This window comes from Protomyctophum parallelum, assembly GCF_964188405.1.
Source record: "Protomyctophum parallelum genome assembly, chromosome: 14".
Classification (NCBI taxonomy): Eukaryota; Metazoa; Chordata; class Actinopteri; order Myctophiformes; family Myctophidae; genus Protomyctophum; species Protomyctophum parallelum.
Window position 1 is genome coordinate 13,661,079 of NC_139709.1, and position 72,089 is coordinate 13,733,167.

The 72,089-nt window shown below is 43.4% G+C and overlaps 1 protein-coding gene across 2 annotated transcripts; it reads left to right on the forward strand.

Moving 5' to 3' along the window:
• Window positions 1-569: 569 nt before the first annotated feature.
• On the forward strand, window positions 570-46,057 carry LOC310870231 (guanine nucleotide-binding protein G(I)/G(S)/G(O) subunit gamma-12-like). Of its 2 annotated transcripts, none has more exons than XM_083781326.1 (3): window positions 570-890; window positions 44,117-44,228; window positions 45,813-46,057. In XM_083781326.1, the coding sequence occupies exons 2-3, from the start codon at window positions 44,136-44,138 to the stop codon at window positions 45,936-45,938; spliced, it is 219 nt and encodes a 72-aa protein (XP_083637452.1). In that variant the 5' UTR covers window positions 570-890; window positions 44,117-44,135; the 3' UTR covers window positions 45,939-46,057. The 2 variants fall into 2 exon arrangements, with proteins under 2 accessions (XP_083637452.1, XP_083637453.1); XM_083781327.1 differs by lacking the exon at window positions 570-890 and adding an exon at window positions 43,677-43,774.
• The last annotated feature ends 26,032 nt before the right edge of the window (window positions 46,058-72,089 follow it).

The following is a 72,089-nucleotide window of genomic DNA, read 5'->3' on the forward strand; positions in this document are numbered from 1 at the left end:
ACCACCGGCCCGCCACCAGAGGGCGCAGCTGTGGCACGCACGCACGCACGCACACACACACACACACACACACACACACACAGGGCGCAGCTGTAGCACACACACACACACAACCACACACACACGAGCTGCGTTCGCTTCACGCGTTTGCGCGTCTTACTTGTTTTAAAAGACTTAGCCAACTATTAGGGGACTATAGGGCATTTGAACACTGCTAGTCACAATGTGGGACATGGTCTCAATTTGTGGGACGCCTGAAAAGTCCTGTCAATGAGGGACTGTCCCACGCAAAGGGGGACATCTGCCGGTCACCCTGTGTGTGTGTGTGTGTGTACTCCAAATATTCAGAATAATAATTATGCGGGGATAGTATTAGTGCGCCTCATGAAGGCGACAGGAACGCGACATTGATGTTTTACTTTTTCTATTCCATCGTCCGCTAGCAGGCAGTGTTCCTCCAGCTCTGCTCAGTTCTAAAGGTTCTAAATTCCACACCCAACGAGAGAGAGAGAGAGAGAAGTTCGGCTGTTCCCGTCATGACGAAGCGCTCGAGAGGAGGAGTGAGCGGAGAGAGTGTGGAGTCAAAAAACGAAGAGGAGGGGAGGGTAAAACTAAAGTAAACGACCATTTAAATATCAACAACGTCAACCGGTGGCGACAGACAAGAGAAAGTGGCACGAATCGGCCGTTTTGAAAGTCCATCGTGTGACACTGACCGAATGTTGTTGTTTTGGTAGTGTAGTAAACAAATAGGCGTAGTGGTGGTGGTGACATTGCGCTCGGCGGGTCTCCTCCCTCCTCCCAGCAGCTTGTTGACGGATACAGATCGTCTCTCTCCGTCTGTCCAACACTATCCTGACCTGACCTGACTGTACATTAACCCCGTCCAGGTAAGTCAGTCCGCCATGTGTCCGATCTGTCTGTTTGCTTTTGCGTTCACAGCTGCTGACCATTAAGACAAATGATGCCATGCATGGATGAAGCTAAATGCAGTGGGCGCAGTGCCAGTACGCTGCTGTCAGTCAGCGGTGCAATGTTCATTCTGACATATACTGACCAGTGAAAACAGAAATGTAATTTATGTCTGTCCGCAACAGGTCTCATGTTGTTTTGTGCTTCTGCGTGGCATGCAATTAATGCAGAATATAGTAGCCTATAGGCTAGTAGCCTACTACGGTACGCAACAGGTGACCCGGCCGTGACAGACCAACCATAAGGCTGAATGGTTTTCATAAAACGCGTTTATGTTATGTTTTTATGCCTGCTGTCGAATTTATTTTCTTTCGGTAATTTAATCGCAAGAGAGTAGGGCCCCACAACAGGGACCTGTTGTGTTTTGTAGGCTCAAGTGGTAGAGCAGGTCGTCCAATGATCCATGGGTCGGCGGTTCGAATCCCGGCTCCTCCTGTCTACATGTCGAAGTGTCCTTGGGCAAGACACTGAAAATTGCTCCCGATGTGCTGGTTGGTAACTTGGTACCTTGCATGGCTTCCGCCGCAATCGGTGTATGAATGTGTGTGTGAATGGGTGAATGTAATGCACAATCTATATGTAAAGCGCCTTGGATAAAGGCACTATATAAATGCACCATTTACAATTTGAATAGCATGTTGTACTAAATCACACATTGTCATGTCTGTCTATGCACAGGGTTTAATATAGGACTGCAGCCCAAAACAATCATGAACCAATTGGACAGATTATTGCCCTCAAAGGGGACGCCCGACACACACAGCAGTGCCATATGCCATGTTGACATGAACCATCAACAGCTCTGTCCAATCCGTGTCCCTCGATCTGGCCATTAGGGGGACAGAAAGAATACAGACTGGCCATTGATGAGGCCAACTCATTAGTACTCCATTCACTGCCATCAAAGCTCTCCCCTCTACGCCCATTAAGATGAGTGGGCCCACCGCGTTGGGTGGTGATGGGGCTTCAACAGCCCTTCATCGCTGTAATGTCTCAGACAGACAGTGTTACATTTTAGAAGTCTGGCCTCATGTAACAGGTGGTAAAACACGCAACGATATGAGTAGAAAACCTCTTGATTGAGGCAGTCTGACACCGGCTCAGAGAAAACACACGGGTTCATTTACAGTGGAAAAATCACACTTGTGTGAAGTGAGGGGGGCTCTTATCATACATCGCATTCCGTGCTCACTGCTCAGCCAAATCAAATCATCACAAACGTCATTCCGGCCAATCAATTTTGGCGTCTTCACTTTTCTGCCCTCACCTTTTAATCCTCTATATACTTTGCTCAGCCAATCAAATCATCGTGTTTGTGTTCACACAAGCAGACAAAGCTGGGCATAGGAGCGGCTAGCGCCCCTCAGAAACACAAGTGTTAAAATGGACCTGTACGGATATCTTTTGTACTACCAGTCAGGGAAGGGAATGTGTCAAAATAACCTGAAATATGAGTACACACGTTATCTGCCACAGTGTGACTGTGCCTTTCTCAAACCCAGTAAGACCTGGGGGCGATTCAAATGCCTTCTAAATCACTAGTTCTCACACTTTCAAGATTTTAACCCAAATAGCAGATGTACTATTGCATTAAACCACGCTCGCAGCGTGGCACGAAGTGACAAGCTGAGAGCTTGTATACTTGTGCACGGAATGGAGCGATGCAGAATATTCTAAGGCAGTGGTTCCCAAACCTTTCCATGTCAAGGACCCCCAAATTAACACTATTAAATTAGCCCGCAGTCCCCCATGCTCTAGCAGTGATTCTCAACCTGTTTAATTTCAAGGACCCCCAGTTTGACATGCATTAGTCTAAGGACCCCCATTTAATGGCATTTCTATCTCTCGGACCCCCAATTCATATTGTAAAGTCAAAGTTAATCTCTGAGTGTACAAACTAGCCTCATTTTGCTGTGCGATAGCGTCCCATTCCTCAACCAGGTTTTGTCGCAAGTCAGCCAACGTGGTTCTGTTGGTCACTCTAGCTGCTAGCACATGTACAGCATGCCCAAGCTGATCCAACAAGTGTTCAATTGGGTTGAGGTTTGGACTCATGGCAAGCCATTCCGTCCTCTCCACTCCCAAATTCTGGAGGTAGGTAGCCTGAGCTAACGTGTTAGGTTTCTGGTCTAGAGGGGCGGGTCGCGGCTCAGATTTGCGCACGCCCTGATTGGATCTCATCGATCTGTCCGTCACCCCCGGCCCCTCCTCTCCCCCCTAGTGCAGCGCTACGTCACATCATTTGGAGCGACGCCCACCCGGAAGGGTTGACTCCCACTTTTAGACCAGAGCGGCCAATGCGTTCCTCCAGGCTTTCAATTTTTGCACCAACAAAAATGAAAGCCTGGTACCGAGGCTAGGAGGTAGGCTACTCTGATGATCCTGGCTCTGTGGGGTGCGAGCGTTGTCATCCTGGAGGATTGCGTTACGTCCCAGATTCTGAAGATCTGGGATTGCCACAGAATTGGCTCCAGAATCTCATCCAGATATCTCACTGCATTGAGATTGCCCTCAATGATGACGACTTCAAGTTCTGTCTTGCCTGTGAGACAGATAATGCCCCATAACATGCCAAGATGTTGTGACTGCATATGGATCTTCCAGACGCTACTTAACACTGAATTCCTTAACACTGAGTGTGACATTTATAAAAATGTTCATGTTTTTTTTTGTTTTTTTTCCCTTATTACTGTGGGAGAGTGCAATCATCCAATCCACTAAGCAACTCAAAGCAAGGGTTGAATACCAACCACTTGCCATTTTGGCAAATGTTTTGGAGGCGCTGCCCACACGTTTAGCTGTGTTACTCATTCCACGAAAGCCCGACCCTTACAATCTATACCTTGTTGTAAAGGTGACTAATCGAGGATTAAAATTATATAGAATACAAATTATACAATAGATTGGTATTATTTAAAGTGGAGAAATAATGGACCAAAGTTAAGTTTCCAAACTTTTGTTGCTGAGTTTATGTGATTTACTGAATATACTGTAATAGCAGACAACATAGATCAGTGGTTCTCAAACTTTTTCATGTCAAGGACCCCCACATTGACTACCACTAATTAGCCCACAGACGCCCCATTTGAAAAGATATGCCAGAAACCCCCATGAGAGAAGATTCTTATGGCTCTAGCAGTGATTCTCAACCCGTTTAGTTTCAAAGTCCCTCCAGTTTGACATGTATTAGTCTACGGACCCCCATTTAATGGCATTTCTATCTCTGGGACCCTCAATTTATATTCTAAAAGCAATGTTAATTTAAGTGTACAAATGTACACTCTCAGAGTTTTCAGACCCATAAGGGTCCATTTGGTTCCAAACTATCACTAAAGCTGCCTGGGGACCCCCTGGAACTACCTCAAGGACCCCTGGGGGTCCCCGGACCCCACTTTGGGAACCACTGACATAGATGTAACCAGAAAGGTACAACCTAATAGCCTCTCTGGAATGTGCCACTGCTCATCTCCTTAAGCCTGACACTTTGGAGGGCGACTGTGTCGTGCGCTGCCTAGAAATGGCCGATTTACAAGCTCACAATGCGTTGCGGACGTGATGTGATGTGGACTTGTAGATTGGCTATTTTCGACGTGCGGCAAGATAAGCATTTGGCGGTAATAGACAGTCGGAGAATGCTACTAGACTGGATCTGCCTCCATGTGTCTTTGAGCTCAGATAAACAGCCTGTGTGTCTGCACAAGGAAGACGTGATGCAGTAGCTTCTGCTGGTGGATTAGCCCTGGGGGGGGGAGATGTGTGTGTGTGAGAGAAAGAGAGTGTCAGTGTACTTTAATAATGTGTGAGTATGTATGTAGTGATAAAATGTGAATTACTGAGCCAAAGGAAGCTTACAAAACAATGGAGACATGTTCTCTCTCACACACACACACACACACACACACACACACACACACACACACACACACACACACACACACTTCCAGTGCATCACCAGATAATGTTTTCTGGCCCCTACAGTATGTGATCATTAACTTTGTGAATGATGAAATGACAGACACACACACACACACACACACACACACACACACAGAGCCCGTATCTCTCACAGATGCACTCTCTTCCTATCCATTAGTGTCTCTAGTAATCATTCAGAGCAGAGGACATGACTGTCAGCCTCTGACGTTAATAGTCACATATGTGTCTGGCAGAACATAACAAATAACTGACCACCGTTAAACCTCGTGTCATTTCTATTTCTAGGAGAGTCACAAACACTGGCATCATAAGAACAAGTTGGGATAATTGGAGCTGTGTGTGATGTATCAATGACAAAAGACCTGTTGTTTTGATTTCATTGTAATTATCAAGATATACATTCCTGCCCTATTCGTACACTCTTGTGGTCGCATCACGACGTGATGCTTTGTGAACTATCTTTTGGCAAAGAGATTTGGTGTAGATGAGAAAAAGAGATCCAAGTACAGTTACAGTAACTTAACTCAAGTCCATTTCTCTAGAGGATTTAAGAGTGGTTAAGCGATATCACCCATGCATACTTGTGTTGTTGTGGTTGTTGTGTGTATTAGTTGGTAGCAGCGAGTTCATGCAGAATTTGATCCCCTGCTCCTGAGAGCACATGTGCGAGCATGACACTGATGACATCACATTCACATCCAACACATGATTTAGCAAACAACACTTTAAGGAAATACTATCCTACCTACACTTTCTCTCTCTCTCTCTCTCTCTCTCTCTCTCTCTCTCTCTCTCTCTCTCTCCCTCTCCTTTGTTTTGTTTCGCTTAAAACCCACCAAATTCATTGCAGGTCAGGAACGCCTATATCTTCATGCCGCAGCGGTTGCACAAAGACCTCCCCCTGCAGCACTGTTTAATGCAATTTATTTGTGCATATTTTTTGTTGAATTACTGATGACAAAGTAGTAAAAGTCAACAGTATGTATATCTTTTTTTTAATTTCTTTTAAATAAAAAACAGTGCTGCGTTGGTGGTGGGGGCGCAACCGCTGCGCAACCGCTGCGCAACCGCTGCGCAACCGCTGCGCAACCTCCCCTTCCCCCATTTGATAGAGTTGATAGACCGAGAAGGAAGTGGTGAAGATAAAGCAGTTGTACCTCAGCTGGCTCCAGGAAGTACTGGCTCTGGACGCTTGCATTTATTTGTGTTTATAATCGGGTTCTAATCAACCTCAGATGTACGAGTTCACTCAATGCAGGAAGTGTTGTCCTATAGCAACTATCTCTGTTTGGTTCAGAAAGAAAAATGGTGGCTCAGCGGCCATACAATGTTTGTTTTTCTTCCCCCTCTTACATTTTTATCTGACGTGGCTCATAAGCATCATCATCATTCACTGTTACACTCACCTATTCCTCTGCCTTCCTCATTCTTGCTTTGTCTCTAATCTACCATTACATTTCTCAGGCTGTCTCGTCATAGATATAGATTGATATATCCTTCTGGCAAATATGCATTTAAAAAAAAAAATATTTTTTACTTTTTAGTACCAGTATAATTAAGCGCTGTTGAAAAAAAGAAGAAAGCTAATGGCCTATTTTTTTGTTGAATATTTGTCATTGGACCAAAAATCCGCCATGGGTTTTGGCAATGGGTAATATACAGTAATAGTACAGGAAATCTATGGAAAATACAGGATCAACCTCAAACTAATTGCAAAAAAAACAAACTCAGCTGATTTTGTATCTTCAATATATCCTGAATAACAGAAAAAAGGCTGCCTGGAATTGTCTGAGGGGAAAGTGTTGAAAATGGCCTGTACAGTATGGCCACCATTGACATCCTATATAAGGCACATTGTTTCTAGATAGGGAGACACTAGAAAAACATGGGAAATGTATTCGTCAGTTCAGAGGCACAGGATCATTTATTGAAGAAGTAACCAAATAAGTTAGAAGTGTAAATAATGTAAACAAAAATAAATTGAAACACTTAACTTTTTAGCCCTGAGACAGCAGTTAAAAATGAGCATGGCTTAATCTGGCACATGTACTGTAGTACAGGGGTTCTCAAAGTGGGGGGCCTTGAGTGGGTTCCAGGGGGTCACCCACCAGATAAATGATGGATACGGTATTTAGGAATAGGAACCAAATGGACACTGATGTGGCTGTAACTCTGAGAGTGTAGGCTACAAATGGACCCTAAGTTATGACTTATGGTGGTATATAGTCTTGTAGGCAGACAACTATTCCACAATCTCCGAATGCTATATACTGTAGAGTCTGGAACTACACCTCCCGAAATCCGAGTAAGGAAGCTGCCAATATTTTAAAATATCTTTACATTTTATCATTTCTTATTTCCTTTAGCAGCTAAGCAGCAAGCTATTTATGCTTAGATGATTTCTATTTACACATAATTAATTCAGGGGTCCTTGACATGGACATGGTTTGAGAACCACTGCTGTAGTGGTAAGAGTGAGAGTATTTATTGTATTTTTATCCCTACTGAATAAATTAAAATCAAACGAATGCATTTTATATATCTGAAGGAAGCCTGTAAATTATTCCAGGGTGCAAACTGCAAAGCGTCTTGTCTAATCTTGTTCTGCTGGAGTGAACACCCTTCCTCTCACTCTCAGTGAGAAAAGAAAAGGAAAGTGACATCTCCACCCCACCTAGCCCTGAAACAGCGCAGGCACACCTTAGTGCACAGCCACAGACAGACGAAGCTGACGCCCGACGTCATTCCGGCTTTCTAGACAGCTGGTGGATGGAAAAGAAGCTCCACCCCCGCGGCTGACTGACGCGGAGGAGAGCGTTTCCGGGAATCTGTCCGTCGCGTCAGTCAGCCGCGGAGGTGGAGCTACATGATAGTCATAATTATGACAGTCATAACGCAACTGAAGCCAGTTTTACGCGATCGCTACATTTACACTGAAAACGTGTACATAAACATTCAGTCGCCACGTGTGCCACAAATTTGCTGGGACAGCGTTCTTTATACTAGAAATCTGAATGTTTATATACACGTTTGCTCTGTAAATGTAGCGATCGCGTAAAACAGCCATGACGCTCGTGAAGTACATTTTAGAAGTGCAACATTGATTATTTACTTTTTGCATTTCTCTAGACTTCTCTAGTCCTATTGACTCTGAGCATGTCTTTTAAGAAATATACTTGCTTTGTCTTTAGTTTATTCACACCAGTGACCTTTTAATTTCAAGGACTCCAAGTTTGTGATTTGATTTCATACATACAGTACATACAAAGAAGACGTGTTCATTTAACTCTGAGAAATGGAACACTGGAAAGGAATTGTGGAGCCAAAATGGGTCCATTTTATGTGTACAGACCCATAAGGGTCCATTTGGTTCCTTCCTAACTATTAATCATTTATGTGGGGGCCCACTGGAACCCCCTCAAAGACCTCTGGTGGTCCCCATGTTGAGAACCAGTGGCCTCTATAGTACCCACTTAGGGCTGCAACGATTCATCGATTAATCGTAATCGAATCGATTATTCAATTAGTTGTCAACTAATTTAGTACTCGATTAATCGAATCGGCAACTAATCGCTAGAGTTTTTTGCAATTCATCATAGGTGATTTCCCACTTAACCATAGTTTTTCCAGTGTTAAGTGTAACTAAACTAACCTATTTGAGTTCAGAAGAGTACAGTTCCAGGGTTCCTTCTAGACTGACACATGTGTAGCTATTCTTTAATCAAATGTATGCAGTCAGAATAAGCCTAAAGACACCATGAGTTGCTTTAATTAATTTTAATGTAGTTTGTCTTTTATTTGAATAGCTGCCCATCAGCAGCTAATCAAATTAATTTTTGAATGAATTATAGTTAGAACATGTCTAAAATAACCTAAAATACATTTTTAAGGTGATAGCAAAAGAAGTGTCGTAATCCGATTAATCGATTAATCGTTTAAATAATCGGTAGATCAATCGATTTTTAAATAATCGTTAGTTGCAGCCCAGCCACCTCTCCACCACTCTGAGATGGCAAATAATCATGTTAGATAATAGTAAATTGGTGATGCATGATGTTTGGTAAATGATAGACCCCAAAAACATGTACATTGTACAACCTTGTGCCTTTCATGTTGAGCCTTGGCCTGAGTTTGGCATGTATCTGAGGCGGTGCATCCTCGCTGGCTGATTGGACAGAAAGTAGGAAGCAGATAAGATGGGCGTGTTTTAGAGTATATGTAAACCTTAGAGTATATATATGAATAGAGAAGGCACCCAGAGGAAATCTTGAGGCGAAATGGACATAGTGGCCGAATGAAGGTATTGCAGCCTGGCCCCAAACACATGAACGCGCTGTCCGTTGACTAACATTGTACACGTTCATGACGGACGACGCTCGTGCGCGTTCAACGGCAGCGCGTTCATGTGTTTGGGGCCACTCACCATTGCAATCCGTCCCAGAATGCACTCTGTTCCTACCAGGAAGGAGGAGTGAATCCGCCTCATGCGCTTTTGAGCAACTTAATGCAAGTGGATGGGAGGAGAACTCGGGTGTCTTCTCTATAGATATATAACTCTATGATGTAAACCTATGAACAAGGGTGTCGACAGTGATCCGAGGTTAGTTTTGTAACAAGTTGCTACTAACTGTAAAAGATTACGATTTTGTAACCCAGTTTTATTTTCACCCAGTGCCAATTATCTAATGTAATCCTGGGCGCTACACTTCCTCTGCCAACCTGGGGGGGGGCAGCGGACTGACCTCATGCCCCCTTCTATGCATGAGGAGTCCAAGCTGCTTCTTTGAGGTTTGTTTCTAACCCATGTTATGCTTGGACCATAGCAGTTTGGGGAGGGGCTTAGCTATACAGTAGGTCAATTGGTCATAGACATCATGCAAATATTCTTGAATGTCCCACATGATGAGTTCCATAGGCTCCGTCATTTATATAGAAAGGTTCTTGTGTTCCAGTGTACTCACTGTACTGTAGCCTTAACCCATTCTGGGTGGGAATTTACCATTTACCCCTTTTGGTGTTTTAAGCATTCTGTTCTACTTTAGCTATTGAAAAAATAGCAGATCTACAAGCAATGTTTAATTTTTTTTGAAAAATAATTAACTAAAATATTGGCTTCTGGGGGGGGTCCCTGGAACTACATATTTTTAAATGGGGGTCCGTGGCCCAATAGAGATAATTCTGGGGGTCCTTGACGTGAAAAAGGTTGAGCACCACTGACATAGAAACATGGGTTTTTCAGAACATTTTTAGAAGCCTTTTTTTTTTATCGACCTCAGTCCAACCAGAAACCTAAATGTCTCCCTTGGACAAGAGGGGATTATTCCCCTTTGAAGAGCGCTGGATGTTTGTTTTCCCTTTGGAGGGGACCATGATTTGAATCCAGGTGGTAATACTTGTACACAAATGTTTTATAATGTAGTAAGAGTAAAAAAAAAAGAAAGAACATAATTGATTTATAAAGCTTTTAGAGTCCAATTCTAAAACTACTCCCTAAAGTTGTAGATGCTGTCTAAATACAATCTTCTACACAAAAACAAAGTGTAGATGAACTCCAAATACATGTCATTGTGTAAAAATAGTCGTATATCATACTTTAATTCAGACGGGTCTGATTTTAGAGGTTGTTGTGGTTTATATTTTGTCTTAGTTTGTCCTAGATTTTGTGTTAGATTGACAACCTTTTTTTGTTTTTGGCGAATATAAATTATCTTTTCTCTATCCTCGGCTACTAACTCACTTTGTACAGTGTGTAGCACTGTAGGAATTCAAAAACATAAAAAAATTGTTTGAGAATAAATTAAAACTGTGGGTGAAATCCAGTTTAGAATGCCTTGAGGTGAAATTCCTCTTTATGTTATCACCCTCTGCTTCCTCCCTGTGGTGACATGGTGAAACTGCAGGATGTTTAGCAGGCGTTCCACATCAACCCAATAACACTGTTCTAGATCTAGAGAGAGTCTAGAGCACTCTTTATCTACTGGAGATGTGGTGTATATACGACATGGATTTCTAAACAAATTTGTTCAACGCAAAATACTGTGTTCCAAGTTCAGGAGACTTCGGGGGAAAAAAAGCTATTCTCCTGAAAGCTGCCTTACGGCATGTCATGGAAGGAAAGGAGTGGCATTTGCGCTTCTTTATAGCGCAAATTCACCATAGTGAATGCTGCATTCGTGGTCTGGGGAGGGCAGTTGTTTTACAGACGGGTAAAAGGGGCAGGGGCTGAAGCCCCCTTTGATGTCTATGTGTGTACGCCCCTGGTTGGTGCCATTAACCCAATAGTCTGTGTTTTACTTGGTATCTCCCTCTCTACTCTCAGCAGACTTCTTTCTCCTTCTCTCTCTCCCTTGCTGTCTCAATTCTCATTTTAGCCATTACAAACAGACTGGTGCTCAAACCTTTTCATGTCAAGGACCGCACAAATTATATGCATTTGGCCGCCGACCCCAATCTGAAAATATGTTGTTCCAGTGACCCCCCCCCCCCATTCAGAAGCAAAGATTTGAGTTAAAAACGTTTGCTGCGAAATAATATATATTCAAAGAATTTCACACGTTTTCACGATTAAAAAAACAAATAGCAGATCTACAAGCTTGTAGCTAAAGTTTAAAATAATGGTTAAAGGACAACTTTAGTTTTTTTCAACCAAGTTTCATGTTTTAGGTTGTTATTAGAGAAAGTAAAATATGAGTGTTATTTATTTATTTTTTCATTTGCTGCTTTCTTTCGTTTTAGCGATTTTTGACAGGGGGGCGGGGGCATTCGAACATGGGGATAAATATGTATTATGTTTACAACATTTTATAGCGATTTTTTATTTATTATTTACTATAGTCCTACTAGATCCCAGGAAATTACATCTGGTCACAAAAGATCACTGATTGTGAACTAAGGGGGTGACAAACTGACCTGTTGAGCTATACAACACAGTATGGCAGCCCCATAGAGTAGCCTACCCCCTTCACATTCAGTAGATCCTGTGATCCTTTGTGGTCAGATGTAATTTCCTGGGGTCTAGTAGGACTATAGTAAATAATAAAATAAGTAAATTGCTATAACATTGTGTAAAAAAATACATATTTACTATTTAGCCCCATGTTCGAATGCCCCCGCCCCCCTGTCAAAAATAGCTCATCTTTTACTTACTCTAACAACCTAAAACATGAACCTTGGTTGGAAAAAAAAACTAAAGTTGTCCTTTAAGAACTGGACACCAGATTTGACCAAATGTCTTCCAAATCCTGACAGTTTTCTGAAAAACGTATCAGTGGTGCTCAAACATTTTCATGTCAAGGACCCCACAAATTATATGTATTTGGCCGCCGCCCGCCACCGACCCCAATCTGAAAATATGTTGTTCCAGTTAAAAACGGTGAAAAGAATATATATTCAAAGAATTTCACACGTTTTCACGATTAAAAAAACCAAATAGCAGATCTACAAGAGTGCCGCGCTATACGAGCTTGTATGCTCAGATACTATGATGCGATACTATAATGTTTGTGTAAGGCGAAAACCTACACTAATATAGGAGAGGCTAGCGCCCCTCAAAAGAAAAAGAAAGATGCCACCTAGGTGCTTGCCATAAAAATATGGCAATATTAGAACAATATGCAATACTTGCTTCAGCCACACAGTGGTGCACTCCACCAACATTCTGACACTACTTCACTACCTGCGTTGTTATCTAACCATGTCTTATGTTTGCAAAACCTTGATTCCTGCTCTGTAAGGCAACAATAATCTCTCAAGAGTTTTAGCAAATATTTAAAAGGACAAGATGTTCCCCTAAATGGGGACGTTCTGTTGTTGTTCATGTTCTGCATGTTCTGGTGTGCCTTTGGGATTACACTCATAAATCTGCCAAAAAATCACACTTATCATCATACATCATCATAATCTCATTCTGGCCAGTCACAATTTCCGTCCTCACTTTTGTCTTGCCCGGGACCCAAAACGAATGCAAATATTTTCACTACATCTTAAACATTTTGTTTTCTGACTTTTCTGAATTCCTTAGATCTTTATTTCTTCACGAAAGAAAAATATTTTTACACAAACACTTTTTCTTTTTGAAATAATAACAATTAAAAACTAAGTTTTAGGAAACAAAAAAGCACACCCGTGTGAATTGAGGGGCGCTAATATATGAATGTCTAACTCATGTTGATCAGGTGATGAAAAACAAACGGTGCAAACACAAACATTCAATTCTCTTTATTGTTAATGGCATTTGTGTTAGGGACAAGATGACGTACATTTTCCCTTCATTGTCAATGGTGTTTTTAAAACAAACATCGAACTAAAAACAAACATTAAACCTGTGTATATATATATATATATATATATATATATATATATATATGTATGTATAAAAATAAAGAGACCCATAAACATGTGTCCGCGACGACCCACACATGAGTTTGGGAAACGGTGCTCTAGTCGAGGGCAGAGGTTCCCAAGTAGCCCCCCTCTGGTTCACAGAGGAGTCGCCCAAAAAAAGGGGAAAGACATTATATTACTTTAAATTTATATAAATTATATATTATATTACTACAGGTAGTTCTTCTGACCAAGCAATTGATTGAAATAGGCCACCCAGCCGTGCTGAAATGAGCACGACCGCACACCTAGCAGTTAATAGAATGTTTGAGAACGGATTAATCACATTAGAAATATCAGCAGCTGTGCTGATTAGTGATTTAGACAAGAGTTTTGTCAGAGCAGCAGCATTATTGGCTTATGGGAATGGAACAAAAAGGACATACGCTCCTGTATTTTAACATCAGTTATTATGGTGGTACTTGGAGAGCCAAATATTTTCTGAGGTGGTACTTCAGTATAAGAAGGTTGGGAACCGTGTGCTCTAGAGGTATAGTACAACATGGCATGAGGGTTCAAAGGTTACAACTCTGACTGCAGGTTACCGTGGCGACGGTTACAACCTGTTCTGTCTATGTGGATGCTAGACCTGTCTGTGTTCATTGATGAATGAATGTACTCTATTCTTCTGTCTGTCCACGCACACACACACGCACACACACGCACACGTACAGTACACACAGTCACACACATAAGCAAACACCATCTGCCATGCTGCCTTTGCCAGGTGGTCTAAAGATAGGCTTTGCTAAACTCATCCATTACTAATTTCCAATTTCACTCGTGGAGTGATATGTAAGTGTGTTGTGTGAGCTAACTGTGGTGTGTGTGTGTGACTGTGTGTGTGTGTGTGTGTGTGTGTGCGTGTGTGTGTGTGCGTGTGTGCGTGTGCGTGTGTGTTGTCTTCCACGTGTATTTCAATTGTACATCACAGAGTTAGTGTGTGTGCGTGCGGGTGCATGTGTGTGCAACTGTGCATGTGTAGTTGTGTTCGCGCGTGCATGCGTGTGCGTGTGCGTGGTTTTGCTCAACCCATAGTAGGACACTTGTAGCTGTACAAACAGTGTCATAAAATCACCATGGCAGTATAGGCACTAGGCAACAGTACACGTTTCAGCTTAGTTTTGAAGCTTTAAAATATATAAAATGATTAAAAAGCATTTTTTTTTATCTCAAATCTTTGCTCCTGGGGGTCCCTGGAACAAAATATTTTGAGATGGGGGGAGGGGGAGGGGGGGGGTGTCCGCATTCAGATAATTATAATATTGGGGGTCCTTGACATGCAAAATTTTGAGAACCGGCGCTGATATAGAAACATACGGTTTTTCTGAAAGCATTTGTAGAATCTTAATGGGTTATTATCAGATCAGTGACATCAAGTCACATGTAAGGTCTTCCCGGGCACTTTGTGCTAAATGCCGGGAAGGTTCTCCCACTCACAGGAAAGACACACCTTTCAGGAGAAATGCACTCTGGCACTGTGCTCTCATTGAGTCCAATACCTTTGGCTTACACTGTATCATAACCCTCCTGCCGGGCCCAATATGGGCATAATTTCCTGTAAAGAAAAGAAAAGAAAGTAGGTTAGATTTCAAGCTGCATTCACCGGCATTCCTGTCAGACAGGTAAGGAAGCATGTCATTTAGATATGACTTCCTTCTTGGCAGAATATATGGCAACACGAAACATTGCTATGATAATAATAAGTTGTTGACGCGCTGCCCGGGCCGTGTTTACCTTTCAAACTGACAGTGGATAAGACTCCTGAGTGTGCAACAAAGATATACCTCATGACTGAAGGCTCTCAATGGCTCATCAGATATACCACAGTGCATGCATATAATGCCCCTTCTGTAGTCTGTGTGTGTGTGTGTGTGTGTGTGTGTGTGTGTGTGTGTGTGTGTGTGTGTGTGTGTGTGTGTGTGTGTGTGTGTGTGTGTGTGTGTGTGCGCGCGTGCGTTCGAGGTCAGTGTATCAGTGTCAGTTTGATGAATCATTTAATTTCTTTGGAACAAGCCTTTTACGAGTCTACAGGAAAGTCTTCTGGCCTCACAATGGCGTGTGTGTGTGTGTGTGCGTGTGCGTGTGTGTGTGTGTTTCTTCGTCAGTGCCTTTGTAGGGGCCCCATGCTTCTGTATGTTGTGTGAACAGGGAAATGAAGTGAACACCTGTGGCTGTGTGCGAGTGCCTAGAGGCGTACCAATGTGCGAACGTGTGTCAGCGTGTGCACATGTATGTGTATGCGGCCATCGGGGTGTGCGTTTTACCGAGTGCAGTAGTGCACACACACATGCAAATCTGCTTTTGTGCACATTTGTGAGAAGCAGTGCCACCTCTTTATGCCCATTTAAATACTTGGGGGCCCCCAAAGTTGTTGCCCTTTGAATGCAACTGCTTCAGAGTCGGAGGACAGACACACAGGTGTCCAAGAGATGGCACAAATGTAGTCTGTGTCCTCCCCCCCCATTAAGTCTTCGAAGATCAGGTGTTGCATTCACATTTCACACCCTGTCAAATGCATTCATTGTCCACGAATGAATTGCCTCTGTGCACCATTTGATTTATAGTGTGTAATTGATGCTTATGTGTAGCACAGCGGGAACAACGCCTTCCATTTTCTCAGACAAAAAAGGGGTGTTAATGTTATGCACATGCACACTGGTTCCTTCTTCTGTCACCTGTGTTGTGCACTGTTTCATCGCACCTTCTTCTGTCACCTTAACAACAGGCAACAGGAGAGCAGATTGTCTGAGACTATCTTCGGTTTTGTGTTGAAGCCATGCCACTTCCTTAAGTTCCTTGTAACTGTCTACTACACAAGCTTTTTGAGCCATAGGCATATGAAGTAATATTCTGGATTGACTGCAGCATATAGTATACACTTAGGGCCGATTCATACTCCTATTTTACCGCTGTCAGAGATTTTCAGTAGCACCGAAGAGCCGACTTTAGGACGGTACCCCCCCCCCCCCCCCCCCGGACCTCAAATGACGTCAAATTGTAGGCTCTAGTCTACAGAGCCAAACCGACTTTTATTCGGCTCTAAAATAGGAGTATAATAGGCCCTTATACAGTATATTTTGTCTTCATGCATAACCTGCTATATACTTTACTTGTGCTTGCTGTGTCTTTGCACGTTTCTGTATCTGTGTCATATTGGCTTTGATATATCTGTACTTGGTCTATTTTTCCCCCTCACACCATATGACTTGGTTTTTTTGCAATGAAGTGCAATTTTGTAGCTTCATTTCTTAACACATTATTTGCCACACGCGAAAATTAGGTTGAGAGCCCAGGATTACATTAGATAATTGACACAGGGGTGAAAAATGTATTACACAATCGTGGGATAAAAATTATATATATATAAAAATAAATAAAACATGCTATGATGACCAAGGCAGACAAAAGCCAGAAAACCTTTTTTTTTTTTATAGATTTAGAATGAACTCCAGCTGCTTTCATTTGTTATAATGCACATGCACATGCACGGCTGCACCGTCTACTGTGTAAACAAGTAGATCTTGACCTCATGACACCGGAGTTGACCTGTTGTTTGTGCCGAGAAGTGCTTACTGCTGCTGCTGCTGCTGCTGCTGCTGATGGGGAAGGGATGAATGTGGGAGAGAGAGAAGGAGGAGGAGGGAGGGGTGGAATGTATTAGGGGAAGCAGGCCTGCTCTGCATGTCGAGGAAGTGGCCTCGGTTTGACCCAACGACCACGTCAGCCTTAGCTCTCCACGTTCCTCTGAAATGCCTTTAGCTCGGATGGATGAGGTCTTAAGCAGGCACGTGCAGAGAGTGTTCGAGAGGAGGGCACTTTTGGCCCCAAATAGCGAAAATAGCAGATCTACAAGTAGTAGATCAGCTATTTTCGGGGCGCGACCCTGCACTCTTTATCTACTGGAGATGCGGTGTGTACGACATGGATTTAGAAACAAATTAGTTCAATGCCAAAACGCTGCGTTCAAGTTCAGGAGACTTTGGAGAAAAAAAACCCAATTCTCCTGCCTGAATGCTGCTTTCCGGTATGGCATGGAAAGGAGAGGAGGTGCATTTTGCATTTCTTTCACCATAGTAAACGCTGCATTCGTGGTCTGGAGAGGGCAGTTGTTTTACAGACGGGTAAAAGGGCAGGGGCTGAAGCCCCCTTTGATATCTATGTGTGCACGTCCCTGTACTTGCGCACTTCAAAATGTACTTGAGTAAAAGTACAAAAGTATTGGAATCAAAATGTGCTTAAAAGTGCAAAAGTAAAAGTTTTCATTATGCAGAATGTCCCATTTGACACGTTTTCAAATGTATACAAATCATTTGAAAATAGCAGATCTGCAAGCTCACGATGCGTCACAAGCTATTTTCAACATGGACGAAATGTGTGGGTGAAGTGGGTAATAATCCAAATCTACAAAGTAACTAGTAACTAAAGTTTTCAACTAATTGTAATGGAGTAAAAGTACAATATTTGACGTAAAACTATATATAATATATAAAATTGGAAATACTCAAGTACAAATACCTCAAAAGTGTACTTTCCACCACTGTTTAGAATGGATGAGGTCACAAATCACAATGGTGGAGAGAGTATGTATCCTATGGTGGAGAGAGAGGCACCGGCCAGTCATCTGGATGCTAATGTACAGTATACAACGACTGCTGCTGTGTGCATGTGTGCGCGTTCATTTTGTATGTGTCAATTGGTCATATTTTGTGTTGTGTGTGTTTGATTCTACTACAGTAGTGTATTATCTCTCCCTTTCTGCCCCTTTTAGAGATATTCTGCTTTTATGTCTGTGGATATTGTGATTAGGAATGCACTTATCAATAGATGATTGATTTCTTGGAATGTGAACCGTTTGCAACATCACTAGCATTCTCCACGGTCCGTTTCCCTGCTGTCGGTCGTCGTGTTGTTTTACTCTTTTACTAGAAACAAAAACAAAAGTCAAGTTGGAATGACGGGCATTTCCTTCTCTCTTCCTCCAGTGAATGTAAACAGTGCAGGATCATCATAACAAGGGGTTATTTTCTGTGCTGATTATTTATAGTTTCATTCAGTTTTGAATGGATGCTGATCTCAGCATGATGAGACCTGGATGATATAGTATTTTTACAGTATCTTTTACGATTTGTACAAGGTGGGGATGCTAAAGTGCAGACAATCACACGCATTCTTTCCTTAACTCGGATGCTTGTGATTATTCGGTAGTATCGGTATTTATACCGTACCCAACACTGGCCTAAATTATCCCAGACAAAGGTTCTCATCTCCAGTCCAGTATTGAAGACACCGAGTATCGCTGGTTTTCATTCAGGGTTTTCTAAATAATTAATTTGCAATTTTCTACCTGGGAAGTGGGAACTAGCAGCATTCTGGGTCTCCAGAAAGTCCACTGGGGTAAGTTGACCACTTAAACCCTATATATACTTAGTTGGGCCCCTGTATTTTCTTATTGTTTTTCTCTTGTTCTACACCAAATCAGTTCGCTGAAAAGTGCAGATCTACAAGCTTGCTGATCAGCTATTCTTGCAGACCGACACTAGGGTTCATGTGCTTGAAGAATAGAAGCGGGTTACATCATATAGTGGGCAGTGCGTCAACCAGCCAGCGTCGGCAGCACAACTGCATGGTGTCCAGTAAGGATGGGTCCGATTAATCGATTTGCGGTAATTGTTAATAGGATGAATTGCATTTTTATATCGCTTTTCCAAGGGGGTGCGTTTGGGGACCGCTGAGGATATAGCTAAGGATACCATTTATTTTGTTAGCTTAAGGCCCCAGGTGGCTTGAGTCTAGGCAACAGCCCTGTTTTCTACTATCCTTTCTAAATACAGCCAACTCTGTCCAAAGTAACATCATAAAAAACGGATACATAGCAAAATGACTCTGGGTGTCCTTGACACCGAGTTCAACATTTTCCCAGTGATGACATCGGTTTGCCGTCATCCACCCTAACATCATCCTGTCTGTCATTGCCCGACCCTGTTTTGTTCCACACGCTGTCATAAAAAGGCCTCATAAATCTACGGTGCAGGCCTGTGGAATGGCAGCGCTGACTCTCTCTCGCTAACGTAAGTTCACTGTGGGAACGCAATCTCCAACCTGATAGCGTAGTTTGGTCCTGATAGCAAGCCTTAATCACCAAGCAGCTATTAAACTTGAAGATTGGTTTCCCTATTTGCACTGGCGTCAAACCCACCAGATAACACAGCAGCAGTTTGTAACTATATCCTCTGGTTCATCTTTGTGTATATTTCAACGTGCGAGTGTGTGTGTGTGTGTGTGTGTGTGAGTGTGTGCGTGCGTGCGTGCGTGCATGCGTGCGTGCGTGCGTGCGTGTGTGTGAGTGTGCGTGCGTGTGTGTGCGTGAGACAAAGTTGTACACAATACAATTGACAGTGTAAATGTGGCCATTTGTAACTGTATAACTGACACATTGTACAGTAAGTCACTCTAGATGAGAACATCAGCTAAATGTGTCAAGTTGTTATTGCTTGCCCAGGCCGTAGCGTAACGGTCTGGGCACCGGACTGGTGATCCAGGCGCGGTGTGCCGCGGGTTCGACTCCCGAACCCGACACGGCCTTTACCGCATGTCATCCCCCCATCTCTCTCCCGTTTCCTGTCAGCCTACTATCTGTCCCTTAAAAAATCAATAAAAGGCGTAAGCCGCAAAAAAAATATCTAAAAAAAAAAAAAAAAGTTGTTATTGCTTTCACTTCAGCGTATTGGTGGCCGGGTCGTGCGTTCCATATTGCGTGCATGTGAGGCTGATTCTTATGTTGACAGAAGCCAAACGTATAGTCTGAAAGTATGACAGAAATAGACACAAATTGATCCTTACAGGCACATTTTTGCACTGCAGTTTAACTCCCCTTAGTGTTTTTGGTGGAATCAAATGCAATCTGTCAAGTAGAGCTGCACAGCTTGCGTTGGGTTATATCGTGGCGTATTATTGGGCTACAACAGTCTCACATGCTATGTCTGGGGAAACGTTGAATTGGAAACCAGTACGTCGCTTGCAGTGCATCGTCGTGGGTGGCTTTAGCTCCAAAGGGATGAATGGAGGCTGACGGGCGCGCGTGTGGTGCAGCTTGTAGGTCTAGTAACTTTTCTTATAGTCACCCCCCCCTCCGACCCCACAACACACACACACACACACTAACTAACACCACGCCCACTCGCGTCTACTGCGGGCCGACTTCTGATATCCACTCTGCTGTGTGATCCTTTTTTATAAGTGCCACCCTCTGTGCCAACGCACAGACGGTCCTGTAAAGGCCTCACTCACACCTAAGACACACTTGTGTCCTCCTGTGTGTTCTGTGTGTCATGGCCGCCTCAATGCATTTCCAATGGGAGTCACATGGTTTGAAGACAACCTTGTTGCATGGGGGGGGGGGGGGGGTGGAGGGCAGAAGACAGCCATGTTGTGTCTTAAGTTCCAACCGTGTGACTCCCATTGGAAATGCATTGAGGCGGCCATGACACACAGAAACACACAGGAGGACACAAGTGTGTCTTATAGGTGTGAGCGAGGCCTTAAGAAACACTGACTTCTCCGTTTCCCTCGTACGAGGGAAGAGACCGAACCGGATACCTGCCTCAGCCAGGCTAACCCGGCTCAACTTTGACCCCCACCGAGGATAAAAGGGCTGCAGTCTGTTGTAGACAAATGAGTCTCATGCACCCCAGAGTGACACACACACACACACACACACACACACACACACACACACACACACACACACAAGTGCACGTCACTTCTCATATATCCAGTAGATTTAATGGTTTACGGTCACGTCCGCTCAACGTTTATAGAGGGTCTACTATATTGCAGGGTGCGTCAGTGAGCACTTGTACACACGGACGCAGGCATGTGTTCTGTTTGTAGATTATGTACAAACATTTGCGCGTGTGCGCATGCACGCACGCACGCGCACACACACACACACACACACACACACACACACACACACAATGGGGGAAAAGACGTGCCCTAGATTTGTTTTAAATAATCACTCTGGCCTGGTTTATAGGATTATTAGCTGACTTATTGGCATCTCATTTTTACCGACGGTGTAATATGGCTTTGCTGTAATTTAAGATTTGATTTGATTAGATTTTTATTAAGGATCCCCATTAGCTGGTGCCATAGCAACCAGCTAGTCTTCCTGGGGTCCACATAAGAATAAACATTACAGTAGACTAGACATACAATTACAAATACACAAGATAAGTGGACTATATGGACTGGAGCAGCATTTTAGCATTGCATATTAGCATGGCATTTTGTACTGTATTTTCACTATTTGACTGTATTTTTGAGTGACTTATGATAATGTTTGTTTTGTTTACTTAAATGTGAAAAATAAATCACACCCGTGTGAACTGAGTGGTGCAACCCCCCCCCCCCCCCCCCCCCCCTCTCCTCTCTCTCTCTCATATTAGCAGGCAACAGTGCAGCACTAATACTATCTCTCTCTCTCTGTTTCTGGCACAACAGCGCCCCTACTGGTACTCATAGTCATATACTGGTGCTCATGGCCACATAGGTATGTGAACACGGACATTGCTGTTCCTTGGAGTGGTTGCACCACTCAAAAACCACAGAAGTTGCTACTGTTTTTGGTACAGTTAACAGCAAAAGTAGACAACTTTGGGTTTAATGATGGGATATTTGCACGTCATTCACTCATGGAAGCTAGATTTATAATACTGCTGCTTGGATCCTGTCCTGATCTGTCACTTCCCCCAAAACACAAATAATCATATACATGTGAGTTGTGAGGACATCAGAATTATACTTTTAAGGCCCTAACTTTAACCTAAAAAATCCCTGAACTTTCCCGATTTTGAGGTTAACTTTAACCTAAAAAATCCCTGAACTAAAATGAATCTCCTTTTCCTTTCCTCTTATTTAAATGCCCAATCGTGACTTAAATCTGAATCCTTCTATAATGATAATCAGGAGGAGGACCAGGATTAATCGCTCGCAATGTGGATTGTGGATTTGTCAAATCCTACAGTACATGAGGGCTTTTGGTAACGAGAACACACACACACACACACACACACACACACACACACACACACACACACACACACACACACACAGACAGACAGTGCATACTGTTCAGCTCTTTGCTCCAATCAGGTTCACCTTCTTCCCCACTAATCCTATTTCCTGTGGACCTGGATAACAAGCTCTCATTTTACGACCTTTCGTTTGCCGTGTCTGATGCACGGCGTGACGTCCGAGCCGTCGTTCTATTAATTATTCCACCACCGCCACCCGTGCACATACGTACTGTACTGTTCACGTGTTTTCTTTTTCCCCTCTCTGTCTCTCCACACACCACTGGCACCACACCCACAGCCAACAAACACAGCCCTGCCTACATTATTCCATTTAGACCTGAGCTCGGTTCGGGGTGCAGTACTTTTTTGGTTTAGACTAGTCATTTGGTTAGACCAGTCATTAGTCCTAACAACTACAACCTATCTCAAACCCTCACCCTAAACCTAACCTCCCACGGGGCAGCACACCTAAACCTAACCTTAACCCATGTCTAACCAATGACTAGTCTAAACTAAGTATGCACCCCGCTTGATTCTACAAAAAAAAACATACGCTCTGAAAGAATACACATTCAAAGATTCACGCCACGTTTTCAAGGTTTAAAAAAAAACTGCAGACCTACAAGCTCATAGCTTGTAGGTCCTGAATGGGTTATTCAGTTATTCGGTTATTCCATCCATGCACCCCCCCCCCCCCCCCCCCCCACACACACACACCTCACCCCAAGAGACACACAACACACACACGCGCGCACACGCACACACAAACTCTTTATCTTTCTCTTCGCAGTCCAGCTACAGGCGGAAAGAAGTGAGATATGTGGGCAGACTAACATGCGCATGTACACACACACACACACACACACACATATGCATGCACAGTTACGCGTGCACACGCACGCACGCACACACAGAGACACACACACACACACACACTTCAGCCTTCGGAATCCCCACCTACTGCTGGAGCGTCCTTCATGTGAGGAGAGGGAGCGCTTGCTCAATGCAGGCCAGCTCCGGGGGGCTCCGAGGCTGGAGAGAAACCCAGTGCATTTGGTTGATTGTTCCACAATAGGCAGGCCAGTGTTGGAGCCAGAGATGGGGATCCGTGTTCAATTGTATAGTATCTCTCCGGGCTGCCCTGTGCCATGAATAGAGGCATTGATAGGGTTGGGGAGGCGAGAGGCAGACAGGACCAGCACAATAGCTTTAAGTTTTATGAGGCTACTGTCGCCAGCAGCAGAGTTTTTTGGCGCACGACCAACAGCAACATACTGCACAGCTGCAGCGCTTGCTTTTTCTCTCCGCCTGAACTCTCTTCTCTCTCGTTCTCTCTCGTTCTCTCTCTCTCTCTCTCTCTCTCTCTCTCTCTCTCTCTCTCTCTCGCGTAACTCGTATTATACAGTATGTTGTGTCTGACACTGACACGGCAGAAAAGTCACCAGAAAAGGTTTTCGACATGAATTGAAACACATGCATCGATGCATTGATTTCTTTCTCTTTTTCTTTTTCCTTTTTTTTCTCTTTTTCCAATCGTGTGATTGTACGATGACATAAAATAGGCTTCAGGCCAACATAACGTCCCCCCACACCACCCATCCCTCCCTCCCTGCATGCGTCCATCTCCAACATACTCCAATCAGTCTCTCCCTCTCTCTCTCTCCCCATCCCCATGAGCTGTCCTTTTGTGTCGTTCTCCTCGCAAAACAATGCCGTTTGTTTTCCGAAAGGCAGGGGAGGGGGGGAGGCTCAGAGCGGTGGCTGACTCGCTTCCTGGCCTTCCTGCCCCTGGTCAGCCGTGGCTCCATATGCATATATATATATATATATATATATATATATATATGTCACCTTCCCTCCCGTTTGCAGTGACGTGCGAGGGCGCATTATCTGCCAGTGGCCTCTTGTTTGTGTTGGGCTGCCATGGAGCTTGATATAATGGGCCCATTACTGGGTTATAGCCTCCCACCGGGCAGCACTTCAGTGGAAACTGGAAAGACCCGGCTGCACATGCAAGCTATCTGAATTACCACCCCAGCTGGCAGTCAAGTTTAGCTACCGTAGCATTTAGCTGTCAGCTAAAACCAACAACGGTAGCCGGCGGCAACCGAGGCCCGGCCTATAGGTGTCTATTTTTAGTGCAAGCTCTCGCTCCGGAGGCTGCCGGTGATGTCATGTCAAACTGTGTCTATTCACCCGCGCTCCGCGCCGCGCCGCGTCCGCCCCGTGTACACGTCACGGTTTCGGGGCCGGATGCCTGACATCCTGTGTGTGTGTGTGTGTGTGTGTGTGTGTGTGTGTGTGTGTGTGTGTGTGTGTGTGTGTAAACTTAAGCTGTTTGGGAAGCAAGAATGTGTTGTTGTGTGTCACTAATTGTTAATCTGTGTCTTTCATCATGCACACCCTCCTTTCCCTCCTATGGAAAGAATGTTGAGATATTCGTTTCAATTGAAATGTGGGTGGACGTTCGACGTCATTCCTTCTCTCCTTGTGCATGTCAGCACCTGTTCTTTCACCCCTATATGCACATCTGTCACCTTCTCTCTCTCTCCCGCCTCTCTCCTTTTTTTTTAAATATATTTTTTATCCCACGATTTTGTAACCCATTTTCACCCCTGTGTCAATCATCTAATGTGATCCTGGGCTCTACACACCCTCCGCCAACCTGGGGAGAGCAACGGACTTAACTCATGCTTCCTTCATGCTTGAGTGTCCAAGTTGCTCCTTTACACCTGACAGGGGGGAGTTTCCCTGGTTGGATGTAGCGCGTGGAAGGAACACGTTATTCCAACCAGTTCCTTTCCCCTCCATCAGGCGCCCCGGCTGGCCAGGGGGAGGCAGTTTAGAGACCAGGATTACTGCATGTTTTTTGTGAGGCTCTCTCCTGACTGAAACAATATAGCTGGCGTGGCCGGCCTGTTGCACGTTAGGAAACTGAATGCTGCTATTGTGCAAGCATCAGGTGATGCAATCTCCATGCAATTTTAGACTCTTTTTCTCCCGTGGATCAAGTTGATAGTACATTTCCACCCTTCCCTGCACTGCTGCTGCCTGAATCAGAACACAGAAATGCTGCTACTACTACTTCAGAATTCCCCCCTCCTTGTGCGCTGTGAGTTGTTCCAGCGAAGAGAGTTCTGACTCATTTACCAATGTGCATGGTTCGGATGTGCTACTGGACACTTGCTGAAAATAGCAGATCTGATATTTTCAGCAAGTGTAAAAATCAGCCATTACGACAGCATCAAGGCCCGCCAAAATACATTTTCGATGACTAAATCAACTGTAGATTCAGTCGACAAAAATATTATGATATTTAGTCGACTAAAACATTTCAGATGACTAAATGTGACTAAAACTAAATGAAAACGTTTCAAGAGACTATGGCTAAAACTAAAATAGACATTTTCTGCCAAAAACAACACTGCCAGGTATACAAACGTTCTAGAGGAACGATATAAGGTAGTTGAGTATAAGTAATGTTGGTGGGGCCACCGTGTGACGTTACCCCACCTCCGTCACAGATGTTTGAAAAGATAATATTAGGCACATCACGACATGGGTCAGGGCGGTTCGAAAAGTACATTTTGGCATCCCAGAACAACCCCCTCTATATACCTGGCACTGGGTACTTATTAGAACTACGTACACTACACTACACTTAACGCCACGCTGCACACTAGTCTACACTTACCCTCAAACCACAACATCACAACCAATCATTTCCAATTCTCATCAGCAATAAGCTAACGAGAGACAGCTGAATCTGCTATAGCTTAAAATGGCCCAGTCAGCAGGTCGCTATACCTGTGTCCCTGAGTGTCTGCAAGTCCGCACAAAGTCTTAATCTAAGACTTCTAGTTATTATTATTATTCAAAACATTGCCATTTCACGGCCCGGCCCACCAAAACGGGCCGGGCCCGGGCCGACTTTGTCACTGCCCAACGGGCCCAGGGCCGGGCGGGCTCACGCGCCGTTATATTAATTTTCCGATGTGAATTTCACCCAGACTGGACTTGCTTCAGCAGCGCGGCAGCATGCTCCATAGTGACGTGACAATAACCCCTCCGCAGTGTCCGCACACACACAAGCCACAAGGCAAGCACACTAAAATCTGGTCAAAACTATAAAGACTTTGAAACAACGTGTTTTACATTCTATCTCTGTACACACACACACACACACACACACACGCACACACACACCGAGTAGGCTACTAAGTAAGTAGCCTATAGGCTACGGCTCTAAAAACATTAAATACTGCGGGAGCATTATTACCACACTAAACAAAGTTGGATTTGTACATTGCAGAAACTGCAGATACATAACGTAAGTGTTCTTATTATTGTCCGTCTACTCTGGGTTTTATAATGCAGCGTGAGTCCGCGATAGCCGATCTGCAAGCTCACAACGCGTTGCGCTGATTGACAGTGCACGTGCAGCAGCTACTGTATAAAATTATATTTAAGTAGGCTACTTTTTAGTGTGACGTCTGTCACGTCTGTGTGTTATTGACTTCTTGTTCCTTAATGTGGGTTTATCAGAGCGATATAGTGCAGCTGTGAGACTTGTGAGTCAGTAGCTGCTGCTGCTGCGTCCGTGCACCAATAGAGCGACCGCGGTGGCGGCACGCATGCTTGAAATATTAAATAAAAATATGTCGGGCTTCCGGGCCGGGCCCGGGCCGTTTGTGGACTGTACCTACTTAAGTACCATTTTGAGGTATTTGTACTTTACTTGAGTATTTCCAGTACTTCTACTCCGCTAGATCTCAGAGGCAACATTTGCACTTTTACTCCACTGCAATTATTTGAAAACTTTAGTTACTAGCTACTTTGGAGATTTTAATTTTGATTAGAAAACATTAACCATTAACCACTTGTACATTTCGGCCATTTTGGCATTTTTAACTTGTAAATTGGGACATTCTGCACAATGAGTACTTTTACTTTTAGTATTTTAAGTACATGTTGATGCTGATACTTTTGTACTTTTGCTCAAGCACATTTTCAATTCCGCATTTTTGCTTGTAACGAAGTAGTTCTAAATTGCAGTATTGGTACTACTTTCACTTAAAGTAAAACAATTGAGTACTTTTTCCAACACTGGTTGGTGTGCTGTAGTGTTTTCAGTGGCTCGTGTGACCTGGATAATGTCACAGTGTCATTACATGGATTCCCCTTAACTTCGTCATGCTTAATCCACACATACAGTATACCACAGGGACGGTTCTTATGTCCCCCAGAGTTATCAGACTATTATCTGTTGTTATGTCAGCCAGAGTGTCTCCCTGACACACTGTGCGTTCCACCTCACCTCTGTACCACCCACCACCACCACCACAACTATATGTGCAGCAGCAGCAGCACGGTCGCTAATCTTTTCCAAGTATTGTCAAGTTAATATAGGCCTGACTAACTAACATGCTATCTAAGAGATGCACATAGCTCACTGTCTAATCAACGTCCATTTAGGAGATGTGGTGGTGGTGGGAGAGAGGGGGTTGAATTATGCTTGAGCAGGAACCACCGTAGCAGGACGTGTACTGAATTACGTCTTGCCAGCCAGTCTGCAATTTTTTTTGTTGTGGGAAAACAAGGTCCTCATTCATAGATTGTCTGGACAGGAATGAGCCGGCCCTCCAGTAATTCTGTGTGAATTGACAATATGGGGAAATGGTGTAAAATTATTTAAGTCTAGTCTCGAGTCTAGACAGTGTGTTGCTGTGTTTTACACTATGACCTTCTACTGTACATAGCTGTTTTTGGTTTTTTTTCCTTCTCCCTGCTGGGCCACAGAAAAGCAATCCTGCAGAATTGTACACTGGCCTCATTGAGAACCTATGTGTTTAAGTTTTAACAACAGGGTTGAGGTTTTTGGTGTGAGAAAGTAACATTACAGCACAATGGAAGGGTTGCAGAACCACCCATCGGGTGTTAAATGTCATGAACACCATTGCACGGTCCCCTGTTTGTCACAGGAAAGTTTGCACAAAAGCACCTTTTGGGTAATCAAAAACAAGCTTTCACATAGCTCCTCCTGGCATGGTTCTCAATGCGGGTTCTCCACCATGACAAAATCCTTCGTGTTAAAACCACGACGAGATCTCAATATAATAAACCAGTAAGACGCCCTGAGGGCGAGAAGCGTGCACGCATCCCCCTGGGTGACGGCAGACTGCTGGGCGAGCGCTGGCGCTTTGGCATCAGATCAACATATGGAATTTATTCTGTACTGGCCATATATGGAGCGTGTCTTGAGTATACAAGGTTTTGATGAGGTCAGTCAACATATGGAGTGTCAGAACAGGTCAGCTCCATATATGGAGATCTAAGGGGGGGCAGTGTCTTGAGTGTACAGGGTTTGATGAGGTCTGGCCATATATGGAGCGTGTCTTGAGTGACACGCTCCGAGGGCATGTGCATGCATAAAGTGAGTGGCAAATCGAGTGGAAAAGTGTGTTTAACGTAGTTTAATGCCATTTATCGCAATCAGTTAGGACTTTTCTGTTAGGCTGTATCAAGGCCAGAAAGTATACCGTAGTTTAATTTGCCACTCATAAGTCGTTGTGCCTGCATGTGTCTCTCTGGCCCACGTACTGGTTAAGAAACATTGCTATAAAGAACATGACATTTCCCATAGTTTTCTCTCAGTGTGTGGACCATATCGACAGCCACCAGGGGAGTGGTCGGCCAGGCTCAGTTATCTCTGAGGCCATACCTTCCATGCTGGGGTGGTGCCGTCTCCTCATATCCCCAGGTTAGAACCATGACTCTTTCTTCTCGTCTATGGCTGCCTTTTCACTGAAGCTTGTACGTCATGTGCAGTGAATTAAGCTAGAGCTGAAGGTACTGGAAATCCTTCTGGGTGTGTAACTTACTGCGCCACCATTTTTTTTTTAAGCAACCTGACCTGTTGTTCCACAAGGAGCACTTGTTCTAGTTTTTTATTTTATTTTATTAAATGTATTTAATATACTCTTTCAAAACATAGCCACTGAATACACACCAGAGTAAGTAATAGTGGATTTTTGGTTTAATAATTAATTAAACTTCATAGAAACTTCAAGTGCTGGAAGAACTACCTTGAATGTCCTTGAATTTCCCTTGAAAACCTGCACGAATACTTTATATTGCATTTGTTCACATGCCGACATGCATTAGACATGATGTCATGACTTGTTTTGTGGCATGGCTACCAGTGTTGTTTTTGTCGACTAAAACCAAGACGAAAAATTTTCTTTTTTTCACTGCCGAAAACGAAATGGAAACTAAATGAAAACTAAGCTAAATATTGACAATTTCGTCAACAGATAGAAACTAGAAAAAGTGCCCTTCTGGGCACAGGTCTCCACCAGAAGGATAGGAGTGTGTGTGATGTTTGGCAAAATGTTTAGGAGTAATATAAACATGTTTCTTTGTTTGTTTGTTTCTTGCAACAATTTTCTTCATTTTGTTGAGGAAATGCAGAGACAGATCACTCATAGCATCTCTGAGGATAGAATTCTGGATGAGCAGGACATTTTGTACAAAACGGGCTACTCCTGAAAACTTTGGAAGGCAATCTTAGCTAATCAGTGTAGAATCTGAGAAATCCAACAGGCTCGTCTTGATCACATGACTACAGAGATCATGTGTACCGATTTGCTTGAGATTTGGATGAAATCTGTGCGACTAACATAAACAATGTGTTTTGCAGAAATCGCCCTCATGGTGGCGCTATAACCGGCAGATGTGGCGGGATGCAGGGAAAATGTTTTCCATGGCCTCTAGGGAGTGTGTATACATAAGTTGTCGATGCAGTTATAGGTAAAAACAGGGTTTGGCCTGTTATAGCACCACCGTGAGGCTGATTTGGGAAAGAAATTGTGGCATGTCATCCTCGGCCTAGTGGAAATGTGCGTGTATAATTTCATGGAAATTGGACACTGTGTTTGTGATTTGTGGCATTCTGTTCGAAACGGACCAATCATGTGAGCTTTGGAAGCCAATCTTAGCCAATCAGGATGGAAGATGGGAAATTGTGCAGATCTGTGTTGATCACATGACTATGGAGATAGTGTATACCTAATTGTGTGATGTATGGATAAAATGTGTACGAGTTATCTACAGAAATGTGTTTTGCCTAAATTGGCCTCATGGTGGCGCTATAACAGGCTGTTGAGGAATCTTTTTGGCATGGATCGGGCCAACGGTGCCGGAGATTAGCTGATAACGGACGGACGGAAGGACGGAAGGACACACACGGAGTGCAAAACATACTCTCTCCCCATACCTTCGGCCTGGTGGAGACAAACTAGACTAAAATGTTAGGAAGGGACTAGTGGACAAGAGATCCAGTATAAGTCATTTTACACTTGGTTGCATGCTGAAAATAAGCCGATCTACGTACAAGCTCAAGCGCTGCGACGCGTTGTGAGCTTGAGCTATTTATATACAGATATATAGATTTATATAGATCGGCTATTTTCAGCAAGTGTAAAATCAGTAATTACGATGGCATCAAGGCCCGCCAAAATACATTTTAGTCGACTAAATCACCTTTTTTTTTGTAGACTAAAATCTTATAATATTTTTTTAACACTAAAACATTCTGGGTGACTAAAATGTGACTAAAACTAAATGAAAACTTAAACTATTCAAGAGACTATACGACCAAAAACTAAAATAGAAATGTGCTGCCAAAAACAACACTGATGGCTACCGTGGCTCACCTCCTGAACATGCACACTGCAATTAGGTCAGCTGAGGTGTTCGTCCATCTCAATCAGCGGTCAACCGTGGCAGCACCACACACACACACACACACAGGTGGCCTGTCGGTCTATTAATGACTCACTTTAGTGTAATTTTGGAAATAAACAACTATTTTCTCCCCTCTGCGTCGTCGCCGCAGGAGAAAATAAACTCGATGACCTAAGGCTGGCCATGGGACTTGGTTTACACAGAAAATCCCGCAGTTACTTGTGGACGCACGATAATCATGCTCCGTTGTTTAGTATAGATGAATAGTTGTTTTATGTACTTGTCCCCACACTACTCTTCTTGGCAATAAAGTAGCCTCCTCAAAAACCGGCATGCTTCCAATTTCCCCCCCCCTGTTTTAACAAAACTGTCATGATGGTTGGCGTGGCAACGGTAGCCTGGGAAACATGAGGGCTAACAATTATCTTAGAGTATAGATAGAGCCCTTGTTTCTCTGGTGGGAACAAAGTGATGTCACCCGTACTTTCTGTCTACACCACGACTACGATGTTTCTCACAGTTCAGGGAGCAACATCAGCTCATCAGCAACTTCTTCTCAGCCTCTCCCTGTTCAACCCCAATCTCACCCCCTTCTCTGGACTCTCCCCCTCTCGCTCTTTTCTTCCGCAGATGACAGAAAAACCAGCAAACCGTTTGTCATCTTGCCATCTATCTCACGCCTATATCTGTCTTCCACCGGCTCGTAAAAAAAACGTGATCCCACTTTATTCAGCAGAAGGAGGTGATGACAGGGGTGGTTATGCTCTCTAGCCCCCCGGGGACCAAGACGAGAGAGTGTCAGTGTTTACAGTAAACTAAGCTAACAGGGTTTGTCCTGGTCTGGTCTTGGGTGATATCTAAGAATCACAGCAGAACTATAGCAGCAGCGTGCAGGGGTCATGTTGTAGTTGTAGACGCAGCTGGAGAGACCGTTTCTGATTCAGCAGGGAAAAGTGCTGACTGCTGCCTGGGAGAGAGACGAGAGAGAGAGAGAGAGAGGACAGGGCTACTTTTAGCTGTGCCTGCAGACTTGGGGAAACTCCTGTCTACACTCTGCACACACTGAGAGTAGGAGAAGGGAGGGGTGCGGTGGGAATGTGTGTGTGAACATGAGAGAAAGTGTGCGCATGCACGCACGAACATACGCATGAACACAGCAAACATGCATTTATGTCATGTTATGTGTGAGACAAGCGAGTATGCATGAATTTGGTGTGTGCACAAACATGTACATTTGCGCGTGTGTGAGGGGGGAGAGAGAGACTGAGAGAGAGGGGAGGGGGGGGGGGGGGAGAAGAAAAATAAAGTTTTCAAGAGAGAACCACCAGCATTCTGGCTTGTGGCTGAGAGGCTCTAGTCTTTTGAACTCGGTGGTGCTCTGTAGTTCAAAGCAACAGGCGCCTGTCTAGACACCAAATATCGCCTTTCCCTGCTGACTGAATCACTCTTTCCATGTGAAAGAGGAGAGACTGTGGCATCATCTCTCTGCTGGCACCAAGTAATGCTGATGCAGCCTGCATGTACAGTATATTTGTATGTACCGGTATTTACATTTCTCATTAGTAGTAGTACAAGTGCATTGCCAGAGGTAACAGTATAGTCTTTGACAAGGCTCAACACTGCACATTCAAAACACTGACAAGACATGTCTAAAGTGCGTGTGCATCTACTGTACTAGATGCTTGGGAAACTCAACAACATGTGTTTTCGATCTCAGTTCACCTCCAAGCACCGTCTCGACTGCCAACTGTCACAGACATTGAACAGAATGTATCCAATGCCTTAGGTCTTGGCTTGGGCATTCTTGCAATCCGCAGGCCTCTCACAAGCACCTTTTGGACATTACAGAGGCTTCCAAATATAAACACAAGCAAGTTACATTTTTGTACCCAAGCTGTGTAATAGCATCCTTAAGATGCCGGTACTTTAGCACCTTGCTAACGAATGCCTCTTCCAGGCTGTGGTCAAATGTACATCCCACTTCTAGAATGGTCACACACACACACACACACACACACACACACACACACACACCCACCCACCCACCCACACACACACACACACACACACACACACACACACACACACACACACACACACACACACACACACACACACACACATACACACACACACACACACACACACATCGTTAAAGGGCCACTTTTCAACCTATTTTCATATAATAGGTCCTCACTAATGATAAAATGGCACGATTTTTTTCTACTCAGTCTGTGTCTCATAGGAGGGCTGTGGGCAGTTTAAAAACCGTCTTCCAGTGACATCATCATTAGGCAGATTATGTTTTGATAATAATATTTAAATTTTTTAATCTTTAATTACAAAAATGTTTAGATTTTCATTATCGTGAGAACGATGGCTTCCATTTTGTATTGCAACTTTTCAGGACTAGAAAGCCTGCAGTTTCTATTAGCTTGTATTCCCCATCGATGATGTCACTGGAAGACGGTTTCTGAACTGCGCCATTTTTTTCATGATTATTAGTGAGGACCTATTATATGAAGAAAAGTGCAGGTGAAGTGGTCCTTTAACAGGTCCGAATATAGTGCCTATTTCAATTTGTTCCGAGTGATGATCACACATGGAACTAAACATTATTGCAATAGGATCACACCTCTCAATCTGCACTATAGTTACTGAGAAATGTCCGCTGATAGCTTGTTAGCAAGTTGTAGCATTGCTGACAATGGATATACCAATGCTATCAGCTAGCCAGTGTCCGGTGACCACCTGTTTCCAATGCCATTGCTCGGCTTGGCCTTCATTGCGATCAACTGTAGAGTTTCACGGCTGCATGTTCCGCAGTTCTGATTGCGGTGACAACATCTGTCCGCAAGCAAAACAACACAACACCACAGACTCAAGGTGACAACAATACCAGCCACAAAGTCACTCACAGCTGGTGATAAAATATTTGTGGTAAAAAAACAAAAGAAAATTGGGTCAGTGGGACCTTGTAGTGTCGACCTGATTAGCAATGAAGCGATGAACAATGAGCTCTAACACAGAAAGGCTATAGGTAGGTGGAGGGGGCGAGTATCGGTCCTGCTTTATCACTGTGAACTATTTTGCACAGAGCCATGCCGTACTACAAGTGCAATAACCAGTGTTGTTTTTGGCAGCACATTTTGATTTTAGTTTTTGTCACATTTTAGTCACCTGAAATGTGTGTTAGTGTTAGTATGGTTTTATTCAACTAAATGTCATAAGATTTTAGTCGACTAAATCTACAGTTGATTTAGTCGACTAAAATGTATTTTGGCGGGCCTTGATGGCACGTCGTAATGGCTGATTTTACACTTGCTGAAAGCCGATCTATAAGCATGCAACCAAGTGTAAAATGACTTGTCTTTTACTTATACTGGATGTCTTGTTCACTAGTCCCTCCCTAACATTAGTCTAGTTTTTATTTCTTAACAAAATTGTCTTAGTTTTAGTCATCAAAATCAACACTGACAATAACAAACTGATATGGCTTTACACCCAGCCAAATGCCTTAGAGATCTTTAAGTGACATTGCACTTTAGTAATATGTATTCATGATAATTAATTATCCACCCAAATAATGACGGCTTGATTTGACCTTTGATAAATCATTAATGGCCATAAATATAGTTGTTGTAGGCTACTAGGCTTTATAGGGCAGCCATGCAAATCTGACATTTTTGACTGGTCAATGAGTGTTGGGAAAGAATGTTCAACTTTGGGCATTTAGGTGAGCGTTTTAAGAGAGGGCAACCCCCCTCTCGTTTTCAGCCTGGAAAGGATCACTTGGTGGACTTTCTGCTTAACTCTCAACACTACATAAACCGTTCTATCTGGGAAATGTCATTTTAGATTCTAGTTAACATTTTTCGTAGTGTTTTTCTAGCCCCTCCTATGCCCAGCTTTGTGTATGCATAGTATCCATAGCGATGATTTGATTGGCTGAGCACCCCATAGTGATGATTTGATTGGCTGAGCAATGTTACGTACGTATTGTGGACAGAAAAGTGAGGATGCCAATTGGGATTGGCCGGAATGTGAAGATGCATGATGTGATTGTTTAGAAAACGGGGGGCACGGTGGCACAGTTGGCAGTGCTGTCGCCTCACAGCTAGAAGGTGGCTGTGGGCGTGCTCCCTCCTCCGCGTCATCAGTGCCCATACCCGAGGCGGGGTTGGCGAAAGGGCCCTTCTGTGTGGAGTTTGCATGTTCTCCCCGTGTCCCCTATAGGGTAGGTACCCCCACATGTTCTGCCCGTGTCCCCTAGGGTAGGTACCCCCACATGTTCTCCCCGTGTCCCCTATAGGGTAGGTACCCCCACATGTTCTGCCCGTGTCCCCTAGGGTAGGTACCCCCACATGTTCTCCCCGTGTCCCCTAGGGTATAGGTACCTACAAGAATTCTGAGTTATAGAATATAGAGATTTACTCGAGCAGGAGACAGACTACACAAACCTGTATCATGTATGGAAAACCCAGTCTGACTCCTCGAGTCTCAACAACCGACAGCCTTTATAGCCCTCCTCTTCTCCCACAGACAACCCCCAACATATAGCCACAAGGCATGACCATGTGGGGACAGTGACGTCATAAACCAGCACAGGGCTGTAACTTGGAGTATTCTACATGTTTATATATAGATTTCCACGACATACCCCCACATGTTCTCCCCGTGTCCCCTAGGGTAGGTAATCCTAAAGTAAAGTCCGGCCGGGGAAACTCTCCCCCTGTCAGGTAAAAAGAAGCAGCTTGGACTCCTCATGCATAGAAGGAAGGTCAGTCTGTTGCTCTCCCCAGGTTGGCAGAGGAAGTGTAGCACCCAGGATTACATTAGATAATTGACACTGGGTGAAAAAATGGGTTGCAAAATCGTGGGATAAAAAAGATAAGAAAATAAAACTGTTCTAAATGCCTTAAATGCCATGCATGTCTAACCTTATCCCCTACCTAAACCTATGGAGTTCTAACTTCTAACCCATAACCCTAAATATAGATACTTGAAAACTAAGGACTGTCGATGCTTAAAATGGCTTCACTTTCTACAATTTTCAAGGACATTTGGTAGAAATTCAGTACATGGGGGACACACATAAACCCTACGCACACACACACACACACACACACACACACACACATGCACACACACACACACACACACGCGCACACACGCACACACACACACACACACACACACACACACACACACTACACACACACTTTTCATCTGAGTGCAAGTGTTAAGTGTTAAATGCATTGACTCATATAACGGTTGGCCCTTTCATCAGTGCTTAATGAATGGCATGTGTGTGTGGGTGGGTTTGTGTGCATAATGGGGAAGGTACAGTAAAGCCATGGAGGCCACGCTATTCTGTGCTGTAGGTGGTCTTGTTGAGGTTGCAGTATATAGGCTGGTGTGTGTGCATGCGCGTGTGTGTGTGACGTGATATAGGGTGGGCTGTATAGGGGTGGTCTTTCTCAGATCCTTGGAGTTCAAGTCTCCTATGGCTTTGTCTATTGCTCCCCACAACACACACACACACACACACACACACACACACTCAGGAATAGAAGGTGTGCCTGTGGCTGTGCCCTCCCACACATCTCATTTAGCCCTGCACGGCTGCTGGTAGCTGGCATCACATCACACACACACACGCACACACGCACGCACACGCACACAGCTAGTATAGTTTGAGTGAGGTGACTCACTTGGGGTGGGCTATTTGAAAGCCAGTGAGCACTCCCCTGCAGTGCTGCTCGCTTCTACTGTAGACACATGCACACACACACACGCACGCACACACACACACACACACACACACACACACACACAGGGACGTTCACGCCCCTGTCTGCCATAATTTTTATAAACCACCACATGTCTCAGATGTGGATGATTTATTTAGCCTATTCCACGTGCATGGTGCTGCTGCAACATGAAGGGCTACAATCTGTTGCTCAGCTCGTTTAGATTCCAAATTGCCTACATGAGGTGTAGTATAGTGCCCCTAACATAGAGCGTGTTCCCTACACTACAGTTACAGTGTGTGTTCTGTTGTTATAAAGTGTAAACGAGTCTACCTTAAATGGTAAATGGTGCATTTGGCTTTATAGAAGTGTATATAAATATATACACACATATATATACATTTAGAGACGTACACATTTGTACGTCTCTAAATGTTTTGATGAATTTAACAAGGTGGACCCTCTTGTAAACAAGTGTATAATGCTTTATTGGGTCGTCCACTCACAGTTAACAGTCTTTGTATTAAGTTGTGCTTGAATTGTACTGTAATTCTGCAAACTTTGAATAAATACTTCAATCAATCAATCAAAATGCACCCATTCAAACACACAGTCACACACCGATGGCGGCGGAAGCCATGCAAGGCAGGCACCAACCAGCACATCGGGAGCAATTAGGGGTTCAGTGTCTTGCTCAAGGGCACTTTGACACTATAGCTCTGGGGGAGCCCGGGTTCGAGCTGGCAACCTTGCGGTTTCCATCCAGCCACTCTACCCCTGAGCAACCGCCGCCGCCCTTTACCTTACCTCGTATTAGATTAGAAATTCCGGAAGATGAAAATGTTGGCCGTAATCATATTTATTTGGACAAATCATTTGTTTACTTTAAACCTAACGCTCATGTTGTTTTTCACAAGTCTAAAACTCTATCTCCACCGCCTCACACTATATAGTGAATGGAAAGACACAATCCTAATTACATAACTCAGCTGAATGGCCTGTCGTCACACAGCTGTCTGTGAGCTTGTGTAAGTTCTTTTCACTGTGTGTGATCCCTATGGCATTGGCAATGCTGTTGTTTACGTAACTCGGCCACCCTCAGACTCTTTGAGGTCAGGTGCACTATGTCTCTGGAAGAAGGGCTAGTGTTTCACCATATCCACGAGGCATTGTAGTTATTCTCGTATGCCTCCTCCTTTCTTTTTTGTGAGAACCCATTTCCCTCTGTCCCTGCAAGAAATGAAGTAACAACTTTTAAGATAAGGCAGAAGGAAGTGGTTTTCCCATTATGTTTCTTCTTTTTTCTACTTTTTTCTACTTTTTTCTACTACTGCTGGCTGCAAAAATCATTGTTCTTTTTTCTATAAACGATGTTGCCACTCACTTTGTTACCTCCTTTTTTCCACCGTGCAGATTTGCTTTGTCTAGTTTCTTTATTGTCAATAGGTTCTGGGAATCCACACGTATGATTTGGTTTCCTTTGTGGTTTTAGTACTGCAACTAAAGGGATGGGAAGTCTTTTTTTTTCCTTCTTCTAAATGATAGCACAGTAGTAGTAATAGCCCCAGTAATAGTTCCAGTGTGATCATAATCATTGAATTGTTGCTCAAGCCAAGGACATTGAATCAAGTGCATTGTCGTTAGAATACTGTATGCTGCCTGTTTGCTTATAATTACTTACAAACGACCTCAGAAGGAATGTTGTGATTGTTATCACAGGATCATTTATGTGCAGTCTGCACAGCATAGGCCGACTCTGAATAATAATAATGGCCGTTGAGCTCATTTTTGGTCGGCCCGCCTCTCGCCTTGTTTTTGCAAACCCTATTTTTGGGTGTAAAAAGTCTTTAATCAGCCACTTCCAAAGTTGGAAAGTAGGGAGCTCCCCTTCCTTCCTTGTCCCGCCCACCACCCCCCCTGTCTGCCTCCATCGCTCTGTCTCTCTTTCTCTGCGCCTCTTCTGGAAACAGACGGGGAGTAGAGCTGTATGGAGCTCTCGCTGTAGCATCAAAGCACCGCGGGATGAAGGGCTCACATCCTCCCGCTGTGGTAAATGGAGTCCAACAACACAAGCCCACACAATTAAACATGTATTTATTTTTAGACGTAAGTTATGTCTCTGTTTGTGCTCTTCTCCGATGCATATTGCAAAACAAAGCTGTTTGCAGCTCAGCTGACCCCCCTTTCTTTTTTCTTACTCTTTTTTTCCAACGTTATTTACAGGCTGGGGGGGCTTGAGCCTGTGACCTTTTACATTTCTCTGCTGTCGGGAAGAAACCTCTTAACTCCAAAATGTTCATTTTTCAGGAAATGAAGAAAACCGTATATATTTTCAAAACAAAGCACTACTGCCTCTTCAAAGTTGGTGTTGTGACTTTATATATGGTCAATTACAGTTTGAGGGTCCAATGGAGTTAAGAGGTTTTGTCCAAAGTGTTTTTTAGCACTGATTTATGCCAAAAAGAAATAATCAAAAACCTCAAAAATGGAGTTATGAGGTTTCCTCCCGACAGCAACGCAATCTAACTTGACCTGAAACACCTCTGCTAAATTGAGTGAAAGAAACCATAGATTAAAAAAAAAACATTCTGTACATAATCATGTGTGCATGGAGGCCATAATGATAATTATATAATTTCATACATTTATATAATGGGCAACTCAAGCAAGCATTTTTAAAGGGTTTTTTTTTTTTTTGCACTGAGCTGCACGTTCAGTAATTCATTACACAAGTTCAGAGAAACAGTGCTTGCAAGTTCCTCTTTCTGGCTGTTGTTGGACAACAACATTTCTGGTCAAACAGTTAAGAGTGTGTGTAGTGTGTGTGTGTGTGTGTGTGTGTGTGTGTGTGTGTGTGTGTGTGTGTGTGTGTGTGTGTGTGTGTGTGTGTGTGTGTGTGTGTGTGAGAGAGAGAAAGAGGGAAAGAGAAACTGAGCGGAATCAAGAGAGCGGCGCGGGGTAGAGACACTGTAACCATGCTCTGAGAAAGTTCAGGGGTGTAATAGGATGTGTCCGGTCATGTTCCCTGCAACAACGCGCCTGTAAATGATTACCAGGAGGCCGTGGAACTGTAACTCTGGCGTTGGAACCACCACCACCACCACCACCAACTGACTGACTGACTGGCAGACTTCAATCGCTCCCAACCTCTCTTGTCCAACCAGCAGCGTCTGAGTCATTGCACACTGCCCTGAGTTCTGTTGCCATGCAGTCACTGCCAGCAGGCAAAGCTTGCCAGGCAAGAAAAAAAAAAAAGTTTTCATGATCTCTCGGGGAAATCTCTTGGATCTCTTGCTTCAGTTTGAATAATCACATCCTGTAACGTGAGAGGGGGGTGGGGGAAGGATCTCTCTAACCTCTTTAGTCACAGATTAGCACGGTGGTTCTCAACTACCGGTTTGCTACAGGGAGGTGAAATTATAGCTTTAAACAAACAATATGGAACAATATTTGAAATATCAATATTTCCCTATTGAGCCATTCTGTATACGGGAACCCCTTTGGTGTTTTAAGCATTATGTTATACTTTAGCTATTGAAAATAGCAGATCTACAAGCTCTAAGCTTGTAGGTCTGCTATTTTGAAAAATCGTGAAAACATTTTTAACTCAAATCTTTGCTTCTGGGGGGGGGGGGGAGGGGTCCCTGGAACTACATATTTTAAGATGGGGGACCGCGGCAAATTACATATATTTTTTGGTGGTCCATGACGTGAAAATGTTTGAGAATCACTGACATAGAAACATGAGGTTTCTCAGAAAACTGTCAGGGTTTAGAAGACATTGTGTAGAATCGTGACGTCCTTCAGGTCTAAATGATTTAATGTTCTGGGACTGTACAGTGCTTGGGCCTCCGGAACCAAACTAGCCCATTGCTGACCTGTTAAAAACCCTGCCCCGAAGGCTTCTTCCTGTGTGCCTCCCCTATACACAGTCTTCCGCTCACGATTCCCACTGTCTGGAATTTAAAATAAATATATCTTTATCTGTGACTCTGTCAGAACATTGTTTTTCGTCGTCATTGTAATTCCCAACAGCTGGGTGAGAAACACAGGTTACTTATAAGTGTACAGTACTGTATATCCCCATGCAGTACTCAGCCAGTGCTCAAACAGCATGGTACTGTAAAGGTCCCTTCACACAGAACGCGTTTTTTCTGATTTTTGACTGCGTTTCTCCATCAGTTTTCCGAAAAACGTGTCCAGTAGTGCAACCACTATGGCTGCAGGGCCAATTACAATTTACAATTACAATTTAGGTATTTAGCAGACGCTCTTAATCCAGAGCGATTTACATTAAGCAAGAACAAAAAAGCATGGTAATACATCACATAAAAAGCATTTATCATGAAACATGCGTAAGCTAATAATAACGTAACAGTTCACTGGCTGCAGAACAGGCATTATACCAATAACTAGTCTCATTATGTTGTTGCCTGTTGCATGTTTAAATTCCCCCTTTCATGGAATGATTTACAACCAGGATGTCACAGCTAGGACACACAGAAAACCATTGTAAAAGAGTCTCTTTCACAAGCTGTGCAGGAACGTGTTTGCAGAGGCCCCACATCCCCGTCGGTGTTTTCTCCCCGTTCTTTAAAATGACAGTAGAGGAGATTGTTGAGAATGCAGAGGAGGAAGCTTTGTGGTGGGTTTTGATCTCTGGACACCACAGAAACATTTCATGCCATTGTGATAAAAAAAAGGAAAAAAAGCACTTCCTTGTGTGATTCATATCTAGTTGCCCGGCTATGTCAGCAATGCATACGCCAGTTATTCTATGCGCGCGCACGTACGCACGCACGCACACACAGCTCATATGTCTTGTCTTCATGATCCTGTGGAACTGCACTCCTCAAGTGCTGTTCTGCACCTGACTCATAACCTCTCATGGAACAAACTATTCTCTGTATAACATTCTGATATTGTTAAGTAAGCATTTTGTAATCTCTATTGATTATAATTATAATGTTGCACTCAGACTTAGATGTAGGCTTTTTAGGCTATATTATGACCTTTTTTGACGGTAACAGCAAAGTCCTCAGTGACGATCCTGGTGCCCGTTTGGTCTTGGGAGGTATTTAGGCTACTATACCACCCAAGATTTTTTCTTTTTTTGTCAAATATGTTTTTATTGAACAGATTATAAATTGTTACAAACATTATGGTATGAAATAAAAAAAAATTATGAAACAAAATGAAAGAAAAAATAAACAAGACAAAAAAAGAGAAAGAAATCCCTTAACCCTCCCACCCATACTGCTCAGTGACACTGCATACTATATAATAAGATGATAGAAAGCTCATGGAAAACATCTGAAAAGAAAATGGCGTACAGTCAACCATATCAATGGTATCCTGTCTATTAATTGTTTCTACTCAGGTAATGGACAAGGGGCAGCCAAACCTTATCAAACTGTCTCTCCCTGTTTCTCAGGAAATACCTTATTCTCTCAGGATGAAGTGTACTAGTCATTTCATTTAACCAGTGCTTAAATGCAGGAGCCTCCTCCTTCTTCCAGTGTGTCAGAATTAGTTTTTTCGCTGTAATCAGACCATATGAGAAGAGTTGTTTCTGTGCTCTCGTCAACATAGGCATGGAGTCTGACATACCCAGAATAATGAGTACAGGATCGGGGTCAATATGAATACTCAAAATATCAGAGAGCGTCCAAGATTCTTTAATAAAGACTCACAGCCAATTACCAGTATTTCAACCTTTCCTTTATGCTTTATGCTTCCAGAATGACATTAAACCGGAGCATTTTAATCCGTTTGGATGATTTTACAAGTTTAATGTCCTTCAGACGCCGAGGACTGCAGTTGTTTTTCTGAGTGAATCAGAATCAAGAATCACAATCAGAATCAATCTTTATTGTCACACAGTAAGTAACGTGGGTGAAATCCTTGGTGGTGCAGGCTCATCATTGCAGTTAATGTAATGTTTTGCTTTGTTTTCTTTTTATTATTATTTGTAGTTTTTTTTTATGGGGGGTAATAATCCCTGGTTGAATGCTTTCTTGGCCAGGGTTCCCTTGCGACGACAAGAGACATCAGTACTTCACCTAGTTAACCAAAATATATTTACAATACATTTTTCAATGGAGAAACCACCATGCATGCATGTGTCAATTAGCTGTTTGTACTTTGTGCAACTCACCTCTGGTCTTCTGCGTACCAGCAGGGCCTGGAGGGAACTCTTGTGACATCACCGTGGTGGGGAACAACTGTGCGAAAGTCGAGGAAGTACTGTGGGAGGGGGGGGGGGGGGGGGGTTGTCCATGAGCCAAGCACACCTGCCCATTGTTTCCTGATCAACCAGGTGCACTGCTGCTGGCTGTGTACAGGCTGCGTCGTGGCCTGTACGATACAGAATAAAACATGTTCTCTCATGACAGGAAGAACAGTGTGACTATAAAGGCTTGGGACGTTCAGTGTGTTCCGACCTATACAGTGTTGACACGGCGTCCTCTCACTACTTCCCTCGCTTCCCTCGACCGAGTCACATACTTGAGTGATATCACTTGGGGAGTGGACTCTTCTATAGGTCCATTTATAGTCTCTCACTGGCTCGAAATGATCACAAAGTATATGTCACAACTGTGTTCACATCAGCTTTGGGTTTTGTGAATTTGTTTTGTTATGACAAGCACGTTTGGGGCGATTTGCCAAACGGCCGGGGCAGAGTGTCATCATTGTCCCTCGTCATCCGCTTCCTACTCTTTGACAGAAGTGTGGTTCTGAAACGATGCCCTGCGTGACGAGCAGGATCTTATAGTGTGTTGCTGCTGCTGCAAGCCTCCGAGCAGCATGTCGCTGCTACTGAGTTTGAATGTTCTCTGCTCTTGTTTCGACAGGACCGTCTCACACTCCCACACGGCTTGACCCGAGAACTGCATGATAAATAAGGTGAATGGAACTGCAGAATAGCAAAAGAACAACGGCAAATTATTTTTTAAATATTTGATCTGAATATCAGACCTAGTATACTGTATGTTCTTGTCTGTTAGTTTGTTAGTTAGTTAGTTTAATAGTTAGTTGGTTAGTTGTTCCTCCCAATAGAACCCAGTCACCTTTCCGCTGTCACGTATTGCTTGTTTTGGCACTTGTGCTTTGTTTACTAGCATAACTTCAGTTTGACAGATTTGACAGAGTTGTTTTCTTTACATGGCATGACACACACGACCAAATTCTCATTTTTTTTGCTTTCGTCTTAACAGACGATTGACATTTTCCTCTTCCTAAATGCAGCCTTTTATTGACCAGGAGGATGTCTTCGAAGACGCCCAGTGCCAACAACATAGCCCACGCCAAGAGGACGGTGCAGCAGCTCCGGGTAGAGGCCAGCATCGAGAGGATAAAGGTGCGTGAAGGAGAAAGACCACACCGAAAGAATATTGCATGTCATTACAGTCATGTGGCAAATATGACAGGGACGTGCACACATAGACATCAAAGGGGGCTTCAGCCCCTGCCCTTTTACCCGTCTGTAAAACAACTGCCCTTTCCAGACCACGAATGCAGCGTTTACTACATGGTGAAAGAAATGCAAATGGAACTCCTTTCCATGCCATACCGGAAGACAGCATTCAGGAGAATTGCTTTTTTTCCCTGAAGTCTCCTGAACTTCAACACAGTATTTTGCGTTGAACAAATTTGTTTAGAAACCCCGTTACATCGCATCTCCACTAGCTAAAGAGTGTGCTGGGTTGTGCCCCGAAAATAGCTGATCTACAAGCTGTGTGCTGTGTGCTTGTAGATCTGCTATTTTCGCAATTTTTTTGTCCAAAAGTGCCCTGATCTACAAGCTGTGTGCTGTGTGCTTGTAGATCTGCTATTTTCGCTATTTTTTGTCCAAAAGTGCCCTAGGGATTTCAGCCCCTGCCCCTCTGACGCTCTCTGCACGTCCCTGCATTATGACACGTGTCTGTGTGTCGACCACATGAACCCTATATAGCATCCCTATTCTGGCCCCATGTCATAACGGGCAAACATTTGATGAAACTATAGCAGAACTATAAAGCTCGCAACGTTGTCGCAATGTGTTTTGAGCTTGTACAGTAGAGGCGGCTATTTTTGGCCAAGATACTTGTAATGGGAAATAAGGAGGTGACCAATTGACAGAACCCCTGGTAGACTATATATTTTTTTTTTTTTTCCATTTCTTTATTGGCACACGAAAGGAACGCGTTGTGCCAATAAAGAAATGGAAATGTGAGTACTTTGTCCGCCATTTATTTCACTTTTGGATGTGCTACCTTTTTGGAATTTTTTTATTCCTATTTTTCTTTTATATATATACTGGATTTGGGTTTTGCACTACACTGAAACCCATTGCGGATGCACAACCTCTTTTTTTCATATAGGATAGAAGTGGTTAAACCTGCCAAAGTTCCAAGCCAATATACAGGCATGTCAGTATCATGTCCAATAAATGATGACGATGTCTCTATTATTAGTATACCGATTACATAAGTCACTATGGGAAAGGTGTGTGTGTGTGTGTGTGTGTGTGTGTGTGTGTGTGTGTGTGTGTGTGTGTGTGTGTGTGTGTGTGCGTGTGCGTGTGCGTGTTCATTCAAGTTTTATTTATTCTCGAAATTACACTGAGTAATCAAACTCATTTTCAGTGTCGTCGAGTAATACAATATCATAGAAAAACATCACAATACATCAGAAGATCAAAAAAAAAAGGTATACAATGTGAATTACATAGGTTTACAAATAAAAAGCTAAAACAAATTTAAAACGTATCTAAAAACAGTTGCTCATTGTGGGGGTGTGTATGCTCACCAAGGTTTTAAAACGATGCAAGGGTATCAATGTGGTCAATTTTAATGTCTTTTGTAGGTCGTTCCATGTATTAGTATTAGGCGTGTGCGTGCGGTTGCGCGTGCGTGTGCGTGTGTGTTTGTGTTCACCCTCCTGTCCTGTGTTTGTACTGCAGGTGTCCAAGGCTTCAGCAGACCTCATGAATTACTGTGCCGAGCACGCCAAGTACGACCCTCTGCTCATGGGTATCCCCACTTCAGAAAACCCCTTCAAGGACAAGAAACCCTGCGCTATATTGTAGTCGATGCCATTTAGCCTTTTACATGTCCGTTGTTTTGCTTATTAATGTGGCTGTATTCTTTTTTTCTATTTTATTTTTTTCTTTCTTTTTCATTTTTTTTGTTGGGAGGGATTAGGAGGGTGTGTAGGTGTGGGGGTTGGGAGATAGGACTATATCAGTCTTTCTCAAACATTTTCATGTTTCAAGGACCCCCAAAAATATATGTAATTGACCGCCGACCCCTATCTGAAAATATGTTGTTCCAGGGACCGGGGGGGGGGGGGGGGGGGGGGGCAACGATCTGAGTTAAAAACGTTCACTGTGAAAAATATATATTCAAAGATTTGCGCCACATTTTAACGATTTTCTTCAAAAAATAGCAGATCTACAAGCTCGTAGTGCCGCGCTATGAGCTTGTAGATCTGCTATTTTTTCAACCGCAAAAGTATAACATAATGCTTAAAACACCAAAAGGGGTCTCCCCGTCTAGAATTGGTTGAAAAGAATATCACTATAATAGTCTTGATTTCTGTGATGATTTGACCTAGAATTGATTACAATCAGCCAAGTACGTGTGCCGTGGCCACCCTGTCTCCTTCTATTAATGGTTCACCACTAAACAGGTCGGTAAAATGCTACAATGCTACTACTTAAAGGCACTGGAGGATGTGCGTCAGGCAGCAATGCCCAGCAGGAATACCATCACCTGTATCTGATATGTTTATTGATAATGGAAAAGTGATTGTCATCTGACTAACTGAAGCAGCCCCTATCACTGGGACTATGGACTGGGTGTGACTGCATCTGTCTACTTTACTCTGTGTATATGTATGTGTATATATATATAGCCAGTGGTGGAAAGTACATTTACTTAAGTAGGTATTTGTACTTTACTTGAGTATTTCCAATTTTCAATACTTTTACTTCTACTCCACGACATCTCAGATCCAAATATTGTACTTTTACTCCACCTACATTTATTTGAAAACTTTAGTTGCTAGTTACCGTGTAGATTTTTGATTATTATTACAAAACCTGCATTAACCACTTCCGCCCTATGGAAGCCATCGTTCTCACGATAATAAAAAGTATATATAAAATAAAATAAATCTTATTTAAAAGAAACCTGCCACTGCTGGACAGGTGTCTGAACTGCCCACAGCCCTCCTATGAGACACAGACTGAGTAGAGATGAATGGTGGTATTTCATCATGAACATTAGGGAGGACCAATTTAGTTTTGGGTCTTTTTATGCCTTTATTGATAGCGAACAGTGGCTTGGCAGCCTATAGGTGCCCAGACGGTTGAGCTAACCGCCCGGGCCGTGAGGACCATGTCTATGAAGACAGGTTGAAAAGTGGTGAAATGGAGTAACACATTTTTTTGTGGCTTTCTCCTTTTTATTATTTTCTATAGGGATAGAATCACAGTAGACCATGGAAATGGGGAGAGAGATGGGGGGGGGGTGTGACATGCAGTAAAGGCCGTCGGGATCGGGAGTCGAACCCGCGCTGCACACTGCCAGACTGGATTACCAGCCAAGGTGCCTGGACCGCTGAGCCACGGCGCCAGGCCTGGAGTAACAAAATTGAGTACTTTTTCCACCACTGGTTTCCTTCCTGGCCTTTTGGCCACGTACCTGTTCATCAAATCATTGTATCTGCTGCCTAGTGTGTCTTACAGCCATCACCACCATTATGGGTTGGAATTCACTGTAACAAAAAAAAGAAAACAGGGTCAGAGTGTATAATAAGCTTGGTAAAACGTTAGTCAAATCTGGGATGTTCGTTTAACTCTTGATATTGTGAAAATATACTTGTCAGGGTTAAAAATGGAGACTGGTTGTTACTGTGTGATAACAATGAATGTGACAGTTTTGTGTTCTGCTGAAATTGATGCCATCACGTTTTTTTTTTTTTTTTCTTATCTTTTTTTCCTGTTTTACTTCCTCACAGTATTGTAAAGCAGTGCGATCAACATTAACTAATTTTAGGAACCTTTGTTCAGTAATCTAAAATGTGTATGGTTCAGATTTAAGGTACGTAATACTGTATATGCGATGGGTTTTGTATTAACATTGTATTAAGATTAAGAATATAATAATGTTATTGTATATTATTAATAATATTTAAAAACTAAAGTTCATCGGATTGTACTCTTTAGGTGCAGATCGATCCCTCTGAAAAGTGCATTAGACATCAGGGCTGTATTTTGCGTGTCTTAAGTACCAGGTCTTATTCCCTAACTTGAGTAAACTAAAGACCTGGAGGCGTGATCAATGCTCTTTGGCCACTCAGAATAGCCAAATGGCATTGATCACGCCTCCAGGTCTTTAGTTTACTCAAGTTAGGGAATAAGACCTGGTACTTAAGACACGCAAAATACAGCCCTGGTGTCAGGTTGAACAGTGGTTCTCAGCTGGTTGGATTGAAACCCGGATTGCCGAAATGAAGCCAAGGTTAATTAAATAAGGTTAGGAAGTGAAGACCGTACGGTGGACTCCATGCTGCTCCCTGGAAGGAAAGAAACATGCGCAATGGGCCTATATGCAGCCAACACAGCTTCCTTGGTCTCAATTGCGCATGTTTCTTTCCTTCCAGGGAGAAACATGGAGTCCACCGTACGGTCTTCTCTTCCTAAACCTTATTTAATTAACCTTGAATGAAGCCAGGAAACAATTCACTAACTGACTAACACATACAGTACAATATTACACACTTTCATCTCAGAAGATGGGTCCCAAACCAGCGATTGAGAACCACTGCCTTGCAGTGTTGTTGTTTTGGGCAGCAAATTTAGATTTTAGTTTTAGTCATATAGTCTCTTGAATAGTTTTCATTTAGTTTTAGTCACATTTTAGTCACCTGGAATGTTTGGTAGTGTTAGTCTAGTTTTAGTCGACTAAATATCATAAGATTTTAGTTGACTAAATCTACAGTTGGTTTAGTCGAACAAAATGTATTTTGGCGGGCCTTGATGCCGTCGTAATGAGTTTTTTTTTTCACTTGCTGAAAATAGCCGATCTACATGCCCACAACGCGTTGCAGCGCGACGCATTGTGAGCTTGTAGATCGGCTATTTTCAGCATGCAACTAATTGTAAAATGACTTATACTGGATCTCTTGTCCACTATTCCCTTTAGTCTAGTTTTTACTTGTTGACGAAATTGTCAGTATATTTAGTCTTAGTTTTACTCATCATAGCTTAGTTTCCATTTAGTTTTCGTCTGTGGAAAAAGGTAGTCGACGAACATTTTCTGTCTTAGTTTTAGTCGACGAAATCAACACTGCTGCCTTGGACAACTACTGTAGTGTGTTGAACTCTGGTGTCCTGCACACATCTCATGTATCCAGCGTTTTGTTTTGACAACAAGGTTTTATGACCCTGCGTGACCAAGCCAAGCCTTCATAACTCATGAAGTAGTAATATATTGCAAACCTGTCACATGATTGTGATAAGTCACCACTCACCAGGTTTACTTTATCGGTAAAAATGGTTTAGCTTTACATTTGGAAATACGTGGCGACCCCGCCCCGGTTATTGGAACTGCTTTTTACACAACAGTGAGCCATGTTGCCTTGCAGATACAAGAAAGATATCTTAGGCAACTCGATGTAAACACTTGTGTCTTAAAATAGAGTCTTGGCACACGTAATGTTGGCACAAGCGCGGTACAGTGGGTAGTATCCAACTATCTGTTAATGTAACCCGTTGACCCGTTATGGGGCAGCGGTGGCCGAACAGTTTGCGGAGCGGTCTTGATATCTGAAGGTCGCTAGTTCGTATCCCACGTTAAAATTACCACCGCTGAAGTGCCCTTGAGCAAGGCATTGAACCCCTACCATGAAATGTTCTATGAGCAGGGCCTGGCTGTAAACAAGTTATTGAGCTTAGTCCAGTTACCCTGGGTAAACATGGTAACTTTGCTTTGCTTTGCTTTGACGCACCTGCCCCTGGATGGCTCTGATTGTCTCTTGTACATGTACACTACGGCAGCATTGACTCGTGTTGACATGTACGATTAGATTAGCAAGCTGTTTAGCTACTGGAGGCTGGAGCGTGTTCTGGGGGCAGATGTGATAACAAAAAGCAGACTTAGATAAAATATTCGTTCTTGCACACAAAAGCCTTAAGTCCAGTTTATGCATCATTCAAAGTATAAATTGAGCGTTGCCTGTATGCCTATGTATTATGAACAGTCTTGGGAGTATTTTCTTTTAACAGCAAAAGATATTTCTATCTAATATTTCTAGCTCTGTGATGAAAGTGATTTGTAACTATTTTGTGCCATTGTTTTTTTGTTGTTTTGTTTTGTGTCTACATGTTGTCATTAACAAGAGCTGTTGGATTATATTTGACTACCCGGTGCTACAGATTTCAGCATTGGTATTGTTGCCTTCTCCAAAGGGTAGTTTATAAAGTTTTGAAAACAGCAAGACCAATTGTGTGTTTTTTTTTAAATACAGTTTCCTCAATTAATGAATTATTATCAGAACAGTTCAATCAATATACAGTATGCCACTTAAAAATGCACATAGAATTATCACGATATAGTTTCCATACATTGAGTCACCCAGCAATGGCTTTACTGCAGCCTTACTACAGACTTTAATTTGATCATTTACATGTTTAAATGTGTTTAATTGACTATCTTCACTGACACATTGACCATTGTATGGAGAACATGTGACGATGAACATGCAGCACTCAATTCGGTGTAATACTGCACTAATTTCTGAATGAAAAGTCAGAATAAACAGTCATGTTAACCCATGGTTTGACCTGTTATTGTGGCTTTTAAATTACTTTGATTGGATTTATTAGACGTCATGGTTAAAAGAAAAAGACATGCTTCTCACAGAAACGTCACAGATAAAAAAGAAAGTCAGTGACTTATTTCCAGTGTGGTCATTGCCCTGAGACAAACAGAACATAGCAATATAAAACAGGAAATGCAACAATAAATAAAATAAAACACTGACGGTGGCAAATGTACTGTACTCTGTCTTTTCTATGCAGTTTAATTTGATAATGGGTTCTGGTTTGGACCATACTTAGGAGGCAGCAATGAAAGGATTTGTCCACATGTAAAATAATCACATTTGAACTTCAGTAGTTTCAAATCAAGCTAAATCTGCTGCTGTTAATAAACACGTGACCAAGGGTTTATTGTAAGACTTGCTTGCTCTTCTCACACGTATTATTAGATAGATTGATACCTTATCAATTCAACACGTATTATTAGATAGATTGATACCTTATCAATTCAACACGTATTATTAGATAGATTGATACCTTATCAATTCAACACGTATTATTAGATAGATTGATACCTTATCAATTCAACACGTATTATTAGATAGATTGATACCTTATCAATTCAACACGTATTATTAGATAGATTGATACCTTATCAATTCCCCGTGGGTGAAATTGTGGGCATTAACTGGGGCACACAAGAAAGCTGTTTGTATTTCCTTGAACTATAAAATATGCTATTATCATGTAACCTACAGCATGAGTATAGATTATACAGCGGCTATTTGAAACTAGCCGATCTGACTGAGCAATGATTGATCAGCTATTTTCAACAATTATTCAGACTTTTAAACTCAGTCAAATACATTTCAAAATCATATGAAATAAAACATTGGTAGGGTCTATATATATATAGATCTATAGGTAGGTCTATAATATAGACCCTACCAATGTTTTATTTCATATGATTTTGAAATATGAAAGTGTTTACTATATAGACTCTATATAGTAAACACTGATCACTGAGATACATAGTCCTATGAGTTATTATTAGTCGTCTGTTGATTGCTATGCAGCGTTCATCCCCATACAGTAACAGTCAGCCCAGTACAGTATTAACAAATCCCTGAATGATCTAAAAACAAATCCACTATCACCAAATCACCAAGACAGCTCGAAGCATTAAACGTTTCCTTTGGAATGTCAGAAAGTGATCTATAATATAACGTGCAAAAGAAAAAGAAAAAAATCCGCCAATTTATACACACTATGGTATGTTCAGTTACACTATAGCTCTGGTCCATAGAGCTATGACATCAGAGCTATGTTTATGTTGATTGATTGAAATATTTATTAACAGTTTGTAGAATGACAGTACATTTCAAGCACAAACTCAATACAAAGACTGTTAAATGTGAGCGGACGACCCAATTAAGCATTATACACTTGTTTACGACAGGGTCCACATTGTTCAATTCATCAAAACATTTAGAAACATACAAATAGACACTTCTATATTTAGTCACATTGGAATCACCTGGAATGTTCTAGTCTAGTGTTTAGTCTAGTTTTAGTCGACTATAAATGTCATACGATTTTAGTCGACTAAATCTACAGTTGATTTAGTCGACTAAAATGTGATTTGACAGGCCTTGATGTCGTTGTAATGACATATTTTACACTTAGCAGATATACAATCTCACAACGCGTCGCGCTGCGACGCGTTGTGAGATTGTATATCTGCTATTTTCAGCATGCAACCCAGCATAAAACTGGATCTCTTGTCCACTAGTCCCTTACTAACATTTTAGTCTAGTTTTTATTTGTTGACGAAATTGTCAGTATATTTAGTCTTAGTTTTAGTCATCATAGATTCGTTTTTATTTAGTTTTTATTTAGTTTTAGTCAGTGAAAAAGGGTAGTCGACGAACATTTTCCGTCTTAGTTTTAGTCGACGAAAACAACACTGATCCATAGCCTGATTACTGATCCATAGCCTGATTATCAGACTGTAGCTCTCTTGAAGACTACAATATGACGGCATAGAATCGCGGCAAAAAACTCGCGGGCGTGGCCTCACGTCACACCGGAAGGAAGTAACCCCCCCCCTCAAATACGGAAGAGACGCGTGGTGGGGGGTTTGCTCACTCAGTGTTGTTTTGATTTTGCCACGTCACCATGTCCGCCGTCGCCCGTCGTCGTGTCCGCAGCAGGTACGTTAAATGTTATTTAATACTTAACGTTGTTGTTGTTCAAACATCCGTGATCACTTTATATGTTAACTTGTTGTGATGTTTATATATTATGTTCGTGCCGCTCTGTAAAACCGTGTTCCAGTAGCCTAATGGTTAGTGTCGACGCTTAGTAGACAACAGGGCCCGGGTTCAAGTCCCCATCGAGGACTGAGAGTTAGCTTAATTCTTACCAAACTTAACACAATTGTTTTAGCTTTTCTCGTCGAGGTCCATTATTCATTCAGTATTTGAGCCTACAAATGGTGGTCCCGTGGCTCAGATACTGAATAAATAAAGGACCTCGACTTGATGCAAACAAACAGTTGTGTTTGTTAAGAAGAAAAGATACTCGGTCATCGACTGGGAAGTGAACCCGGGCCCGGATGTTCACATACCATCGACATAACCATTCGGCTACTGGGTCATGGTTTTATAAAGTAGTAGAAACATATATGAACACAACACAGTAGGAACAGAGCATTCTGGGATGCACGCTAGTTCGTTAGCTAGCTAGCTAGCGTGCTGCCGTCATGAACGTGCACAATGATAGTCAACGGACCAGCGCGTTCATGTGTTGTTTGGGGCCAGGCTGCAATACCTTCATTCGGCCACTATGTCCATTTCTCCTCAGGGTTTCCTCTGGGTGCCTTCTCTATTCATAATAATTATACTCTATGCTCACAATGGTGGTCAGTGGCTCAAATGGGTCTGAGAGGCTAAATGGCCTCAAATGGTGGTCCGTGGCTGAATAAATAATCGACTAGAGGTGAACAGAGTAGTGTTTAGATGGTTCTGTTATGACTGCATGCTGTAGTGTTTAGATGGTTCTGTTATGACTGCATGTTGTAGTATTTAGATGGTTCTGTTATGACTTCTCCTCTGCATGTTGTAGTGTTTAGATGGTTCTGTTATGACTTCTCCTCTGCACGCTGTAGTGTTTAGATGGTTCTGTTATGACTACTCCTCTGCATGTTGTAGTGTTTAGATGGTTCTGTTATGACTTCTCCTCTGCATGCTGTAGTGTTTAGATGGTTCTGTTATGACTTCTCCTCTGCATGCTGTAGTGTTTAGATGGTTCTGTTATGACTTCTCCTCTGCATGCTGTAGTGTTTAGATGGTTCTGTTATGACTGCATGTTGTAGTATTTAGATGGTTCTGTTATGACTTCCCCTCTGCATGTTGTAGTGTTTAGATGGTTCTGTTATGACTTATCCTCTGCATGCTGTAGTGTTTAGATGGTTCTGTTATGACTTCTCCTCTGCATGCTGTAGTGTTTAGATGGTTCTGTTATGACTGCATGTTGTAGTATTTAGATGGTTCTGTTATGACTTCCCCTCTGCATGTTGTAGTGTTTAGATGGTTCTGTTATGACTTATCCTCTGCATGCTGTAGTGTTTAGATGGTTCTGTTATGACTTCTCCTCTGCATGCTGTAGTGTTTAGATGGTTCTGTTATGACTGCATGTTGTAGTATTTAGATGGTTCTGTTATGACTTCCCCTCTGCATGCTGTAGTGTTTAGATGGTTCTGTTATGACTTCTCCTCTGCATGCTGTAGTGTTTAGATGGTTCTGTTATGACTTCTCCTCTGCATGCTGTAGTGTTTAGATGGTTCTGTTATGACTTCTCCTCTGCATGTTGTAGTGTTTAGATGGTTCTGTTATGACTTCTCCTCTGCATGTTGTAGTGTTTAGATGTTCTGTTATGACTTCTCCTCTGCATGCTGTAGTGTTTAGATGGTTCTGTTATGACTTCTCCTCTGCATGTTGTAGTGTTTAGATGGTTCTGTTATGACTTCTCCTCTGCATGCTGTAGTGTTTAGATGGTTCTGTTATGACTTATCCTCTGCATGTTGTAGTGTAGATGGTTCTGTTATGACTTCTCCTCTGCATGTTGTAGTGTTTAGAATGGGGGTGGGCAATTTTGACGATAGAGACTATATTTCCACTATATTTCCACTCTCACTCCAGCCACGTTGCATATTACTGTTGTAGCAAAAATAGCCGATGTACAAGCTCAAAACGCGTCGCAGTGCAACGCGTTTGGGGCTTATTGATCAGCTATTTTTTCCCCCCCAAGACGGTGGATTGTGGCCCATGCCTTCCTGCTGTTATTTGTCATGTTGGTGTTCTCTATATCTTTTCGTCCTGGGCATGACGTTAAACTGTTCCGTTCGAGAGGACCGCCGACCCTCGAATGTAAACAGCCACGAAAGGAAACTATGTGTGTGTGTGAGGTGTTCTCTATCATTTCATTCCAGTACTACTACTTTGGGTAGTGGCTGGACGTTTGTGTAGATATTGAAAAGGAGGGGGCGAGCAGGCTACCTTGTGGTAGGCCGTTCTTTTGGGCTTTCCATTTACTCCTCTGGTCATTTAACTGGACATAGAAGCACCTGTTGTTGAGGAGGCTTTTCCTGACCATTGTGCGGTGTTGGACAGTGTCGTAGGCAGCAGAGAGATCTCTGAATGCTGCTCCAGTTATTTGTTTTCCCTCAAACCCATCCTCAATGTGTTGGGTGAGGTTGAGCTCTGTCCAGCACAGGAGCGGCCGGGACAGAAACCAGCTTGGTCTTTAGTCAGCGTGGTGTCTATGAGTGGCATGAGGCGTTGGAGTAGCAGCCTCTCTTGTAGGTGATGCAGAGGAGGGAAATGGGTCGGTAGCTCTTTGGGGATGATGGGTCTTTGCCAGGTTTGGGGATTGCAACCACTTTGGCCTTTCTCCAGACAGAAGGGATGGTTTTCTGTGCCATGCATTTATTCAGTATCCCCACGAGCCAGGTCTTTGCGTTAGGTCCCAGGTGCTGTATCATTTCTGCCAGTATGTCATCAATCCCTGCTGCTTTTCCGGGTTTCAACTTTCCCATTGCAGTTTCGAGTTCTTCTAGGTCGAAGGGTTTGGTTTGAGGGCTGGCTGATTGAGGTTGGTCTGATACCACTGTGTGATGGTATTCTCCTGTGGGTCGGTGGCGGTGTTGGTCACAACTGGTGGCCAACAGTCGTAACCAACACCGCCACCGACCCACATAGAATACCATCGCACAGTGGTATCAGACCAACCACAATCAGCCAGTCCTCAAACCAAACCCTTCGACCTAGAAGAACTTGAAACTGCAATGGGAAAGTTGAAACCCGGAAAAGCAGCAGGGATTGATGACATGCTGGAAGAAATGATACAGCACCTGGGACCTAGCGCAAAGACCTGGCTTGTGGGGATGCTGAACACGTGCATGGCACAGAAAACCATCCCTTCTGTCTGGAGAAAGGCCAAAGTGGTTGCAATCCCTAAACCTGGCAAAGACCCATTATCCCCGAAGAGCTACCGACCCATTTCCTTCCTCTGCATCACCTACAAGCTCTATGAGAGGCACTAACATTTCTGAACAGACTATATTTACATCAATATGTCTGGGTCCCCACCTACTCACTCAGGGTTGACGTGTCACACCTGCAGTGATGGGAGGGGCACCAAAATGTGGTGTTTTGATTGGTTGATGGGGGCACTCCCTTAGTATAAAAGTATATGTTTTGTGTACACATGACCTGATGAAGATCAAATAGATCGAAACGTTGGCAGTATTTCAATACAGAACGTTTTTTTTACACCTGTGATGTGCGGGCTCCATCCAATACCTACACCAGTTGTGTTGCAACAGAGTTTGCTGTGACCGTTGTGAATTATGGGTGGTGTGGTCTTTGCCAAGATGGTGGATTGTGGCTCATGCCTTCCTGCTGTTATTTGTCATGTTGGTGTTCTCTATATCTTTTCGTCCTGGGCATGACGTTAAACTGTTCCGTTCGAGAGGACCGGCAACCCTCGAATGTAAACAGGAGTAGCAGCCTCTCTTGTAGGTGATGCAGAGGAGGGAAATGGGTCGGTAGCTCTTTGGGGATGATGGGTCTTTGCCAGGTTTGGGGATTGCAACCACTTTGGCCTTTCTCCAGACAGAAGGGATGGTTTTCTGTGCCATGCATGTATTCAGTATCCCCACGAGCCAGGTCTTTGCGCTAGGTCCCAGGTGCTGTATCATTTCTGCCAGTATGTCATCAATCCCTGCTGCTTTTCCGGGTTTCAACTTTCCCATTGCAGTTTCGAGTTCTTCTAGGTCGAAGGGTTTGGTTTGAGGGCTGGCTGATTGAGGTTGGTCTGATACCACTGTGCGATAGTATTCTCCTGTGGGTCGGTGGCGGTTTTTCGCGTCTCGGTTCCTCAGGTGCAAGCTGCATAGTTGGGTTTGTGTGTGTCTTTCTTTTTCTGTCTTTCTTTCTTAGGACGGAGATCAAGGTAGACGCCGTTGGAAGGCTCAACACAAGCCGATGCCCCTAGAGATCCATCCCAAAGCTTCCCTCAGGGAGTTCAGCAAGCCAGCTAGCCAGCAAGCCTGCCCAGTCAGCGAACGCAGCCAGTCAGCTCCGCCAGTCAGCCAGTGTAGAAAGTCAGGCTGCCAAGCCAGAGCATATCAGCCCTTGCAGTCAGCCACTGCAGCCATACCAGCCTTGCTCAGTCAGCTCAGCCAGGCCTCTCTCGAGGCCTGGCTCTCTGTCTGCCTGGCCCGGTCTGCCCTGCCCTGCCTTGCAGCAACAGAACCAGCCTTTCTGGCAAGCCAGCCATCTCAGAATGCGAGCTGAGCAAGCCAGTGCAGCAGCAAGCCCAGACTAGGTTACCGCAGCCTTACTGTGCAGCCACAGCCACTCAGCCAAGACCAGCAGGAGCTGGCCAGGCTCCAACCCTTGCAGCGCAGCCTTAGGCCGGATAGTCCCCCTGCCTGCACTTTGTTGCCTTCCTGGCCTGTCTGCCTGCCTAGGCGCCTCGGTCTTCCTGTCTGTCTGCCTTGGCCTGCCTGTCTGAAACTGGTTTAGACTAACTGCGTGCTTGCCAGCTGCGTTGGCTTGCTGAGCTCGTATTCTGAGCTGGCTGGCTTGCTAGCAAGGCTGGTTCTGTTGCTGCAAGGCAGGGCAGGGCAGACTGGGCCAGGCAGACAGAGAGCCAGGCCTCGAGAGAGGCCTGGCTGAGCTGACTGAGCAAGGCTGGTATGGCTGCAATGGCGGACTGCAAGGGCTGATATGCTCTGGCTTGTCAGCCTGACTTTCTACACTGGCTGACTGGCGGAGCTGGCTGGCTGCGTTGGCTGACTGGGCGGGCTTGCTGGCTAGCTGGCTTGCTGGGCTCCCTGAGGGAAGCTTTGGGATGGATCTCTAGGGGCATCGGCTTGTGTTGAGCCTTCCAACGGCGTCTACCTTGATCTTCATCCTAAGAAAGACAGACAGAAAAAGAAAGACACACACAAAGTCAACTATGCAGCTTCCACATGAGGAAGGCAGGCAGGCACGCAGGCAGGCACAAGCTGCCTGCGTGTTTGCTTCGCCCTCCAGTTGCTGCTCCAGTTATTTGTTTTCCCTCAAACCCATCCTCAATGTGTTGGGTGAGGTTGAGCTCTGTCCAGCACAGGACGGGACGGAAACCAGCTTGGTCTTTAGTCAGCTTGGTGTCTATGAGTGGTATGAGGCGTTGGAGTAGCAGCCTCTCTTGTAGGTGATGCAGAGGAGGGAAATGGGTCGGTAGCTCTTTGAGGATGATGGGTCTTTGCCAGGTTTGGGGATTGCAACCACTTTGGCCTTTCTCCAGACAGAAGGGATGGTTTTCTGTGCCATGCATGTGTTCAGCATCCCCACGAGCCAGGTCTTTGCGTTAGGTTCCAGGTGCTGTATAATTTCTGCCAGTATGTCATCAATCCCTGCTGCTTTTCCGGGTTTCAACTTTCCCATTGCAGTTTCGAGTTCTTCTAGGTCGAAGGGTTTGGTTTGAGGGCTGGCTGATTGTGGTTGGTCTGATACCACTGTGCGATGGTATTCTCCTGTGGGTCGGCGGCGGTGTTGGTTACGACTGTTGGCCACCAGTTGTGATGCAACAGAGTTCGCTGTCACCGTTGTGAATTATGGGTGGCTCCCTGAGGTCCTTGATCCCCATGGGGTCCAACAGTGGTCATTGAAGCGTGCACACACACATGCACACATGCACCTACACACGCACAGGCGCACATGCGTATGCACACCTGGACCTTTAAATGAACAACAACACAAAAACTAAGGCACTGGTGTCGGACTTCTGGTTTACCGGAACGGGGTTCAACTCCCTGCAGTGCCCTGCTCAATGTGTTGTATTTCATTCATTGGTCCATGGTCTCAGGTCATTGAGCGGCGCGCTATAGTGCGCGATTCTTCATCATTGTTGAGGATTTTTTAAAGGTGAAAATCAAGGAAAAGCAAAAGGCTATAGTCCATGGTCACGGACCGCATACTGGTCAAGGTCATTTATACTGGTGAAGATCATTTACTAGTCTTATAAAGGTCATTTATACTGGTCAAGGTCATTTACTAGTCTCATGAAGGTCATGTATACTGGTCAGTCATATACTGGTCACGGTCATTTCTACTGGTGAAGGTCATTTATACTGGTCAAGGTCATTTGTACTTGTCAAGGTCATTTATACTGGTCAAGGTCATTTACTAGTCTTATTGAAGGTCATTGATATTGGTCAAGGTCATTAAGTGGCACGCTATAGTGCACGATTCTTCATCATTGTTGAGGATTTGAAAAAAGGTTAAATCGCAGAAAAGCGAAAGGCTAAAGTCCATGGTCACGGAGGGCATACTATAGTATGTTGTTTTTCTTTTTTTGGTGGTGTGCGGGCTCCATCCAATAACTACACCAGTTGTGATGCAATAGAGTTTGCTGTGACCGTTGTGAATTATGGGTGGTGTGGTCTTTGCCAAGACGGTGGATTGTGGCCCATGCCTTCCTGCTGTTATTTGTCATGTTGGTGTTCTCTATATCTTTTCGTCCTGGGCATGACGTTAAACTGTTCCGTTCGAGAGGACCGGCGACCCTCGAATGTAAACAGCCACGAAAGGAAACTATGTGTGTGTGAGGTGTTCTCTATCATTTCATTCCAGTACTACTACTTTGGGTAGTGGCTGGACGTTTGTGTAGATATTGAAAAGGAGGGGGCGAGCAGGCTACCTTGTGGTAGGCCGTTCTTTTGGGCTTTCCATTTACTCCTCTGGTCATTTAACTGGACATAGAAGCGCCTGTTGTTGAGGAGGCTTTTCCTGACCATTGTGCGGTGTTGGACAGTGTCGTAGGCAGCAGAAAGATCTCTGAATGCTGTTCCAGTTATTTGTTTTCCCTCAAACCCATCCTCAATGTGTTGGGTGAGGTTGAGCTCTGTCCAGCACAGGACTGGACGGAAACCAGCTTGGTCTTTAGTCAGCTTGGTGTCTATGAGTGGTATGAGGCGTTGGAGTAGCAGCCTCTCTTGTAGGTGATGCAGAGGAGGGAAATGGGTCGGTAGCTCTTTGGGGGTGATGGGTCTTTGCCAGGTTTGGGGATTGCAACCACTTTGGCCTTTCTCCAGACAGAAGGGATGGTTTTCTGTGCCATGCATTTATTCAGTATCCCCACGAGCCAGGTCTTTGCGTTAGGTCCCAGGTGCTGTATCATTTCTGCCAGTATGTCATCAATCCCTGCTGCTTTTCCGGGTTTCAACTTTCCCATTGCAGTTTCGAGTTCTTCTAGGTCGAAGGGTTTGGTTTGAGGGCTGGCTGATTGAGGTTGGTCTGATACCACTGTGTGATGGTATTCTCCTGTGGGTCGGTGGCGGTGTTGGTCACAACTGGTGGCCAACAGTCGTAACCAACACCGCCACCGACCCACATAGAATACCATCGCACAGTGGTATCAGACCAACCACAATCAGCCAGTCCTCAAACCAAACCCTTCGACCTAGAAGAACTTGAAACTGCAATGGGAAAGTTGAAACCCGTAAAAGCAGCAGGGATTGATGACATGCTGGAAGAAATGATACAGCACCTGGGACCTAGCGCAAAGACCTGGCTTGTGGGGATGCTGAACACGTGCATGGCACAGAAAACCATCCCTTCTGTCTGGAGAAAGGCCAAAGTGGTTGCAATCCCTAAACCTGGCAAAGACCCATTATCCCCGAAGAGCTACCGACCCATTTCCTTCCTCTGCATCACCTACAAGCTCTATGAGAGGCACTAACATTTCTGAACAGACTATATTTACATCAATATGTCTGGGTCCCCACCTACTCACTCAGGGTTGACGTGTCACACCTGCAGTGATGGGAGGGGCACCAAAATGTGGTGTTTTGATTGGTTGATGGGGGCACTCCCTTAGTATAAAAGTGTATGTTTTGTGTACACATGACCTGATGAAGATCAAATAGATCGAAACGTTGGCAGTATTTCAATACAGAACGTTTTTTTTACACCTGTGATGTGCGGGCTCCATCCAATACCTACACCAGTTGTGTTGCAACAGAGTTTGCTGTGACCGTTGTGAATTATGGGTGGTGTGGTCTTTGCCAAGACGGTGGATTGTGGCTCATGCCTTCCTGCTGTTATTTGTCATGTTGGTGTTCTCTATATCTTTTCGTCCTGGGCATGACGTTAAACTGTTCCGTTCGAGAGGACCGGCAACCCTCGAATGTAAACAGGAGTAGCAGCCTCTCTTGTAGGTGATGCAGAGGAGGGAAATGGGTCGGTAGCTCTTTGGGGATGATGGGTCTTTGCCAGGTTTGGGGATTTCAACCACTTTGGCCTTTCTCCAGACAGAAGGGATGGTTTTCTGTGCCATGCATGTATTCAGTATCCCCACGAGCCAGGTCTTTGCGCTAGGTCCCAGGTGCTGTATCATTTCTGCCAGTATGTCATCAATCCCTGCTGCTTTTCCGGGTTTCAACTTTCCCATTGCAGTTTCGAGTTCTTCTAGGTCGAAGGGTTTGGTTTGAGGGCTGGCTGATTGAGGTTGGTCTGATACCACTGTGCGATAGTATTCTCCTGTGGGTCGGTGGCGGTTTTTCGCGTCTCGGTTCCTCAGGTGCAAGCTGCATAGTTGGGTTTGTGTGTGTCTTTCTTTTTCTGTCTTTCTTTCTTAGGACGGAGATCAAGGTAGACGCCGTTGGAAGGCTCAACACAAGCCGATGCCCCTAGAGATCCATCCCAAAGCTTCCCTCAGGGAGTTCAGCAAGCCAGCTAGCCAGCAAGCCTGCCCAGTCAGCGAACGCAGCCAGTCAGCTCCGCCAGTCAGCCAGTGTAGAAAGTCAGGCTGCCAAGCCAGAGCATATCAGCCCTTGCAGTCAGCCACTGCAGCCATACCAGCCTTGCTCAGTCAGCTCAGCCAGGCCTCTCTCGAGGCCTGGCTCTCTGTCTGCCTGGCCCGGTCTGCCCTGCCCTGCCTTGCAGCAACAGAACCAGCCTTTCTGGCAAGCCAGCCATCTCAGAATGCGAGCTGAGCAAGCCAGTGCAGCAGCAAGCCCAGACTAGGTTACCGCAGCCTTACTGTGCAGCCACAGCCACTCAGCCAAGACCAGCAGGAGCTGGCCAGGCTCCAACCCTTGCAGCGCAGCCTTAGGCCGGATAGTCCCCCTGCCTGCACTTTGTTGCCTTCCTGGCCTGTCTGCCTGCCTAGGCGCCTCGGTCTTCCTGTCTGTCTGCCTTGGCCTGCCTGTCTGAAACTGGTTTAGACTAACTGCGTGCTTGCCAGCTGCGTTGGCTTGCTGAGCTCGTATTCTGAGCTGGCTGGCTTGCTAGCAAGGCTGGTTCTGTTGCTGCAAGGCAGGGCAGGGCAGACTGGGCCAGGCAGACAGAGAGCCAGGCCTCGAGAGAGGCCTGGCTGAGCTGACTGAGCAAGGCTGGTATGGCTGCAATGGCGGACTGCAAGGGCTGATATGCTCTGGCTTGTCAGCCTGACTTTCTACACTGGCTGACTGGCGGAGCTGGCTGGCTGCGTTGGCTGACTGGGCGGGCTTGCTGGCTAGCTGGCTTGCTGGGCTCCCTGAGGGAAGCTTTGGGATGGATCTCTAGGGGCATCGGCTTGTGTTGAGCCTTCCAACGGCGTCTACCTTGATCTTCATCCTAAGAAAGACAGACAGAAAAAGAAAGACACACACAAAGTCAACTATGCAGCTTCCACATGAGGAAGGCAGGCAGGCACGCAGGCAGGCACAAGCTGCCTGCGTGCTTGCTTCGCCCTCCAGTTGCTGCTCCAGTTATTTGTTTTCCCTCAAACCCATCCTCAATGTGTTGGGTGAGGTTGAGCTCTGTCCAGCACAGGACGGGACGGAAACCAGCTTGGTCTTTAGTCAGCTTGGTGTCTATGAGTGGTATGAGGCGTTGGAGTTGCAGCCTCTCTTGTAGGTGATGCAGAGGAGGGAAATGGGTCGGTAGCTCTTTGAGGATGATGGGTCTTTGCCAGGTTTGGGGATTGCAACCACTTTGGCCTTTCTCCAGACAGAAGGGATGGTTTTCTGTGCCATGCATGTGTTCAGCATCCCCACGAGCCAGGTCTTTGCGTTAGGTTCCAGGTGCTGTATAATTTCTGCCAGTATGTCATCAATCCCTGCTGCTTTTCCGGGTTTCAACTTTCCCATTGCAGTTTCGAGTTCTTCTAGGTCGAAGGGTTTGGTTTGAGGGCTGGCTGATTGTGGTTGGTCTGATACCACTGTGCGATGGTATTCTCCTGTGGGTCGGCGGCGGTGTTGGTTACGACTGTTGGCCACCAGTTGTGATGCAACAGAGTTCGCTGTCACCGTTGTGAATTATGGGTGGCTCCCTGAGGTCCTTGATCCCCATGGGGTCCAACAGTGGTCATTGAAGCGTGCACACACACATGCACACATGCACCTACACACGCACAGGCGCACATGCGTATGCACACCTGGACCTTTAAATGAACAACAACACAAAAACTAAGGCACTGGTGTCGGACTTCTGGTTTACCGGAACGGGGTTCAACTCCCTGCAGTGCCCTGCTCAATGTGTTGTATTTCATTCATTGGTCCATGGTCTCAGGTCATTGAGCGGCGCGCTATAGTGCGCGATTCTTCATCATTGTTGAGGATTTTTTAAAGGTGAAAATCAAGGAAAAGCAAAAGGCTATAGTCCATGGTCACGGACCGCATACTGGTCAAGGTCATTTATACTGGTGAAGATCATTTACTAGTCTTATAAAGGTCATTTATACTGGTCAAGGTCATTTACTAGTCTCATGAAGGTCATGTATACTGGTCACAGTCATATACTGGTCACGGTCATTTCTACTGGTGAAGGTCATTTATACTGGTCAAGGTCATTTGTACTTGTCAAGGTCATTTATACTGGTCAAGGTCATTTACTAGTCTTATTGAAGGTCATTGATATTGGTCAAGGTCATTAAGTGGCACGCTATAGTGCACGATTCTTCATCATTGTTGAGGATTTGAAAAAAGGTTAAATCGCAGAAAAGCGAAAGGCTAAAGTCCATGGTCACGGAGGGCATACTATAGTATGTTGTTTTTCTTTTTTTGGTGGTGTGCGGGCTCCATCCAATAACTACACCAGTTGTGATGCAATAGAGTTTGCTGTGACCGTTGTGAATTATGGGTGGTGTGGTCTTTGCCAAGACGGTGGATTGTGGCCCATGCCTTCCTGCTGTTATTTGTCATGTTGGTGTTCTCTATATCTTTTCGTCCTGGGCATGACGTTAAACTGTTCCGTTCGAGAGGACCGGCGACCCTCGAATGTAAACAGCCACGAAAGGAAACTATGTGTGTGTGAGGTGTTCTCTATCATTTCATTCCAGTACTACTACTTTGGGTAGTGGCTGGACGTTTGTGTAGATATTGAAAAGGAGGGGGCGAGCAGGCTACCTTGTGGTAGGCCGTTCTTTTGGGCTTTCCATTTACTCCTCTGGTCATTTAACTGGACATAGAAGCGCCTGTTGTTGAGGAGGCTTTTCCTGACCATTGTGCGGTGTTGGACAGTGTCGTAGGCAGCAGAGAGATCTCTGAATGCTGCTCCAGTTATTTGTTTTCCCTCAAACCCACCCTCAACGGGACGGAAACCAGCTTGGTCTTTAGTCAGCTTGGTGTCTATGAGTGGTATGAGACGTTGGAGTAGCAGCCTCTCTTGTAGGTGATGCAGAGGAGGGAAATGGGTCGGTAGCTCTTTGGGGATAATGGGTCTTTGCCAGGTTTGGGGATTGCAACCACTTTGGCCTTTTTCCAGACAGAAGGGATGGTTTTCTGTGCTATGCATGTGTTCAGCATCCCCACAAGCCAGGTCTTTGCGTTAGGTCCCAGGTGCTGCATAATTTCTGCCAGTATGTCATCAATCCCTGCTGCTTTTCCGGGTTTCAACTTTCCCATTGCAGTTTCGAGTTCTTCTAGGTCGAAGGGTTTGGTTTGAGGGCTGGCTGATTGTGGTTGGTCTGATACCACTGTGCGATGGTATTCTCCTGTGGGTCGGTGGCGGTGTTTGTTACGACTGTTGGCCACCAGTTGTGATGCAACAGAGTTCACTGTGACCGTTGTGAATTATGGGTGGCTCCCTGAGGTCCTTGATCGCCATTGGGTCCAACAGTGGTCATTGAAGCATGCACACACACACATGCACCTACACACGCACAGGCGCACATGCGTATGCACACCTGGACCTTTAAATGAACAACAACACAAAAACTAAGGCACTGGTGTCGGACTTCTGGTTTACCGGAACGGGGTTCAACTCCCTGCAGTGCCCTGCTCAATGTGTTGTATTTCATTCATTGGTCCATGGTCTCAGAGGTCATTGAGCGGCGCGCTATAGTGCGCGATTCTTCATCATTGTTGAGGATTTTAAAAAAAGGTGAAAATCAAGGAAAAGCGAAAGGCTATAGTCCAGGGGTGTCAAACTCATTTTGGGGCAAGGGCCACATTGCGCGAAAGGTGACTTGATGAGGGCGTTTTTTGAATTTTTGATTCTTTTTTTTATCCTGGTTTTTCATCATTTTTGACCATGGGCTATAGCCCATACCGTACGGCATATATAGCACGCCGTTTTTCATCATTTTTGAGGATTTGAAAGAAAATAAAAACGATGGGTTATAGCCCATCGTTTTTTGATTTTTTGACTTTTTTTTATATCCTCCTTTTTCATGATTTTTGACCATCCCACTGAGCAATAGTCGGCTATTAGACGTGCGTCTAAAAATGGGATAAAAATGTCTAAAAATAGACGTCTAAAACACGTGTATTTTTAGACGTGTTTTAGACGTCTATTTTTAGACGTTTTTTATCCCATTTTTAAACGCTCGTCTAATAGCCCATATCATACGGCATACTGTAGCACGCCGTTTTTCATCATTTTTGAGGATTTTAATTTTTTTTTAAACGATGGGTTATAGCCCATCGTTGTTTGATTTTTTGATATTTTTTTGAATCCTCGTTTTTCATCATTTTTGACCATCCCACTGAGCAAAAGCCGGCTATTAGACATGCGTCTAAAAATGGGATAAAAAACGTCTAAAAATAGACGACGAAAAACGTCAAAAAATAGACGTCTAAAACACGTCTATTTTTAGACGTGTTTTAGACGTCTATTTTTTGACGTTTTTTATCCCATTTTTAGACGCTCGTCTAATAGCCCATATCATACGGCATACGGCAGCACGCCGTTTTTCATCATTTTTGAGGATTTGAATTTTCTTTTTTAAACCGATGGGTTATAGCCCATGGTTTTTAGATTTTTTGAAAAAAAATTGAATCCTCGTTTTTCATCATTTTTGACCATCCCACTGAGCAATAGCCGGCTATTAGACGTGCATCTAAAAATGGGATAAAAACGTCTAAAAATAGACGTCTAAAACGGCATACTATAGCACGCCGTTTTTCATCATTTTTGAGGATTTGAAAAAAATGGGAACAAAAACGATGGGTTATAGCCCATCGTTTTTTGAATTTTTTCAAGGATTTGAAAGAAATGATTATAGCCCGTCGTTTTTTTTAATCCTCGTTTTTCATCATTTTGACCATCCCACTGAGCAATAGCCGGCTATTAGACGTGTGTCTAAAAATGGGATAAAAAACGTCTAAAAATATACGTCTAAAAAACGTCTAAAAATAGACGTCTAAAACACGTCTATTTTTAGACTTGTTTTAGACGTTTATAAACAGAACATTCAGGGTTCAAATCTCCTGAAGAACATTTTCATTGTCCATCTAAATTCTAAACGGCTGGTTAAATATAAGTTCCCGATTGTACCTTACATGCCAGTGTGGCTCAAAAGATAAATCTGAGGTTCTTAATCCAAAGGTTACTGGTTCAAAACTCAAACAAAACTAATACTCAACTAAAGCTGCAGTAATTTGAAATTTTCAAGGCTAGAATAGAAAATAAAAACTCAAAAGCACCAGGAGACATCTGCTGAATGCCCCAAGGTGCCTTGGCTCAATGGTCTGGAGCGCTTGACCCGTTGCCTCTGCTACAGACAGTTGGCAGGTTCAAGTTCCATGTCATCAAGGTGCTGGGAAGGACCATCGGGAGACGGTGCTCTCTCCCCCTGTTTCCTGAAAAGTAACAGTTGGGGGTTATGTTTGAAAGAACCCTGTCCACCTAACATTTTACAGATAAGAATTAGGTCTTAGGTCAAACGTTTACAAATAAAATAGCAATGCATTTTGGCCCATCATCTGACAGAATAGTCTGTGCATTTGCATACTGGGCCCCGATTATAATCGTCGACAATGGCAATGTCATTTTTCTTGACTTTGACAATGAAAAAACTACACACTATAGTATATTTGTTTAATAATCGTCGCAAAAACCATGAACTATAGTTCATGATTTTGGCCCATCATCTGACAGAATAGGTTGTGTATTTGCATACTGGGCCCTGATTGGTGGCCCAAAACTTGGTTGGAAAGTCCCTCTTTTATGTCTGGCTTCCAGGCCAGTTGGAAAAGGGCACACTGAGAGGTGGTAAGAGTATGTTAAATTGGACATTTTCATGGTAAAAGGTTAGCTGGACAGGGTTCTTTCAGACATAAGCCCCAACTGTTACATCTCAGGAAACAGGGGGAGAGAGCACCGTCTCCCGATGGTCCTCCAGCACCTTGATGTCATGACATGGGACTTGAACCTGCCAACTGTCTGTAGCAGAGGCAACGGGTCAAGCGCTCCACACCATTGAGCCAAGGCACCTTTGGGCATTCAGCTGATGTCTCCTGGTGCTTTTGAGTTTTTATTTTTTATTCAAGCCTTGAATGTCTGTACTGAAAGCCTGATGATTAGACCACTGCACCATCAGTCAGACACTCTCAGGCAAAGTCTCCTTGTAATTTTGAAGTGATCTTTTGTGCGTTAGCCTTCAGTAAAGTTTAAATAACACAGAATCATATTAATCAGATGTTTCTTAGCGCTGTTGAGGTCTTCTTTTGTATGATAGTGTAACAGCCGGGAATCGAACCCTGGTCTCCCACGTGGAAAGCCAACATCTTAACCACTACGACAATTAGAGTTTTGAGGTAGTCAGGCTGAGGCTGTGAGCCACTGCTAGAATAGCAGTAAATGAAGCTCAATAACTCTAGCATTAAACTTTAGGAAGAGTGGGATTTGAACATGAACTCTCTGTGCTGAATAGCCCCTACTACACCATCACTCAGTAACATCTGCCTCTTTGTACTGTTGAAGCGATCTTTTGTATGTTAGCCTTCAGATAGTAAAGTTGAAAGAATCAAGAGTTGAACATAGACTCATGTTCATCAGAGTGTAACACCCAGGAATCGAACACAGGTCCCCTGCACTGAAGGCCAACATCTTAACCACTAAGCCAAAGCAACTGCCTATGGCTCAGGGGAGATATGAGACTTTTGAGGTTATCAGGCTGAGGCTGTGAGCCTTCAGTTAATACACCTCTAAATGTTCAAATCCCTGTTCTCCTATAGCTTAATGCTGGAGTGTTTCAACTTCACTAACTGAGGGCTAACACACACAATTACCAGGAGATGTTCACTGTGTGTTTGACTGATGGTGCAATGGTCTAATGATCAGTCTCTCTGTACGGACATTCCATGTTCAAGTCCCATTGCTCCTATATAGCACAATGCTAATGTTTCTCATCCTCCGCAACACCCATTCTCATACACCGCTATACTTTTAAGTACTGTATGTTGCGGTAGAGAGAACGTCATCATTTTGGACCATGGGCTATAGCCCATATCGTACGGCATACTATAGCACGCCGTTTTTCATCATTTTTGAGGATTTGAAAAAAATTCAAAAATTCAAAAAACGATGGGTTATAGGCCATCGTTTTTTGAATTTTTGAAGAAAAAAAGAATCCTCGTTTTTAATCATTTTTGACCATGGGCTATAGCCCATACCGTACGGCATACTATAGCGAGCCGTTTTTCATAATTTTTGAGGATTTGAAAAAAATGAAAGAAAAAAAAAACATGGGTTATAGCCCATCGTTTTTTGAAATTTTGGAAAAAATAATTAACCTCGTTTTTCATCATTTTGGACCATGGGCTATAGCCCATACCGTAAGGCATACTATAGCACGCCGTTTTTCATCATTTTTGAGGATTTGAAAAAAATGAAAAAAAAACAAAACATGGGTTATAGCCCATCGTCATTTTTGAATTTTTGATTTTTTTTTATCCTCGTTTTTCATCATTTTGGACCATGGGCTATAGCACATATCGTACGGCATACTATAGCACGCCGTTTTTCATCATTTTTGAGGATTTGAAAAAAATGAAAAAATGAAAAAAACGATGGGTTATAGCCCATAGTTTTTTGAATATTTGAAGAAAAAAAGAATCCTTGTTTTTAATCATTTTTGACCATGGGCTATAGCCCATACCGTACGGCATACTATAGCGAGCCGTTTTTCATAATTTTTGAGGATTTGAAAAAAATGAAAGAAAGAAAAAACATGGGTTATAGCCCATCGTTTTTTGAAATTTTGGAAAAAATAATTAACCTAGTTTTTCATCATTTTGGACCATGGGCTATATCCCATACCGTAAAGGCATACTATAGCACGCCGTTTTTCATCATTTTTGAGGATTAAAAAAAAAAAAAAAAAAAAAAAACATGGGTTATAGCCCATCGTTTTTTGAAATTTTGGCGAAAAAAAATTAACCTTGTTTTTCATCATTTTGGACCATGGGCTATAGCCCATACTGTAAGGCATACTATAGCACGCCGTTTTTCATCATTTTTGAGGATTTGAAAAAAATGAAAAAAGAATAAACATGGGTTATAGCCCATCATTTTTTTAATTTTTGGAGAAAAAGAATTAACCTTGTTTTTCATCATTTTGGACCATGGGCTATAGCCCATACCGTAAGGCATACTATAGCACGCCGTTTTTCATCATGTTTGAGGATTAAAAAAAAAAAAAAAAAAAAAAAAAAAAACATGGGTTATAGCCCATCATTTTTTTTCTTTTTGGAAAAAAAATTAACCTCGTTTTTCATCATTTTTGAACATGGTCTATAGCCCATACCGTACGGCATACTATAGCACGCCGTTTTTCATCATTTTTGAGGATTTGAAAAAATGTTAAAAAAAAAAGAAAATCCCACTGAGAAATAGCCGGCTATTAGACGTGCGTCTAAAAATGGGATAAAAAACGTCTAAAAATAGACGACTAAAACACGTCTATTTTTAGACGTGTTTTAGACGTCTATTTTTAGACGTTTTTTATCCCATTTTTAGACGCTCGTCTAATAGCCCATACCGTACGGCATACTATAGCACGCCGTTTTTCATCATTTTTGAGGATTTGAAAAAAATGAAAAAAAAAAAAAAACATGGGTTATAGCCCATCGTTTTTTAAAATTTTGGGAAAAATAATTAACCTCGTTTTTCATCATTTTGGACCATGGGCTATAGCCCATACCGTAAGGCATACTATAGCACGCCGTTTTTCATCATTTTTGAGGATTTGAAAAAAATGAAAAAAAATGAAAAAAAAATGAAAAAAACATGGGTTATAGCCCATCATTTTTTTAATTTTTGGAAAAAAAATTAACCTAGTTTTTCATCATTTTTTAACATGGTCTATAGCCCATACCGTACGGCATACTATAGCACGCCGTTTTTCATCATTTTTGAGGATTTAAAAAAAATGAAAAAAAAAAAAACATGGGTTATAGCCCATCGTTTTTTGAAATTTTGGAAAAAAAAATTAACCTCGTTTTTCATCATTTTGGACCATGGGCTATAGCCCATACCTAAGGCATACTATAGCACGCCTTTTTCATCATTTTTGAGGATTAAAAAAAAAAAAAACATGGGTTATAGCCCATCGTTTTTTGAAAATTTGGAAAAAAATGTAACCTCGTTTTTCATCATTTTGGACCATGGGCTATAGCCCATACCGTAAGGCATACTATAGCACGCCGTTTTTCATCATTTTTGAGGATTAAAAAAAAAATAAAAAAAAATAAAAACATGGGTTATAGCCCATCGTTTTTTGAAATTTTGGAAAAAAAAAATTACCTCGTTTTTCATCATTTTGGACCATGGGCTATAGCCCATACCGTAAGGCATACTATAGCACGCTGTTTTTCATCATTTTTGAGGATTTGAAAAAAATGAAAAAAATAAAAACATGGGTTATAGCCCATCGTTTTTTGAAAATTTGGGAAAAAAAATTAACCTAGTTTTTCATCATTTTGGACCATGGGCTATAGCCCATACCGTAAGGCATACTATAGCACGCCGTTTTTCATCATTTTTGAGGATTTGAAAAAAATGAAAAAAAAAAAAACATGGGTTATAGCCCATTGTTTTTTGAAAATTTGGAGAAAAAACATTACCTCGTTTTTCATCATTTTGGACCATGGGCTATAGCCCATACCCTAAGGCATACTATAGCACGCCTTTTTCATCATTTTTGAGGATTTGAAGAAAAAAAAAACATGGGTTATAGCCCATCGTTTTTTGAAATTTTGGAAAAAAATTTAACCTCGTTTTTCATCATTTTGGACCATGGGCTATAGCCCATACCGTAAGGCATACTATAGCACGCCTTTTTCATCATTTTTGAGGATTTGAAAAAAAAAAAACATGGGTTATAGCCCATCGTTTTTTGAAATTTTGGAAAAAAATTTAACCTCGTTTTTCATCATTTTGGACCATGGGCTATAGCCCATACCGTAAGGCATACTATAGCACGCCGTTTTTCATCATTTTTGAGGATAAAAAAAAAAAAAAACAAAAAACAAACATGGGTTATAGCCCATCGTTTTTTGAAATTTTGGAAAAAAGAATTTACCTCGTTTTTCATCATTTTGGACCATGGGCTATAGCCCATACCGTAAGGCATACTATAGCACGCTGTTTTTCA

Excerpts from the sequence above, each read along its gene's own strand:
- LOC310870231 (XM_083781326.1), top strand. The coding sequence starts at position 44,136 with ATGTCTTCGAAGACGCCCAGTGCCAACAACATAGCCCACGCCAAGAGG. Across the intron at positions 44,229-45,812 it reads CCAGCATCGAGAGGATAAAG|GTGTCCAAGGCTTCAGCAGA; the intron begins GTGCGTGAAGGA and ends TTTGTACTGCAG.